The sequence below is a fragment of the Cucurbita pepo genome, chromosome 6 (assembly GCF_057944985.1).
Source record: "Cucurbita pepo subsp. pepo isolate OVF chromosome 6, ASM5794498v1, whole genome shotgun sequence".
Lineage (NCBI taxonomy): Eukaryota > Viridiplantae > Streptophyta > Magnoliopsida > Cucurbitales > Cucurbitaceae > Cucurbita > Cucurbita pepo.
This window is the reverse complement of record NC_141803.1, coordinates 7,330,240-7,402,328: the sequence shown is the minus strand read 5'-3', so window position 1 is coordinate 7,402,328 and position 72,089 is coordinate 7,330,240. Positions and strand designations below refer to the sequence as shown.

At 36.2% G+C, this 72,089-nt stretch overlaps 8 non-coding genes across 8 annotated transcripts; all 8 read right to left on the bottom strand.

Moving 5' to 3' along the window:
- Positions 1-13,074: 13,074 nt before the first annotated feature.
- TRNAA-UGC (transfer RNA alanine (anticodon UGC)) lies at positions 13,075-13,147 on the bottom strand. Its single transcript has one exon. It is a non-coding gene; the product is annotated as a tRNA-Ala (tRNA).
- Positions 13,148-26,023: 12,876 nt separating this feature from the next.
- Positions 26,024-26,096, bottom strand: TRNAA-CGC (transfer RNA alanine (anticodon CGC)). Its single transcript has one exon. It is a non-coding gene; the product is annotated as a tRNA-Ala (tRNA).
- Positions 26,097-35,136: 9,040 nt separating this feature from the next.
- Positions 35,137-35,209, bottom strand: TRNAA-CGC (transfer RNA alanine (anticodon CGC)). The gene has a single exon. It is a non-coding gene; the product is annotated as a tRNA-Ala (tRNA).
- An 8,871-nt stretch (positions 35,210-44,080) lies between these two features.
- On the bottom strand, positions 44,081-44,185 carry LOC111797750 (U6 spliceosomal RNA). Its single transcript, XR_002815576.1, has one exon. It is a non-coding gene; the product is annotated as a U6 spliceosomal RNA (small nuclear RNA).
- A 1,624-nt stretch (positions 44,186-45,809) lies between these two features.
- Positions 45,810-45,915, bottom strand: LOC111797768 (U6 spliceosomal RNA). The gene has a single exon (XR_002815594.1). It is a non-coding gene; the product is annotated as a U6 spliceosomal RNA (small nuclear RNA).
- Positions 45,916-46,928: 1,013 nt separating this feature from the next.
- Positions 46,929-47,033, bottom strand: LOC111797756 (U6 spliceosomal RNA). The gene has a single exon (XR_002815582.1). It is a non-coding gene; the product is annotated as a U6 spliceosomal RNA (small nuclear RNA).
- Positions 47,034-57,796: 10,763 nt separating this feature from the next.
- On the bottom strand, positions 57,797-57,869 carry TRNAA-CGC (transfer RNA alanine (anticodon CGC)). Its single transcript has one exon. It is a non-coding gene; the product is annotated as a tRNA-Ala (tRNA).
- Positions 57,870-58,342: 473 nt separating this feature from the next.
- On the bottom strand, positions 58,343-58,415 carry TRNAA-CGC (transfer RNA alanine (anticodon CGC)). Its single transcript has one exon. It is a non-coding gene; the product is annotated as a tRNA-Ala (tRNA).
- Positions 58,416-72,089: the final 13,674 nt, after the last annotated feature.

Genomic DNA, 72,089 nt, shown 5'->3' with positions numbered 1-72,089 from the left:
CAGGATGTCAGGTTCATAAACTAGAAAAAAGATCGAGATTCAAGTTCTCAAGAAAAGAAATAATTGTGTAATTAGCTAGAATCTTTGTACTCATTCCATTTTTTAATTACTTATGTATGGGTAAACCCATCTTATGTGATCCTTACAATTTCAAGGATTAGAACCTAAGATTTCAAAACAAACGCAACAAACACAATAGGGTGCAGGGAATAGAACCATGTCTCTCGCATGAGGCACGCGAAGCGAGCGCTCTACTATATGAGTTACACCCTTTTTATAAAATAAAGGTATCAAACGTCCTTGACGAGGTAAGTAGTCATTTTTGACTCTTCTCAAGAAGTACTTGTAGAAATTATTTGGATCTTTGTATAAACCTTAAAACAAGTATGAATTAAAGTAATATGAAAGAAAAACACCAAGAATCGTGAGTTAAGGCTTCGAATCGACTAAATTGCTCGTGATTTAAGTAACATTAAATAACCCAGTAAATAAACTCTGCTGCCTACGACTTTTTAATACTGAGCATAATAAGACATGTTAAGAGTTTATATAAAATTTGGTGGTCATTGGATAAGGTTAATTACCTAAACCAATTAACAGTATAAAATGAACATAATGCACCTAACGAAATTTACCTTTGGTTCATGATCTTGATGACTGTCAAATGTTAAGAAACCTTGCATTAAACCTAGATACGAATTCAGACTACAATCGCTTAGAACTCATTAAGCTATGGCATAGGTTTAGACGGTGTCAATTGAAATATATGAAGCCTTGAATACATTCTCAAGTTCATGACTAGTACCATAAATACTAGGGGGAGTGTCTTGGAGAATACGACAACAATCAAGACTAGAAAAAAGATCAAAATTCAAGTTCGTTAGGCTAGAATCTTAAAACAAATAAACAAGGGAGGTAGTACATGGAATGGGGATGGAGGTAGTACATGGAATTGAACCCCATGCCTCTAGCATGTGAAGTAAGCGCTCAACCATATGAGCTACACCCCCTTTAGAAAATAAAGGTCCCGAACGTTCATGATGAGGTAAGAAACCATTTTGGACTCCTTTTAAGAATTACTTTTAGAATTTGCTTGGGGTTTCTATGAATTAAAGGAATGTGAAAGAAAAACACCAACAGCCAATTCTTTTAGAATTTGCTTGGGGTTTCTATGAATTAAAGGAATGTGAAAGAAAAACACCAACAGCCGTGAATTAAGGCTTCGAACCGATTAAATTGATTGTGATTTAAGTAACATTAGTATAACCCACTATATGAACTCCACTACCTATGACTTTTTAATACTGAGCATAATATGACATGTTAAGAGTTTATATGAAATTTGGTAATCATTGGATACGGTTAATTAGCTAAACCAAGTAACGGGGTAAAATGACCATGTGCTTCTCCTTGCAAAGAACCATGTGCTTCTCCATGCAAAGAGAGCATTCTACCATATGAGCTACGCCCCCTTTATAAAACAAATGTCTCAAACGTCCATGACGTGGTAAGTAGCCCTCTTGCACTCTTCTTAAGAAATACGTGAAAAAATTGCTTGGATCTATGTATAAACCTTAAACCAAGTATGAATTGAAGGAATAAAAATACCAAGAACCGTGAGTGAAAGCTCTGAACCGATCAAATTCTTGAATATTTTCTTGTAATGCATACGTATGAAGCCTTGGACACAAGATGTTAGGTTCATTACTAGCACCGTCTTGGAGAACAAGACAACGATCAAGGAACTGAGAACAAGGATCAATATCCAAACATCTTTTTTTTTTTATAGTTTAGAGTCATCCACAATTCCTAAGATTGAAACTTGTGCCTCTCCCATGGGAAGAAATTTTTATAATATAAAAAAAAATATATTTAAATAATCAAAATTATAAACGAACTTCTACTAGACTTTTTTTTTTTTAATCAAACGGATTCTGATTCTTCCAATCTTTCATTATTTAGTTTATTTTTCTCAAAAACAAAACTTTGGGACTTCCTCGTTGAAACAGATTGTGATAGCCAAATAGCTTTCAACGCTGCCCCACACCCTTTGCTTTTCCAAATATTTTTCCGAATCCGTTTTTTTGATATAGAAGTGCGCTTTTTTGGAACTGCCATTAATTTAATACAAAGATATATTCTATTTTCAATAAAGTTATTATTGTTGTTTATTCAGAAAAAATTGTTATTGAATAAAGTGAACTTTACGATCATTAATCTAAATCCAATAAACTAAGAACACTCTGGCTATAGTATGATTACTTGAACTATATGTAGAGACATAAGAGTGGATCAAGTTCAAGTATATAGTCAAAATGATCTATAGTATAAGGATAAGGCTGAGTACCTTATTCTGGGGACACTATGGATGCGGCCCACTTTTGTATATGATATAAACAATGCGATCACTAAATTGTGCATGTGGAGACATGTGAGTGGGGGCGTCCTATGCAATGAGTATTGCATAAGATCGGACCATGAAGAAAACCACTCTCACTTTATAAAGTCGTTTACTGTTGAGACTGATTTTCTTTTCATTCGATAACCTAGGTAACTCGGTTTTAATCCTGAGCTAACCATGAACTCCTGTTTATTCGGAATTATCCTTAGATTTGCATGGGTGAGAGTGGCTCTAGTTCGCCGACTCAACAGGCCTCCCATTTCAGGGGTAAGACTGGGTGAATGGCTGGGGACGTGGGGTGCAAGACGGAATTCACTCCTACCCACTTTTAGGGATAGAAGAAAGGTAGTTCCCTTAAGCACTGACTCCAGGTCTTGAACAAGGGGCCCCACCCTCTCATTGGCCTGAGAGGGATTCGGTTTACTGGTTGGACCACAAACCAATTGTTTATTAGAGGATCAGTGAGACATAAGGAACAAGAAGTAACTTCAGGGGTAAAACGGTAAATTGACCCAGCTCTAGTTACGAACAACCTGTGAAGGATCGACTTACTAATCATGGTTATATAAGATGGACAGAAATATATATATAGTGAGGGGAGTGCAACTACTAGGCTATAGTGGAGTGTCCTAGTAGTTAACGAATGTTGGTTAACCAGGTTAATGAGTTTAATCGGTTAATCTTGAATCGTTGGAGCCCATGATCTATAGGTCCATTAGGTCCCTCTGCTAGCTCATATCGGACTAAACCATAGAACAGTGTGACAAGTGAGTTCGAAGTGTTCGAATTCAAATTAGGGAATATGCGTTACATATATACGATATATTTAACCGCAATTTTATTTTATTTACGAAATAAACGAAAAGAGAGAATCTGAGATATTTAAATAAGATTTAAATATCTTAATCAATTATGTGTCGGAATTGACTGGGATTGGCATTTGAATTAATATTAAATATTAATTAAATAGTTTAATTAATTATTTAATGTTACTTTAATTTGAAATTCATTATTCAAATTAATTGTTGAATTAAAATGAAGAAAGTCAAAATGTTGACTTTCATCTAATGGAAAAATCATGTTAGTGGAATTTTGAGGTGTCAAAATTTGGTTTAACCAAACTTGCATGTTTGCCAAATAAACCCCACAAGTTTGAGTGGAATTTTGAGTGTCAAAATTTGGTTAACTCAAACATGCATGCTTGCCACATAATCTCAAACATTTGAGTGGAATTTTAAGTGTCAAGATTTGGTGATCTCAAGTTTGCATGAACATGCAAACTTGACTCTTTAAATAGAGTGATCATGATACTTGGAAGGAATTCTTGATCTTGATGAAAAACCTCTCACAAGCACTCTCTTTCACGTATACAAAATCCCTCCCAAATTTTAGTCACTCACCGGATTCCACAATCCCGTTCTAAGGCCGGAGAATAGTGGAGAAGACACTAGTGGTGGTTCGAAATCGGTTCGTGAGGCAAAAGGAGTTTGAACTACAAAAGGTAAGTATTTAAACTCATTAAGTTTTAATACTTATGAACATGCTAGTCATTTACAATAATTGATGTTCTAAAAGTGCCTAAGATCCAAATTGCTTCCGCATGTGTTATATTAACACCATCAATTGGTATCAGACCAAGTTTTAGGCACTTTATTTACATTAATTTGATCATGGTGGGTACCGTTTCATGCATGAAATTTGTGGTTGCTAAAGTGGATGGTTTTGGTTTTGGCATTTTTTTATGCTTTCATTTGATACAATTATTGTAATAAGCCTAAGGTGTATGGGCTTTAATAAATGAAGAAAGGTCTGTAATTTTTATAAAGTCATTAGAGTCCACTTTAGGTTGTAATTGATCGAAAATGGAAGAGATAAGCAAGCTGAACCGAAGAGGATGGAAGAGAAGGTTTGGGTGTTTTTTCTGTCGTTGGGGACCGATTGAACGTTTTTAAGGGTTGGTTGGTCCAGTTCGTGATCGTCGGGAGCGGCTCAAGTTAATTTTAGTTATTAATGTAATAATTTAGTTAATTGCTTGCTTTAAAATGCCAAAACCAACCCACTTTAGTGTGTTTAATTAATTATGCATTATGAATGTATGTTTTAATTAAATAGTAAATGTATATGCATAAAGTATGTCATATAGATTTAAAATCCCACCATAGGCTAAGCATGTTTCATGCATTCCAAGTATGTTATAAGTGTTATAATGTATAGTATGCATGTCTTAGGGTTCCATGAGTGATAGATATAAATTGTTATATTATTGCATGGAATGGATGATTATATAAATTGTTATATAAAGCATGTTATAGGTTATTTTCAACGTCATAAAATGAGGTAGACGTTAAAATCTATAATAAAGATAACAGCATGCTCACTAAGGGTTAAGAACCGAGCACGATCAATTTTAACAGTTAAAAGGGGTCGATGTCTTATAAAATTGCGGTTACGAGAAATCTCACCTGGCACGATCTTGTCTAAGGCTGAAGGTACTTAAGTTGACGGTTTACGGAACACGTACTACCTGGAGATCGGACCAGTACTTGAGCTTAGTTAGCCGAGTTTTATGAGCATGCTTAAGTGATTTAAGATTTAGAAAAATCACCTAGACTTAAGTTATATTTAATTAGCCGGAATATACTTAAGTAATGAGTATACCCAACCATATAAAATACTTAGTGGGAGGAAAATGGTGTATAAGATACATCGTTTTCTCTTCACGCTCTCTGTAAAATTCACACAGTGAGATTCATGCTCGGCCTCGTGTCGCCCTGGGAGCGTCCTCCATTCGGAAGGTATTTGCATGAGTCAATAACAAGGGGAATTGAGAAAGTATTTATAGTAAGTGGGAGAAGGAAGTCAACACGTCCTATGGTCTCCACCACTAGGTTGCACCGTGAGATTCTCATGTTCCGCCTGCATGTTGCCCTAGAGCAACTACCCATTCGGAGGGTCGTAACATGGGAGTCGGAACAACGCAAACTCCAGAAATGGATAGGATTTCTTAGGTCCATTCCCAACTTTGGCCTTTTCATTCGATAGCGTTGTTGGGGCCGATTTCTGAGGTCTGAAATTGGTGGGTCACACTTGCGAAGAATTACTAAGAGTTAGTATATTCTTGACCAAAATAGCGATAACTAAAACACTATAGGAACAAGAGTTATTCTGGGATTAGTGTTTAAGTCAAGAATGTCTTGGTTTAGTGAATGAGTGATTGACTGCCCCTCGGTAGCAGTTGCTCTAACTCACTAAAGTATCGTTGCAAATCAATAATGATTTGGGTACATTATTACATTTGCTAAAACTGATTGGATTAAACAGGATTAAGTCAAAAATCACTAATAGAATTTTCTTTATATCACAGCATGACAAACTCAATAGTACAATTACTCGCTTCTGAGAAATTAAACGGCGACAACTACACAACTTGGAAATCAAACCTAAACACAATACTGGTCATTGATGATTTAAAGTTTGTTTTAACTGAGGAGTGTCCTCCAAACCCAAACTCAAATGCAAACCGAACAGCTCGGGATGCATATGACAGATGGATAAAGGCAAATGACAAAGCCCGAGTGTACATTCTAGCCAGCATATCTGATGTTTTGGCTAAGAAACATGATGTTATGGGTACTGCTAAAGAGATTATGGAATCTCTAAAAGGGATGTTTGGACAACCGTCCTTCTCCCTTAGACATGAAGCCATAAAATACATTTACAACTGCCGTATGAAAGAAGGGACCTCAGTTAGAGAACATGTCCTGGACATGATGGTCCATTTCAATGTGGCAGAAGAAAATGAAGCTGTCATTGATGAGAAGAGTCAAGTCAGTTTTATCATGATGTCTCTTCCGAAGAGCTTCTTCCAGTTCCGCACCAATGTGGTTATGAACAAAATAGAATATAACTTGACTGCTCTTCTCAATGAGCTACAGACTTATCAGTCCCTCTTAACAAACAAGGGACAAACAGGAGAAGCAAATGTTGCCATCTCCAAGAAATTACTACGAGGATCGTCCTCCAAAAATAAGTCTGGACCTTCAACTTCTAAAAGTATTTTGATGAAGAAGAAGGGAAAAGGGAAAAATAAGATTCCTACTAACCGCAAGAACAAGGTTCAAAAGGTAGATAAAGGAAAATGTTTCCATTGCAACGAAAACGGGCACTGGAAGAGAAACTGCCCAAAATACCTTGCAGAGAAGAAAGCCGAAAAGACACAACAAGGTAAATATGATTTACTCGTTGTAGAAATGTGTTTAGTAGAGTATGACAACTCAACTTGGATACTAGATTCAGGGGCGACTAATCATATTTGTTCTTTTTACCAGGAAACTAGCTCCTGGAGAATGCTTGCGGACGGCGAGATAACACTCAGGGTTGGAACAGGAGAGGTTGTCTCAGCAAGATCAGTAGGAAATTTAAAGTTGTTTTTTGGAGATAGATTCATTATATTAGATAATGTACTTTTTGTTCCTGGAATGAAAAGAAATCTAATATCCATCTCTTGTTTATTAGAACAGTTGTATAAAGTATCTTTTGAAATCAATGAAGTGTTCATTTGCAAAAGAGGTATTCATATTTGTTCTGCAAAACTAGAAAACAACTTATATATGTTAAAACCGAGCAAAAAAAAAGCTATTTTAAATATTGAGATGTTTAAAACAGCTGAAACTCAAAATAAGCGACAAAAGATTTCTCCTAATACCTATCTTTGGCACTTAAGACTAGGCCACATTAATCTCAATAGGATTGAGAGATTGGTTAAAAGAGGACTTCTAAATAAGTTAGAAGACAATTCTTTACCTCCATGTGAGTCTTGTCTTGAGGGTAAAATGACTAAACGATCATTTTGCGAAAAAGGCTATAGAGCCAAAGAAACCTTAGAACTCGTGCATACAGATCTCTGTGGTCCAATGAATGTCAAAGCACGAGGAGGGTATGAATATTTCATCAGTTTTATTGATGATTATTCAAGGTATGGCTATCTTTACCTAATGCATCACAAGTCGGAAGCTCTTGAAAAATTCAGAGAGTATAAGACTGAGGTTGAGAATCTATTAGGTAAAACTATTAAAACACTTCGATCAGATCGAGGAGGAGAGTACATGGATTTAAGATTTCAGGACTATATGATAGAACATGGAATAAGGTCTCAACTCTCAGCCCCTGGTGTGCCTCAACAAAATGGTGTATCAGAAAGGAGAAATAGAACTCTATTGGACATGGTTCGGTCCATGATGAGTTTCGCTCAATTACCCGATCCGTTTTGGGGATATGCAGTGGAGACTGCCACATACATTTTGAACATGGTTCCTACTAAGAGTGTTTCAGAAACACCTTATGAGTTATGGAAAGGGCGTAAAGGTAGTTTACGTCACTTCAGAATTTGGGGATGTCCAGCACATGTGTTGTTGCAAAATCCCAAGAAATTATAACGTCGTTCAAAATTATGTCTATTCGTAGGATACCCCAAAGAGACGAAAGGTGGTTTGTTTTATGATCCTCAAGAAAATAGAGTGTTTGTATCAACGAACGCTACATTCTTAGAGGAAGATCACGTAAGAAATCATCAACCTCGTAGCAAACTAGTATTAAGTGAGATTTCTAAAGAAGTTACTGATAAAACAACAAGAGTTGTTGATCAAGCTGGTCGTTCAACCAGAGTTGTTGATGGAGCTAACACTTCTGGTCAATCACATCCTTCTCAAAAGTTGAGAATGCCTCGACGTAGTGGGAGGGTTATAACTCAACCCGATCGTTACTTGGGTTTGATAGAAACTCAAGTCATCATACCTGATGATGGCGTTGAGGATCCATTGTCCTATAAACAGGCAATGAATGATGTTAATAGAGATCAGTGGATTAAAGCCATGAATCTTGAAATGGAGTCAATGTACTTCAATTCAGTCTGGGAACTTGTAGATCAACCAGATGAGGTAAAACCTATTGGTTGCAAATGGATCTATAAGAGAAAACGAGACCAAACCGGTAAGGTACAGACCTTTAAAGCAAGACTAGTAGCAAAGGGTTATACCCAAAGAGAGGGGGTGGACTATGAAGAAACCTTCTCACCTGTTGCTATGCTTAAATCAATTAGAATACTCTTGTCTATTTGCCACATTTTATGATTATGAAATTTGGCAAATGGATGTTAAGACAGCTTTTCTAAACGGCGATCTTGAAGAGAGTATCTATATGGCTCAACTAGAGGGGTTCATTGAACAGGATCACGAGCAAAAGGTTTGCAAGCTTAAAAGATCCATTTATGGGTTGAAGCAAGCATCTCGATCCTGGAACATAAAGTTTGATACTGCGATCAAATCTTATGGCTTTAAACAGAATGTTGACGAACCTTGTGTTTATAAAAGGATAGTCAACTCTACAGTAGCTTTCCTGGTGTTGTACGTTGACGATATCCTACTAATTGGAAATGATGTGGGAATTCTGACTGACATTAAGCATTGGCTGGCGACACAATTCCAAATGAAAGATTTGGGAGAGGCTCAGTTTGTTCTTGGAATCCAAATTGTTCGAAATCGCAAGAACAAAACACTAGCTTTGTCTCAAGCATCGTACATCGACAAAATGTTGATTCGATATAAGATGCAGGACTCCAAGAAAGGATTATTACCTTTCAGGCATGGAGTTCATTTGTCGAAGGAACAAAGTCCTAAGACACCTCAAGAAGTTGAGGATATGAAACACATTCCCTATGCATCAGCGGTCGGTAGTCTGATGTATGCGATGCTATGTACCCGACCCGACATATGCTATGCTGTGGGAATTGTCAGCAGATATCAGTCCAATCCGGGACGTACTCATTGGACTGCCGTTAAGAATATCCTCAAGTATCTTAGGAGAACGAGGGACTATATGCTAATGTACGGTGCTAAGGATCTGATCCTTACAGGGTACACTGACTCAGATTTTCAAACCGATGTAGATACAAGGAAATCGACATCAGGATCTGTCTTCACTCTGAACGGAGGAGCAGTAATATGGAGAAGCATAAAGCAAGGTTGCATTGCTGATTCCACCATGGAGGCTGAGTATGTTGCTGCTTGTGAAGCAGCGAAAGAATCTGTATGGCTTAGGAAGTTCTTAACTGATTTGGAAGTCGTTCCAAATATGCATCTTCCCGTCACTCTTTATTGTGATAACAGTGGAGCAGTTGCAAATTCAAAAGAACCAAGAAGCCATAAGCGAGGAAAACATATTGAGCGCAAATATCATCTCATAAGGGAGATTGTGCAACGAGGAGATGTGATCGTCACACAGATAGCTTCAGAACACAACATTGCTGATCCATTTACAAAGCCCCTCACGGCTAAAGTGTTTGAAGGGCACCTAGTGAGTCTAGGACTACGAGTTATGTAATCTAGGGCAAGTGGGAGAAAAGGCATGAGTATGTGATGCCCTAGTTTATTGTATTTCTCTCTACTCAACGTTATAAAACCCCACTAGAGTTTTAGTCCAAGTGGGAGTTTGTTGGGTTTTATGTCCTAAAACTCATAGTTTGTAAACAAAGATATATTCTATTTTCAATAAAGTTATTATTGTTGTTTATTCAGAAAAAATTGTTATTGAATAAAGTGAACTTTACGATCATTAATCTAAATCCAATAAACTAAGAACACTCTGGCTATAGTATGATTACTTGAACTATATGTAGAGACATAAGAGTGGATCAAGTTCAAGTATATAGTCAAAATGATCTATAGTATAAGGATAAGGCTGAGTACCTTATTCTGGGGACACTATGGATGCGGCCCACTTTTGTATATGATATAAACAATGCGATCACTAAATTGTGCATGTGGAGACATGTGAGTGGGGGCGTCCTATGCAATGAGTATTGCATAAGATCGGACCATGAAGAAAACCACTCTCACTTTATAAAGTCGTTTACTGTTGAGACTGATTTTCTTTTCATTCGATAACCTAGGTAACTCGGTTTTAATCCTGAGCTAACCATGAACTCCTGTTTATTCGGAATTATCCTTAGATTTGCATGGGTGAGAGTGGCTCTAGTTCGCCGACTCAACAGGCCTCCCATTTCAGGGGTAAGACTGGGTGAATGGCTGGGGACGTGGGGTGCAAGACGGAATTCACTCCTACCCACTTTTAGGGATAGAAGAAAGGTAGTTCCCTTAAGCACTGACTCCAGGTCTTGAACAAGGGGCCCCACCCTCTCATTGGCCTGAGAGGGATTCGGTTTACTGGTTGGACCACAAACCAATTGTTTATTAGAGGATCAGTGAGACATAAGGAACAAGAAGTAACTTCAGGGGTAAAACGGTAAATTGACCCAGCTCTAGTTACGAACAACCTGTGAAGGATCGACTTACTAATCATGGTTATATAAGATGGACAGAAATATATATATAGTGAGGGGAGTGCAACTACTAGGCTATAGTGGAGTGTCCTAGTAGTTAACGAATGTTGGTTAACCAGGTTAATGAGTTTAATCGGTTAATCTTGAATCGTTGGAGCCCATGATCTATAGGTCCATTAGGTCCCTCTGCTAGCTCATATCGGACTAAACCATAGAACAGTGTGACAAGTGAGTTCGAAGTGTTCGAATTCAAATTAGGGAATATGCGTTACATATATACGATATATTTAACCGCAATTTTATTTTATTTACGAAATAAACGAAAAGAGAGAATCTGAGATATTTAAATAAGATTTAAATATCTTAATCAATTATGTGTCGGAATTGACTGGGATTGGCATTTGAATTAATATTAAATATTAATTAAATAGTTTAATTAATTATTTAATGTTACTTTAATTTGAAATTCATTATTCAAATTAATTGTTGAATTAAAATGAAGAAAGTCAAAATGTTGACTTTCATCTAATGGAAAAATCATGTTAGTGGAATTTTGAGGTGTCAAAATTTGGTTTAACCAAACTTGCATGTTTGCCAAATAAACCCCACAAGTTTGAGTGGAATTTTGAGTGTCAAAATTTGGTTAACTCAAACATGCATGCTTGCCACATAATCTCAAACATTTGAGTGGAATTTTAAGTGTCAAGATTTGGTGATCTCAAGTTTGCATGAACATGCAAACTTGACTCTTTAAATAGAGTGATCATGATACTTGGAAGGAATTCTTGATCTTGATGAAAAACCTCTCACAAGCACTCTCTTTCACGTATACAAAATCCCTCCCAAATTTTAGTCACTCACCGGATTCCACAATCCCGTTCTAAGGCCGGAGAATAGTGGAGAAGACACTAGTGGTGGTTCGAAATCGGTTCGTGAGGCAAAAGGAGTTTGAACTACAAAAGGTAAGTATTTAAACTCATTAAGTTTTAATACTTATGAACATGCTAGTCATTTACAATAATTGATGTTCTAAAAGTACCTAAGATCCAAATTGCTTCCGCATGTGTTATATTAACACGATCAATTGGTATCAGAGCAAGTTTTAGGCACTTTATTTACATTAATTTGATCATGGTGGGTACCGTTTCATGCATGAAATTTGTGGTTGCTAAAGTGGATGGTTTTGGTTTTGGCATTTTTTTATGCTTCCATTTGATACAATTATTGTAATAAGCCTAAGGTGTATGGGCTTTAATAAATGAAGAAAGGTCTGTAATTTTTATAAAGTCATTAGAGTCCACTTTAGGTTGTAATTGATCGAAAATGAGCATAATATGACATGTTAAGAGTTTATATGAAATTGGGTAGTCATTGGATAAGGTTAATTAGCTAAACCAAGTAACGGTGTAAAATGATCATAATGCACATAAGGAAATTTATCTTTGTTTCATACTCAAGATGACCTCCAAATGCCATGGAACTTTTTATTCAACCTAGATTCGAGTTCAGACAACGCCGCTTTGAACGCATGAACCCATGGCATAGGTTCAAACTGTGTCACTTGAAATATATGAAGCCTTGGACCTAGGTTAACACTATGTCTCTTTGGACGTATGAAGCCTTGAACACAGGATGTCAGATTCATGACTAGTATCATAAATACTATGGAGAATGTCTTGACGAACAAGAACACAATCAAGGACTAGAAAAAGGATCAAGATCAAAATTCTGAAGATAAGAACCCAGAACAATAGTACCAAAACCCTTAAACCCGAATTATGGTTGAGTCATAATCCAAGGATCAAAGTTCTAAAGATATATCATGATAAAGAGTCTTAAGTACTTACAACAAGAAAGAAATAGTGTGGTAGGCAAGAATAGACAAGACTCTTTGGACGTATGAAGCCTTGAACACAGGATGTGAGATTCATGACTAGTATCATAAATATTAGGGAGAATTTCTTGACGAACAAGAGCACAATCAAGGACTAAAAAAAGGATCAAGATCAAAATTCTGAAGATAAGAACCCAGAACAATAGTACCAAAACCCTTAAACCCGAATTATGGTTGAGTCATAATCCAAGGATCAAAGTTCTAAAGATATATCATGATAAAGAGTCTTAAGTATTTACAACAAGAAAGAAATAGTGTGGTAGGCAAGAATAGACAAGAATCTGAAAACAAATAAATACAATAGAGGTACAAGGAACTGAACCTCGTGCCTCTCGAGCACTCTATCATATGAGCTACACCCGCTTTATAGCATAAAGTTTCGAACTTCATGATGAGGTAAGAAGCTCTCAAGAAGGAGAACCTAAGATTTCAAAACAAACACAATGGAGGTGCAGGGAATTGAACCCTGTGCCTCTCGCATGCGAAGCAAGCGCTCTACCATATGAGCTACACCCCCTCTATAAAATAAATGTCTTAAACGTCTATGACGAGGTAAGCAGCGATTTTGGACTCTTCTTAACAAGTACTTGTAGAAATTTCTTGGATCTTTGTATAAACCTTAAGCCAAGTATGAATTAAAGGAATGTGAAAGAAAAACACTAAGAACTGTGAGTTAAGGCTCCGAACCAATTAAATTGCTCGTGATTTAAGTAACATTAAAATGACCATAATGCACATAAGTAAATTTAACTTTGGTTCATGTTCTAGAGGACCTCCAAATACTATGAAACATTTTATTAAACCTAGATTCGAGTACAGACTATGTCGCTTGGAATGCATGAACCCATGGCATAGGTTCAAACTTTGTTACTTGAAATGTAAGAAATCTTGGACGTAGGTTAGCACTATCGCTTTGAACGTATGAAGCCTTGGACACAAGATGTCAGGTTCATGACACACAGGATGTCAGGTTCATGACTAGTGCCATAAATACTAGGGGAGTGTCTTGGAGAACAAAACAACGATCAAGGACTGAACAAGGACCAAGATCCAAGTTTTGTAGATAAGAAGCAGAAAAAAAAAAAAGTACCCAGACCCTTAGATCAAAACAGAATTGAACCTTGTTCCTCTTGCATGCAAAGCGAGCACTCTACCATATGAGCTACAACCCCCTTACACAATAAAGGTCCTGAATGTCCATAACGAGGTAAGTAGCCATTTTGGACTCTTCTTAAGAAATACTTGTAGAAATTGCTTGGATCTTTGTATAAACCTTAAATCAAGTATGAATTAAAGGAATATGAAACGAAAATACCAAGAACCATGAGTGAAGACTCCAAATATATCAAATTGCTCGAGATTTAAGTAACGTTAAAATATCTCACTAAATGAACTCTGCTGCCTATGAATTTTGAATACTAAGCATAATATGACATGTTAAGATTATATATGAAATTTGGTTGTCATTGGATATGGTTAATTAGTTAAACCAAGTAATGGTGTAAAATGACCATAATGCTCCTTAAGAAATTTACCTTCGGTTCATGATCTAGATAACCTCCGAATGCTACGAAATTTTGTATGAAACCTAGATGCGGGGTCAGACTACGTCGCTTGGAAAGCATGAAGCCTTGGACGTTGTTTCAGACTATGTTGCTTGGAGCGTATGATGCAGACTGTGTCACTTGTTATATATGAAGTATTGGACACAAGTTGTCAAGTTCATGACTAGTACCATAAATCCTAGGGGGAGTGTCTGAGAGAACAAAACAAAAAGAGAACAACCTAGAAAGTGACCAAGAGCAAGACAACGATCAAAGAATAAAATAAGGATCAAGATCCAAGTTCTGAAGACAAGAACCCAGAACAATAGTATTAAAACCCTTAGATCAGAACAAAGGTTGAGATCTTAGAATCCATTGACCAAAGTCCGTCTAAGTACACTTACAAACCAAGAAAAATAGTACTTAGACCCTTAAATCAGAACTAAGGTTGACATCTCAGAATTCAAGGACCAAAGTCCACGTAAGTACTTACAACAAGAACAAGGAAAGAAAGAGTGTGACAAGCTATGAGAGGCTACTTACTGAGTACACACCGAGAACAATAATACTAAGACCCTTAAATTAGAACTAAGGAATAATAGTACTAAGACCCTTAAATTAGAATTAAGGTTGAGATCTCAAAATAAAAGGATCAAAGTCAGCGTAAGTACTTACAACAAGAACAAGGAAAAAAAGAGTGTAGTAGGCTACTTACTAAGTAGATAATTGTACCTATGGTACCTCTTGCATGCAAAGTGAGAGCTCTAGCATGTGAGACTCGAATACAGACTAAAAAGACGAAAGCGAAAATAATTAAAAAAATTAAAAAAAAATCCGCTAAAATTTAAATTAAAAGAAAAGTGAACACCAAAATTAAATAAAAAAATTAAGTCCAATTACAAGACGAAGTTGCATACGAGGAATCCATTATAAAACAAAAATATAAAAGCCTAAAAAATGTAAAAACGGGCTAGCACTCTAGAACAACCCCCCACTGTGACCACACAGCTCGTGAACGCTCATTCACCTCGAGCAGCAGCCTGTAAACACCTGGAAAAGAAAAGAGAAAGGGGTGAGTATAATAATACTCAATAAGCAACCTACTTGTAGGCTCTCAATGCATCCTTAACTTAGTAAGTATCACGGGCTTTACTCTTTGCTCTAGGAAGTTTGGGCTTAGGTTTCATGCTCTCTAAGCAACTGGGTACCCCAACTTTCGAGTAGGACTTTGAACTGAAGCATACACATAGGGGTCTGTGCGATGTCTTGCTTATGTAGTGGATGATCAATGTTCTAGGTTGAGGCAGGAACTCATAAGCTGCAAGACAGTATAGCTGGATCTGAATCTGAACAACAATTTGAGCATTATCAATGGGGGTTACCTGACAACTCTCCCATGGGACCATAAAGTCATCAAAGTTTGGGGGCAGCGATCCTCTGTGTGTCGGTTAGCTACTAGGTTAACCTACGCTCAGGGTCGGGTTTATAGTTGATGGTGTTAATATAACACATGCGGAAGCTTTGGATCTTACGCACTTTTAAAACATCAATTATAGTAAATAACTAGCATGTTCATAAGTATTAAAACTTAATGAATTTAAATACTAACCTTTGGTAGTTCAAACTCCTTTTTCCTCACGAACCGATTTCGAACCACCACTAGTGTCTTCTCCACTATCCTCCGGCCTTAGAACGGGATTGTGGAATCCGGTGAGTGACTAAACTTGGGAGGGATTTTGTATATATGAAGAGATTTTGTACATATATGTGGCAAGCATGCATGTTTGAGTTAACCAAATTTATCACTTAAAATTCCACTCAAACTTGTTGACGGGTTTATTGGGCAAGCATGCAAGTTTGGTTAAACCAAATTTTGACACCTCAAAATTCCACTAACATATATTTTCCCATTAAATGAAGTCAAACATTTTGGCTTTCTTCATTTTAATTCAACAATTAATTTGAATAATTAATTTCAAATTAAAGTAACATTAAATGATTAATTAAACTATTTAATTAATATTTAATATTAATTCAAATGTCAATCCCAATCAATTCCGACACATAATTGATCAAGATATTTAAATTTTATTTAAATATCTCAGATTCTCTCTTTTTGTTTAATTCGTAAATAAAACAAAAATGTGGTTAAATATATCGTATATATGTAGCCCATATTCCCTAATTTGAATTAGAACACTTCGAACTCACTTGTCACACTGTTCTATGGTTTAGTCCGATATGAGCTAGCAGAGGGACCTAATGGACCTATAGATCATGGGCTCCAACGATCCAAGATTAACCGGTTAAACTCATTAACCTGGTTAACCAACATTCGTTAACTACTAGGACACTCAACTATAGCCTAGTAGTTGCACTCCCCTCACTATAGATATATTTCTGTCTATTTGATATAACCATGATTAGTAAGTCGATTATTCATAGGTTGTTCGTAACTAGAGCTGGGTCAATTTACCGTTTTACCCATGAAGTTACTTCTTGTTCCTTATGTCTCACTGATCCTCTAATGAACAATTGGTTTGTGGTCCAACTAGTAAACCGAATCCCTCTCAGGCCAATGAGAAGGTGGGGCCCCTTGTTCAAGACCTAGAGTCAATGCTTAAGGGAACTACCTCTCTTCTATCCCTAAAAGTGGGTAGGAGTGAATTCCATCTTGCACCCAGTCTTACCCCTGAAATGGGAGGCCTATTGAGTCGGCGAACTAGAGCCACTCTCACCCATGCAAATCTAAGAATAATTCCGAATAAACCGGAGTTCATGGTTAGCTCAGGATTAAAACCGAGTTACCTAGGTTATCGAATGAAAAGAAAATCAGTCTCAACAGTAAACGACATTATAAAGTGAGAGTGGTTTTCTTCATGGTCCAATCTTATCCAATACTCATTGAATAGGATGCCCCCACTCACATGACCCCACATGTACAATTTAAGGATCATATATAAAAGTGAGCCGCATCCATAGTGTCCCCAGAATAAGGTACTCAGTCTTATTCTTATACTATAAATCATTTTGACTATATACTTGAACTTGATCCACTCTCATGTCTCTACATATAGTTCAAGTAATCATACTATAGCAAGAGTGTTCTTAGTTTATTGGATTTAGATTAATGATCGTAAAGTTCATTTTATTCAATAACAATCTTTACTGAATAAATAACAATAATAACTTTATTGAAAATAGAATATGTTTTTGTTTACAAACTATGAGTTTTAGGACATAAAATCCAACAACAGTACAGGGGTCCTTCTTTAGGAGACCCTTGGTCATTTAAACTAAGTTGGGGCACATGTCGCATGAACCTAAGAAGCAACGCCTAGATCCATGGTATGGAACCTAAAGTAGAGTCTCGACAATACGATACTGAAGTGGAAAGGGTAGTGGACAGACATGTGAGAGTGTTCACATTGCTATAGCCTAATGAGCTACCTTGATCATTCTTGGTTGTCGTGGAGGCCTACGAGGTTCTTAGGGACTCCTAGGTAGTTTAAACCTATCTCTCGTTTCTAGGATGTGGAGGCCTACGAGGTTCTTAGGGACCTATAATCGCCACTAATGATACTGGGGTGTAGGGTCTAATGGAACACATTTTGAACTTGGTCAACGTGTAAGTCGCACTAGCTATAGCGCCCTAATCTTAACTGAGTTCTCTCATGAATGCTTTTCTAGGTAGTTACACCTATCGATCACTTAATTGCATAATCTATAATTTGAACTACACGTTGGTCATATCTGGGAGTTGAAAAGGTCTATTGGGTTCCTAAGGCGGCTAGGTAGCTTAACACGGTCTTCTAGCTCTAGGTTGTTCTATTTTGACTCCTTGAATATTTCTTAGTCTTGAAGCACTAGGTCTAGATCCTCTGGCCATCGCTCACGATCCAAAAGTGCTCAGTCTATTGGAGGCAACCTGACCCAAGTCATCATCTAGTCAACCTAACTCTAACGCCCTAGTTTTGTGCAGATAAACATGTTCTACAGAGAGAACACATAGTCAAACACCTGGAGCTAACACATATTATATCATGCAAACATACAGGCAAACAAGCTCAATGGGGAGATAACATCCATCAATCCCCTATAGCACAAATCGCAATAGCCTATCTTTCTCTCTAACACAATGAAAAGCACGTAAAACAACATTTACAACAAATCTCATCATAGGGGCGTTTTGATAATTTCTTACATCATATTGGTCTTTTGATATTTGTTTATAAATATAACCCAAACTCATTCTCGTTTGTAATAAACTTGAACAACACTAAGTTGCAATCAGATTGTGTTTTGATTTATCTGTGGTATTGTTTACTGAAATTTGATTTAAATTTCACCGTATTTTCATATTTTATTTTATTTTACTTTTACTTTATGTGCTTTCGCCTCTGTTTTATAGTCGCAGTCTAATTTTCGAAACCTTGAAAATGAAATCCTTGACATTAGGAAATTGATTTAGCATGTTAGACTCTCATGCAAGGTTATGAAACCAACATGTTGTCTAGTTTTCAATAACAAACATGATATTAATGAAAACCTAAGACACATAACAAAAACGGTAAAATAGAAGAGAATGAGAGAACTAATGTCGTGTGTTGATTTTCAGTCATGTGTGATCTCCTAAATCACGAGCTTGAAAATTCTTTCATGGTATCGAAATGTTTTCTAGTTTCAAAAAAGATTTATAAATAAAAAATACGAATTTTCTCGTAAAATTGGTCTCCCTCAATTCGACTATAAAAAGAAGAATATATAGGAAAAATATGTGCAATGTCAAGGTGCTATCAAACATGCGTGAATACTATAGAAAATTTTGGGTAGCATCAAGACGTTGACGTTATGGACAAAGACGTAAGACACATGTTTTTTTGCACTGAAGAGTGTCGTGGCGCCTCAAGGGGCTTTGAGCTTGACACTAGCTTAGCATTGAAATATTGTGACACACAAGTCCGGACACGAGCAAATTTCTAGTTTAAAATTTTAAATTAAGGAAGAAGCCAAATTTTAAAATGCAATAGAAGAGAAAAATTCTTAGAAAATCTTCTTTAACTAAAAATGGTATAAAATAAAATGGTAGAAAAATGAAAGAAAATTCAAATCAACCCTCGAGGGTTTAGGGTTATTTTGTTCCTTTTAGTGCCGCTTTTGTTAATTAGGTACATGAAAGTAACATAAACAAGAATTAATGAAGAAGGTAAAAGAAACAAGAGATAGGAAAAAGAAGAAAGAGGGAAAAAATGGTTTAAAGTAAGCAGTAATGGAAGTCAAGTATCATACAAGATATTTGCTTATAATAAACGGTCAAAATATGATACATATGATAAATCATAATTCAAGGCGAAATACCACTCTGCAAGCTGAGCATTGGACTTGAACGAACCTAAAACTTGGATCTGAAAAGTTCAGAGAGAGGTCTAGAAACACTTTTCGTGAAGATATCAGCAACTTGGAGATGGGAAGTTACATACTGTCTTCTTTTCAGAAGAAGAGAGTGGAAGAGACAACAGAGCTAATGGATTGCAGTTTTATGTATGTTGAGGTCTGAGTTAATCATAGAGTGACCAGAAACACTACTGTCGACTCTAAAGCCACCCACAACTCCATGACGGAGACCAAAGCAAAATGATTGAATATCCTTTGGCATGGAGATGCAGGAAAGATGAAGATCATCAATTTGACCGCTTTACCCGTCTTAGGAGTAGCGAAGAGAACTCCCATTAAGCTGGGGACTTGGATTGGACAAACTGACTTTGCGATAGTCAAGATGGACGAATTCGACATCGTGTTAAGAACGAACTTCCTACTAAAACACAGACTTATTCCCATGCCCCTAGCAAAAAGCTTGGTAATAACGGGGTCGAAACCAATAATTAGCCAGAAAAACACCCATTAGCCTAGAGGGATGAAAATGGTGTTAGCAGTACAGTTGACAAAGGATCTAAGTCATGATGAGCATACACTTGCTACCATTATCGTATTTGGAGAGGAAAGCTTGAGTGAACGGGGTTGTAGTACATGATAATGAAAATGAAAAAATGTAGTGACCTCATGCATTATTGTGTGTTCATGCATCGGGGGATACCCTTTCTCCTTTTACGATAGTATGGACGCATACAGTACGAGGCAGGAAATCGAACATTATGTTTACCATAAGCTACCATGACGGTCACTATTCCTAATGGGTGTCTAGCATCAACAAATACTAGAGAATGCTCGCCCGATCAAAAAAAGGCCTAGGAGGTATGCGAACATACTGGTGGGTCCATATTCACACATATAAACCATGTGTTGGAAAATTAAGTACACATCCATTTCCCCGCTTAGGATAGTCGCCGTAGAAAAATAGACTGATATGATAGGTCCCATTCATGATTCTATGTGTTTGCATTTAACCTCAACAAATGGGTCACTTACTAAATATTTCTTAAAATACTCAATCCACCTGCTTGTTTAAGGTTAAGACAAGACATTCCTGTACTACTGACGACGACATCGCAACTCGAGATCATTTTACATGCATAAGGTAGTTACATTTATTTTCTTAGACTTAAAAACATCTTATTCTAGCCTATGGTTTATTGCTGTATCGTTTTAAAGATATTTTCGAACACGTAAGTCCATGACATTGTTTTGATTACGTTATTTCTGCATAAAAATGATTACGTTATGAAATTGATAGCAACTCTAACGAAGTTTACTCTTTTTATGTAAGTGGTGGAGTGAATGGAACCCATGTACACAACTTATACTGTTCTAGGTAAAAATAATAATAATAATAATAATAAATAAATAAATAAATAATTAAATAAATAAAAATAAAAGACCATAGAGCAAACACTTAACCATATGAGCTAAGCAAACACTTTACCAATTGTACCCCTATGCCTTGGGGTGCCCCCTATGCCTGAGCAACACTATCAAGTGAGGGTGTCCTCATATAAAAAGTGAGTATAAAGCCTATGCCTTCGGGGGTGCCAATTGTTCCTCAATGTCTCTTGCTTTACCTTGCTTTATCAAATAAGCTATACTCAAATTCGATAGGTACCAACTCTCCTAAGTTTCCTTTTTATTATTAAATTCAATGATTTTATTAAAGATTTTAAGGGTTGAATTTCAGGATGTGGTAAGAGAGAAAAATGTTTAAAATATACACGGGGACCAAAGAAAATATAAAATAAAATGATAGAAAAAATCAAAGTCAACACGATAGAAATTAGACATTTTTGCACTTTCTTCGATTTAGAAATTTGTAACGACCCTAGATTTCTACTTAGCTAGAGTCGTTACCATCATCATAGCATAATCATTTCTATGCATAAAGTAGCATTTAAACCTCTTCATAAAACATAAAGTCCATCTTAAAGCACTGTCATGGACTTACGTATTAAAAAACATGTTTAAAACGACACAATGAAAGACTAAATAAAATAAATAAATATTTAAATTAAAAATCTCATATTCAGGCCTAAGTCTAAGAAAATAAATGCATCTACCCTATGCATGTGTCATGGTCTTGAATTGTGATGTCGTCGTCAATCGTACAGTGATGTCTTGCCTTTACGTGAAATATAAGTAGCATGTGGCTTGAGTATTTTAAGAAATACTCAGTAAGTGGCCTCACTATTGAGGTTAAATGCAAACACATACAATTTCATGAATGGGACCTTTCATAAGAGTCTATTTTCCTACAGCAGCTATCCTAACGGACAATTTGGATTTGTACTTAATTTTTTTACACATTGTTCACACATGTAAGTATGGACCCACCAATCGATTTGCACACCTCCTACGCCTCTTTCTAGTCGGGCGAGCATTCTGTGGTACCTGTTAATGCCAGACACCCGTTAGAAATAGTGACCCGGTATTATGATAAACATAATGAGCGTTACCCTGCCTAGTAGCATACACGTCCATAATATATTGAAGAAGAAGGGGTATCCCCCATTGCATGAGCGCACAATAATGCATGAGGTCCCAACATTTTTTCATTTTCATTATCATTTAGTGCAACCCAGCGCATCTTCCTTCATATCATATCATTTTGTCATATCATTTTTCATATCGTCTATCATATCATTTATCATATCTTTCATGCATATGTCGAGGTTGTATTTCATACTAGCTCGTCGTTTTGCATGTCAATCATATCATTAAATTTGGCATGTTAAGATTATATATGAAATTTGGTGGTTATTGGATTAGGTTAATTAGCTCAACCAAGCAACGATGTAAAATGACTACAATGCCCCTAAGGAAATTTACCGTAAAGAAATTTATCGTAAGGTTCAAACTATGTTTTATTTCTCATGAAAATTTTATCAAGAGCATAACTAAAGAGTGTAAGTACTTCCAACAAGAACAAGAAAAGAGAGAGTGTGGCTAAGTACTTACCCTTTTGTTTTAAATAAAATGATAATTACTTATGTATGTATAAAATAAATTTATTATGGAGGTGCACGGAATTGCACCATGTGCCTCTCGCATGCAGCAAACACTCTACCACATAAGCTACACTCCCTTTATAAAGGTCTCGAACGTCCATGACGAGGTAAGTAGTCATCTTGAGCATTTCTTAAGAAATACTTGTAGAAATTGCTTGAATCTTTGTATAAACCTTAAACCAAGTATGAATTAAAGGAATATGAAAGAAATACACAAAGAACCGTGAGTTAAGGCTCCTAACTTATCAAATTGTTCGAGATTTAAGTATCGTTAAAATAACCCACTAAATGAACTCTACTGCCAATGAATTTTTAATAATGAGCATAATATGACATGTTAAGATTATATATTAAATTTGGCGGTCATTGGATAAGGTTAATTAGCTAAACCAAATAACGGTATAAAATGACCATAATGCTTCTAAGAAAATTTACCTTTGGTTCATGATCTAGATGACCTCCAAATGCTATAGAACTTTGTATCAAACCTATATGCGAGTTAAGACTACGTCGCTTGTAATGCATGAAGCCGTAGACATAAGTTCAATTGTTGAATGTATGAAGCCTTGGACACAAAATGTCAAGTTCATTACTAGCACCGTAAATACATGCAGGAGTGTCTTGAAAAACAAGACAACGCTCAACCGCTTTTACAAGGATCAATATCCAAATTAAAAAATTAGGGACCTAGAACAATAGTTTAAGACCCTTAGATCAGAACTAAGGTTGAGACCTCATAATCCAAAGATCAAAGTTCTAAGGAAGATCATGATAAGAACTCACGTGTCAATAACAAGAGCTACAACCCCCTTACACAATAAATGTCCTGAACGTCCATAACGAGGTAAGTAGCCATTTTGGACTCATCTTAAGAAATACTTGTAGAAATTGTTTGAATCTTTGTATAAACCTTAAATCAAGTATGAATTAAAGGAATATGAAAGAAAAACACCATGAACGGTGAGTTAAAGCTCCAAAATGATTCCAAAATGATCAAATTGCTTCTGATTTAAATGACCATAGAATTGAACCATGTGTCTCTCGCATGCGAAATGATCGCTCTACCACATGAGCTACACCCTCTTAATTAGAATAAAGGTCCCGAACATCTATGACGAAGTAAGTAGTCAATTTGGACTCTTCTTACGAAGTACTTGTAGAAATTGCTTGGATCTTTGTATAAAGTTTAAACCAAGATGAATTAAAGGTATGTGATAGAAAAACATCAAGATCAATGAGATAAGTCTCTGAACCGATCAAATTGTTCGAGATTTAAGTAATGTTAAAATAAATCAGTAAATGAACTCCGCTGACTATGAATTTTTAATACTGAGCATAATATGACATGTTAGGAATTTATATGAAATTCTATGGTCATTGGATAAGTTAATTAGCTAAACCAAGTAACGGTGTAAAATGACCATAATGCACTTGAGGAAATTTACCTTTGGTTCATGATCTAGATGTGCTCCAAATGCTATGAAACCTTATATTAAACCTAGATGCGAGTTCGTACTATATCGCTTTGGACACACTAAGCTATGACATAGGTTTAAATTGTGTCAATTGAAATATTTGAACCCTTTGATGTAGTTTCGGACGGTGTCACTTGGAACATACGAAGCCTTGAACACAGAATGTCAACGATCAAGGACTAGAATAAGAATCAAGATCCAAGTTCTGAAGATAAGAACCCATAATAATAGTATGTGATAGGCTAAGATCTTTGTGCAGGGAATTGAACCCCGTGCCTCTCGCATGCGAAGTGAGCACTCTACCATATGAGCTACACCCCCTTTATAGAATAAAGGCCCCAAATGTTCATGATGAGGTAAGAAGACATTTTGGACTCTTCTAAAGAAGTACTTTAGAATTTGCTTGGATCTATGTATAAACCTTAAACGAAGTATGAATTAAAGGAATGTGAAAGAAAAACACCAAGAACCGTGAGTTAATGCTCTGAACCGATCATTTCCCCGGATTTAAGTAACATTAAAATAACTCAGTAAATGAACTCTGCTGCCAATGAATTTTTAATACTGAGCATATATGATATGTTTCGGGTTTATATGAAATTTGGTGGTCCTTGGATAAGGTTAATTAGTTAATCCAATTAACGGTGTAAAATGACCATAATGCACATAAGGAAATATACCTATGGTTCATGATATAGATGACCTCCAAATTCTATGAAACTTTATATTAAACCTAGATGTTACGTCGTTTGGAACGCATGAAACCATTACATTGGTTTAGACAGTGTTGCAAACGTGTATAAAGCCTTGGACTCAGGATGTCAGGTTCATGACTAGTACCATAAATTCTAGGGGGAGTGTCTTGGAGAACACGACAACAATCATGGACTAGAAAAAGGATCAAGATTCAAGTTTGCAAGATAAGAACCCAGAACAAAGATAGATCTAGATCACGATCTAGAATTGAACCATGTGCCTCTCATATGCAAAGCGAACGCTCTACCATATGAGCTACACCCCCTTTATAAAATAAAGGTCTCAAACGTTCATGATGAGGTAAGAAGCCATTTTGGACTCTTCAAGTACTTTTAGAATTTTCTTGGATCTTTGTATAAACCTTAGACCAAGTATGAATTAAAGAAATGTGAAAGAAAAACACCAAGAACCGTGAGTCAAGGCTCCGAATCGATCAAATTGCTCATGATTTAAGTAACATTTTAATAACCCACTAAATGAACTCCGCTACCTATAAATTTTTAAAGCATAATATGACATGTTAAGAGTTTATATGAAATTTGGTAGTCATTGGACAAGGTTAATTAGCTAAACCAAGTAACGGTGTAAAATAACCATAATGCACATAAGGAAATTTACATTTGGTGCATAATCTAGATGACCTCCAATTGCTATGAAACTTTATTAAACGTAGATTCAATTTCAAACTATGTCGCTTTGAACGCATGAAAGCATGGCATAGGTTTAGACTGTGTCGCTTGAAATGTAATGTATGAAGCTCTTTGAACGCATGAAAGCATGGCATAGGTTTAGACTGTGTCGCTTGAAATGTAATGTATGAAGTGTATGAAGCGCTTTGAACGCATGGCATAGGTTGAAATGTAATGTATGAAGCGCTTTGAACGCATGGCATAGGTTGAAATGTAATGTATGAAGCGCTTTGAACGCATGGCATAGGTTGAAATGTAATGTATGAAGCGCTTTGAACGCATGAAACCTACTGTGTCACATACAATGTAATGTATGAATGTGTCGCTTTGAAGATAAGAACCCAGAACAATAGTACCAAGACCCTTAGATAAGAACCCAGAACAATAGTACCAAGACCCTTAGATAGGCTAGAATAAGAACCCAGAACAATAGTACCAAGACCCTTAGATAGGCTAGAATCTTAAAAAAAATACAATGGAGGTGCAGGGAATTGAACCCCGTGCCTCTCGCATGCGAAGCGAGCGCTCTACCATATGAGCTACACCCCCTTCATAAAATAAGTGTCCCAAACGTTCATGGTGAGGTAAGAAGCCATTTTGGACTCTTTTAAGTACTTTTAGAATTTTCTTGGATCTTTGTATAAACCTTAAACCAAGTATGAATTAAAGGAATGTGAAAGAAAAATACCTAGAATTGTGATTTAAGGCTTCGAACTGATCAAATTTCTCAGGATTTAAGTAACGTTAAAATAACCCACTAAATGAACTCTCCTGCCTATGAATTTTTAATACTAAGCATAATATGATATGTTAGGCGTTTATATGAAATTTGGTGATCATTGGATAAGGTTAATGTTGGGTTTTATGTACAAAAACTCATAGTTTGTAAATAAAAACATATTCTATTTTCAATAAAGTTATTATTGATGTTTATTCAGTAAAAATTGTTATTGAATAAGGTGAATTTTACGATCGTTAATCTAAATCCAATAAACTAAGAATACTCTGGCTATAGTATGATTACTTGAACTAGATGTAGAGACATAAGAGTCGATCAAGTTCAAGTATATAGTCCATATGATCTATAGTACAGGGATAAGGCTGAGTACCTTATCCTGGAGACACTATTGATGCAGCCCACTTTTGTACATGACATAAACAATGTAATCACTAAATTGTACATGCTCTCTCTTCATTTATACTAAATCCTTCCCAAGTTTAGTCACTCACCGAATTCCACAATTCCGTTCTAAGGCGGGAGAATAGTGGAGAAAACACTAATGGTGGTTCAAAACCGGTTCGTGAGAAACAAAGAATTTGAACTACAAAAGGTTAGTACTCAAACACCTTGAGTTTTAATACTTATGAACATGCTAGTTATTTACTATAATTGATGTTCTAAAAGTGCCTGAGATCCAAATTTCTTCCGTATGTTATATTAACACCAACAGTTAATTAGCTAAACCAATTAACGGTGTAAAATGACCATAATGCATATAAGAAAATTTACTTATGGTTCATGATCTAGATGACTGCCAAATACTAAGAAACGTTGTATTAAACCTTGATACGAATTTAGACTACGTCGCTTGGAACGCATTAAGCTATGGCATAGGTTTAGACTCTGTCAATTGAAATATATGAAGCCTGAACACAGGATGTCAGGTTCATAAACTAGAAAAAGGATCGAGATTCAAGTTCTCAAGAAAAGAAATAATTGTGTAATAAGCTAGAATCTTTGTACTCATTCCATTTTTTAATTACTGATGGATGGGTAAACTCATCTTATGTGATCCTTACAATTTCAAGGATTAGAACCTAGGATTTCAAAACAAACACAATGGGGTGCAGGGAATAGAACCATGTGTACCAAGAATCGTGAGTTAAGGCTTCAAATCGACTAAATTGTTCCTGATTTAAGTAACATTAAAATAACCCAGTAAATAAACTCTACTGCCTACGACTTTTTAATACTAAGCATAATATGACATGTTAAGAGTTTATATAAAATTTGGTGGTCATTGGATAAGGTTAATTACCTAAACCAAGTAACAGTGTAAAATGAACATAATGCACCTAACGAAATTTACCATTGGTTCATGATCTTGATGACTGTCAAATGTTAAGAAACCTTGCATTAAACCTAGATACGAACCTAAACCAAGTAACAGTGTAAAATGAACATAATGCACCTAACGAAATTTACCATTGGTTCATGATCTTGATGACTGTCAAATGTTAAGAAACCTTGCATTAAACCTAGATACGAATTGAGACTACAATCCCTTAGAACTCATTAAGCTATGACATAGGTTTAGACTCTGTTAATTGAAATATATGAAGCCTTGAAAACAGGATCTCCGGTTCATGACTAGTACCATAAATACTAGGGGGAGTGTCTTGGAGAATACGACAACAATCAAGGACTAGAAAAAAAGATCAAAATTCAAGTTCGTTAGGCTAGAATCTTGAAACAAATAACAATGGAGGTGCATGGAATTGAATCCTGGCCTCTAGCATGCAAAGCGAGCACTCAACCATATGAGCTACACCCACTTCACAAAATAAAGGTCCCGAACGTTCATGATGAGGTAAGAAACCATTTTGGACTCCATTTAAGAATTACTTTTAGAATTTGCTTGAGGTTTGTATGAATTAAAGGAATGTGAAAGAAAAACACCAACATCGGTGAATTAAGGCTTCGAACTGATTAAATTGATTGTGATTTAAGTAACATTAATATAACCCACTAAATGAACATCACTACCTATGACCTTTTAATACTGAGCATAATATAACATGTTAAGAGTTTATATGAAATTTGGTAATCATTGGATAAGGTTAATTAGCTAAACCAAGTAACGGGGTAAAATGACCATGTGCTTCTCCTTGCAAAGAACCATGTGCTTCTCCATGCAAAGAGAGCGTTCTACCATATGAGCTACGCCCCCTTTATAAAACAAATGTCTCGAACGTCCATGACGTGGTAAGTAGCCATCTTGCACTCTTCTTAAGAAATACGTGAAAAAATTGCTTGGATCTTTGTATAAACCTTAAACCAAGTATGAATTAAAGGAATAAAAATACCAAGAACCGTGAGTGAAAGCTCTGAACCGATCAAATTCTTGAATATTTTCTTGTAATGCATACGTATGAAGCCTTGGACACAAGATGTTAGGTTCATTACTAGCACCGTCTTGGAGAACAAGACAACGATCAAGGAACCGAGAACAAGGATCAATATCCAAGCATCTTTTTTTTCTATAGTTTAGAGTCATCGAATCACCCAATCCTTACACAATTCCTAAGATTGAAACTTGTGTCTCTCCCATGGGAAGAAATTTTTATAATATAAAAAAAAATTATTTAAATAATCAAAATTATAAACCAACTTCTACTAAACTTTTTTTTTTAGTCAAACCAATTCTGATTCTTCCAATCTTTCATTATTTAGTTGATTTTTCTCAAAAACAAAACTTTGTCGTTGAAACAAGCTTTTAACGCTGCCCGGCCCTTTGCTTTTTCAAATATTTTTCCGAATCCATTTTTAATACAAAGAAGTCTTATTTTATTGGATCAAATTGCTCATGAGTTCCATGCTTGTAAGCCTTAAACCAAGTATGAATTAAAGGAAAGAAAAATACCAAGAATCGTGAGTTAAAGCTCTAAACTGATCAAATTGCTCATGAGTTTATATGAAATTCGGTGCTCATTGGATAAGGTTAATTAGTATTGGGTCCTTTGGTTCATGATCTAGCTTAATATTAGAGGGAGGGAGTATACTCCCCGGTTCATGATCTAGCTTAATATTAGAGGGAGTGTCTTGGAGATCCTTACAATTCCAAGGATTTGAACCTTGAACCTTGTGCCTCTCGCATGCGAAACGAGCACTCTACCATATGAGCTACACTCCCTTTATAGAATAAAGTTTCCAAACGTTCATGATGAGGTAAGAAGCTGTGAAGATAAGATTCAAGAACCATAGTACCAAGACCCTTTGTACTCATTCCATTTTTTAATTACTTTTATGTATGAATGTTTTATTTCTCATTGAACCTAAGGAGAACCTAAGATTTCAAAACAAACACAATGGAGGTGCAGGGAATTGAACGCATGCGAAGCGAGCGCTCTACCATATGAGCTACACCCCCATTATAAAATAAAGATCTCAAACGTTCATGATGAGGAAAGTAGCGATTTTGGACTCTTCTTATGAATTACTTTTAGAAATTGCTTGGATCTTTGTATATTAAACCAAATATGAATTAAATGTGAAAGAAAAACACCAAGAACCGTGAGTTAAGGCTCCAAATCGATAAAATTGCTCGTGATTTTAGTAACATTAAAATAACTCACTAAATGAACTCTGCTGTCTATGAATTTTTAATACTGAGCATAATATGACATGTTAAGAGTTTATATGAAATTTGGTAATCATTGGATAAGGTTAATTAGCTAAACCAAGTAACCGGGTAAAATGACCATAATGCATCTAAGGAAATTTAACTTTGGTTCATGATCTAGATGACCTCCAAATGCTATGAAACTTTTTATTAAACCTAGATTCGAGTACAAACTATGTCGCTTGGAACGCATGAACCCATGACATAGGTTCAAACTTTGTTACTTGAAATGTATGAAGTATTGGACGTATGAAGCCTTGGACACAGGATGTCAGGTTCATGACTAATACCATAAATACTAGGGGAGTGAACAAGGATCAAGATCCAAGTTTTGAAGATAAGAAGCAGAAAAAAGTACTCAGACCCTTAGATTAGAACAGAATTGAACCTTGTGCCTCTTGCATGCAAAGCGAGCGCTCTACCATATGAGCTACAACCCCCCTTATATAATAAAGGTCCTGAACGTCCATAACAAGGTAAGTAGCCATTTTGGACTCTTCTTAAGAAATACTTGTAGAAATTGTTTGGATCTTTGTATAAACCTTATATCAAGTATGAATTAAAGGAATATGAAAGGAAAATACCAAGAACCGTGAGTGAAGACTCCAAATCGATCAAATTGCTCGAGATTTAAGTAACGTTAAAATATCTCAGTAAATGAACTCCGCTACCTATGAATTTTGAATACTAAGCATAATATGATATGTTAAGAATATATATGAAATTTGGTTGTCATTGGATATGGTTAATTAGTTAAACCAAGTAACAGTGTAAAATGACCATAATGCTCCTTAAGAAATTTACCTTCGGTTCATGATCTAGATAACCTCCGAATGCTATGAAATTTTGTATGAAACCTAGATGCGGGGTCAAACTACATCGCTAGGAACGCATGAAGACTTCGACGTAGTTTCAGATTGTGTTGCTTGGAGCGTATGATGCAGACTGTGTCACTTGGAATGTATGAAGCATTGGACACAAGTTGTCAAGTTCATGACTAGTACCATAAATCCTAAGGAGAGTGTTTGGGAGAATGAAACAAAAAGAGAACAACCTAAAAAGTGACCAAGAACAAGATAACGATCTAGGAATAGAACAAGGATCAAGATCCAAGTTCGGAAGACAAGGACCCAGAACAATAGTCTTAGGACCCTTAAATCAGAACTAAGGTTGAGATCTCAGCGAAGACCAAAAGTATTTAGACCTTAGATTAAAAGTAAGGTTGACATCTCAGAATTCAAGGACTAAAGTCCGCGTAAGTACTTTCAACAAGAACAAGGAAAGAAAGAGTGTGACAAGCTACTTACTGAGTACACACCCAGAACAATAGTACTAAGACCCTTAGATTAGAACTAAGGTTGAGATCTCAAAATCCAAGGACCAAAGTCTTCCTAAGTACTTACAACAAGAATAAGGAAAGAAAGAGTGGGTAGGCTACTTATGAATAGATAATCATACTGGTGGTACCTCTTGCATGCAAAGTGATAGTTGTAGCATGTGAGACTCGAATAAAGACTAAAACGAGGAAAGCGAAAATAATTTTTAAAAAATAAAAAAAATCGGTTAAAACTTAAATAAGAAAAAAAAGTAAACACCAAAATTAAATAGAAAATTAAGTCCAATTATAAGACCATGTTGTTCAAAATATTACAAACTGGGAAACCATTATAAAACAAAAATATAAAAGCCTAAAAAATGTAAAAATGGGCTAGCACTCTAGAACAACCCCCACTATGACCACACAACTCTTGAATGCTCCTTCACCTCGAGCAGCAGCCTATAAACACCTGAAAAAGAAAAGAGAAAGGGGTGAGTATAATAATACTCAATAAGCAACCTACTCGTAGGCTTTTAACGCATCCTTAACTTAGTAAGTATCACTGGCTTTAGTCTTTGTTCTAGGAAGTTTGGGCTTAGGATTCAATGCTCTCTGAGCAACTGGGTACCCCAACTTTCGAGCAGGTCTCTTAAATGAAGCACACACATAGGGGTCTGTGCGAGTTTTCCATTCTTTCTTTTCTTCGACTTAAGTGGCTTGTCTTGTTTATGTAGTGAATGATCAGTGTTCTAGGTTTAGACGAGAACTCATAAGTTGCAAAACAGTATGGTTGGATCGGAATCTAAAAAATAATTTGAGCATCATCCATGGGCTTACCTGACAATTCTCCCACAGGACCATAAAGTCTTCAAAGTTTGGGGGAAGCGATCCTCTGTGTGTCGGTTAGCTACTAGGTCAACCTACGCTCAGGGACGGGTTTACAGCACAAGGGTCCTGTTTTAGGAGACCCTTGGTCATTTACACTAGGTTGGGGGCACATGTCGCATGAACCTAACAAGCAACACCTAGATCCAAGGTATGGAAACCGAAGTAGTGTCTCGACGATAGAATACTGAAGTGGAAAGGGTAGTGAACAGCCATGTGACACTGTTCACACTACTATAGCTTAATGAGATACCTTGATCATTCTTGGTTGTCGTGGAGGCCTACAAGGTTCTTAAGGACTTTTAGGCAGTTTAAATCTCATCTCTTGTTTCTAGGACGTGGAGGTCAACGAGGTTCTTAGGGACCTTTGATCACCACTAATGATACTGAGGTCCAAGGTCTAATGGAACACATTTTGAACTTGGTCAACGTGTAAGTCACACTAGCTGTAGCGCCCTAATCAAAACTTAGTTCTCTCATGCATGTTCTTCTAGGGAGTTGCATCTATCGATCACCTAAGTGCAGAATCCATAATTTGAACTACACCTTGGTCATATCTAGGAGTTGAAAAGGTCTATTGGGTTCCTAAGGCAGCTAGGTAACTTAACACGGTCTTCTAGCTCTAGGTTGTTCTATTTTGACTCCTTGAATATTTCTTAGTCTTGAAGCACTAGAGTCTAGATCCTCTAACCGTCGCTCACGATCATAAAGTGCTCAGTCTATTGGAGGCAACCTAACCTAGGTCATCATCTAGCCAACCTAACTCTAACGCCCTAGTTTTGTGCAGATAAACATGTTCTACAGAGAGAACACATAGTCAAACACATGGAGCTAACACATACTATATCATGCAAACATACAAGCAAACAAGCTCAATGGGAAGATAACATCCATCAATCCCTTATAGATAAGATCGCAATAGTATGTCTTTCTCTCTAACACAATGAAAAGCACGTAAAACAACATTCATAACAAATGTCATCATAGGGGCGTTTTGATAATTTATTACATCATGGTGGTCTTTTGATATTTGTTTGTAAATATAACCTAAATTCGTTCTTGTTTGTAATAAACTTGAACAACACTGAGTTGTAATCAGATTGTGTTTTGAATGTGGTATTGTTTGCTTAAATTTGATTTATATTTACCGTATTTTCATATTTTATTTTATTTTATTTTACTTTTATTTTATGTGCTTTTGTCTCTGTCTTTATAGTCGCAGTCTAATTTTCGAAACCTTGAAAATGAAATCCTTGACATTAGGAAATTGATTTAGCATGTTAGACTCTCATGCAAGGTTATGAAACCAACATGTTGTCTAGTTTTCAATAACAAACATGATATTAACGAAAAAGTAAGACACATAACAAAAACGGTACAATAGAAGAGAAAAAGAGAACTAATGTCGTGTGTTGATTTTCAGTCATGTGCGATCTCCTAAATCACAAGCTTGAAAATTCTTTCATGGTATCGAAAGGTTTTCTAGTTTTTAAAAAAGATTTATAAGAACTTGATACGAATTTAGACTATGTCGCTTGGAACGCGTTAAGGTATGGCATAGGTTTAGACTCTGTCAATTGAAATGTATGAAGCCTGAACACAAAATGTCAGGTTCATGAACTAGAAAAAGGATCGAGATTCAAGTTCTCAAGAAAAGAAATAATGGTGTAATAAGCTAGAATCTTTGTACTCATTCCATTTTTTAATTACTTATGTATGGGTACACCCTCTTTATAAAATAAAGGTACCAAACGTCCTTGAAGGTAAGTAGTCATTTTGGACTCTTCTCAAGAAATACTTATAGAAATTGCTTGGATCTTTGTATAAACCTTAAAACAAGTATGAATTAAAGTAATATGAAAGGAAAACACCAAGAATCGTGAGTTAAGGCTTCGAATCGACTAAATTGCTCGTGATTTAAGTAACATTAAAATAACTCACTAAATAAACTCTGCTGCCTACGACTTTTTAATACTGAGCATAATATGACATGTTAAGAGTTTATATAAAATTTGGTAGTCATTGGATAAGGTTAATTAGCTAAACCAAGTAACATGTAAAATGAATATAATGCACCTAACGAAATTTACCATTGGTTCATGATCTTGATGACTGCCAAATGTTAAGAAACCTTGCATTAAACCTAGATACGAATTGAGACTACAATCCCTTAGAACTCATTAAGCTATGACATAGGTTTAGACTGTGTTAATTGAAATATATGAACCCTTGAATACAGGATCTCCGGTTCATGACTAGTACCATAAATACTAGGGGGAGTGTCTTGGAGAATACGACAACAATCAAGGACTAGAAAAAAGATCAAAATTCAAGTTCGTTAGGCTAGAATCTTAAAACAAATAACAATGGAGGTGAACCCCGTGCCTCTCGCATGCGAAGCGAGCGCTCTACCATTTGAGCTACACCCCCTTTTATAGAATTAAAGTCCCGAACGTCCATGTTGAGGTAAGAAACCATTTTGGACTCTTTTTAAGAATTACTTTTAGAATTTGCTTGGATTTTTGTATAAACCTTAAACCAAGTATGAATTAAAGGGATGTGAAAGAAAAACACCAAGAGCTGTGAATTAAGGCTTCGAACCGATTAAATTGATTGTGATTTAAGTAAACTTAATATAACCCACTAAATGAACATCACTACCTATGAATTTTTAATACTGAGCATAATATGACATGTTAAGAGTTTATATGAAATTTGGTAATCATTGGATAAGGTTAATTAGCTAAACCAAGTAACGGGGTAAAATGACCATAGTGCGAAATTTAACTTTGGTTCATGATTTAGATGACCTCCAAATTCTATGAAACTTTTTATTAAACCTAGATTCGAGTTCAGACTACGTCACTTTCAACGCATGAACCCATGACATAGGTTCAAATTGTCTCACTTTTAAGGTATGAAGCCTTAATACTATGGGGAGTGTCCTTGTGAAAAAAACAAGAATCCTTAAAACAATTAACAATGGAGGTGCAGGGAATTGAACCCCGTGCCTCTCGCATGCGAAGCGAGCGCTCTACCATTTGAGCTACACCCCCTTTTATAGAATTAAAGTCTCGAACGTCCCTGTTGAGGTAAGAAACCACTTTAGACTCTTTTTAAGAATTACTTTTAGAATTTTCTTGGACTTTTGTATAAACCTTAAACCAAGTATGAATTAAAGGAATGTAAAAGAAAAACACCAAGAACCGTGAGTTAAGGCTTCGAACCGATCAAATTTCTTAAGATTCAAGTAACGTTAAAATAACCTACTAAATGAACTCCGCTGTATATGAATTTTTAATACTGAGCATAATACGACAGGTTAAAAGTCTTTATGAAATTTGGCAGGTGATTGGATAAGGTTAATTAACTAAACCAAGTAACGGTTGTAAAATGAACATAATGCACCTAAGGAAATTTACCATTGGTTCATGATATAGACGACTGCCTAATGCTATGAAATTTTGTATTAAACCTAGATACGAGTTTAGACTATGTCGCTTGTAAGGCATGAAGTCATGGCATAGGTTCAGACTGTGTCGGTTGAAATGCATGAAGCCTTGAACGTAAGTTCAGACTGTGTTGCTTGCAACGTATGAAGCCTTGGACACAGAGTGTCAGGTTGATGACTAGTACCATAAATACTAGGGAGAGTTTCTTGGAGAACAATACAACGATCATAGGGGCTTTTTGATAATTTCTTACATCATATTCCTAAATGGGCAATTTGGATATGTACTTAATTTTCCTACACACGGTCCACACGAGCGCGTATGGACCTACAAGTTGGTTTGCAAACCTCCTAGACCTCTTTCTGGTCGGCAAGCCCAACCCTCTTCAAGCTTGTCTTTGACACTCGTGTCGTTTCAAACTCTCGAATCTTGCGTATGCCTCGACTTAACTTGAGTGCATACTCTTGGTGTTTTGGATGATAGACTATCCTCCTCGGTTATATTATTACACTTCTCAATCTTGACCCTCTCATGGTCGGATGGGCGCCACTTGAGGAGCGCTCCTTGATTGTCTTGCGTGTGGGGGTCACAACTTAATTTCTCTTAGTGTGGTTGTGACACTCTTCCCTACTTAACTTAGTTATCATCTTCCATAAATTTCTTGGTGTCACAAATGTATCGTTGATTGTGACACCAAACAACAACTCCCTATGACTTCGCCTTTACAAGCAAAATAAATAAATTACCTATTCTTCCACCCTCCTCAAGTTAGAATAGTAACTACCTATTCATTGCTTCTATTGGCCAGAACAGTAGACTATCTACTCATACAGGCTCCTTGGGCTAGAAAAATATAAGGTCATGGTTCCCCACTAGGCATAACCAGAGCTACCTTAATAGTGTATCTTTTATGACTCTTGGAGTCCCTTATGGGTGATAACTAATTCCTATGTACCAAGTAAACCCTAACCCATGTTTATTAATTTATGAACAGGGGTCATGTCCAAACGTTCCTATAAGGTACCTAATCATCCCAAAAAGTTCGTGTGCCTCAAAAGCTAGGTTCTAAGATCAAATTATCATAAGACAATAGCTCATGATCGCCCAAATACTAATTGGGAACATACGAGTTTCCAAATTCTCAAACATGAATTTAAAATTATACATAGGCATAAATCATGCCCAACATACTCAAATAAAGAAAAATAAATCAATAAAGTAGGCTTAAGTACTTGTGAGATCATAAAACTACTTGTATTCACAATTCATGCAAGCGAATACTGAAAAACGGAATATTGTGCTAAACGGTAAAGTTTTAGGTTTTCGAGGCTTATCTTTCATAAGGCGGTCAATTAGGCTTCTAAATATGAATGTTAATCATTTGCCAAAGGTTCTAATCGACTCCTACAAGTATTTTTTTAAACTTTCTCGAATTAGTTACTTACTAATTTGGTTGTATTTTGGTGTATTTGGGTGCTCGATTCAGACTTTCTCAAGGTTGAAATTCCTTCAAACTTCTTGAGCAAGTGGCAAATAGTGCCTATTTTCTAGAATTTTTTTTTTCTTTTTCTTTTTGAGAAACCGTCTACAAGTATTTGAACTGATTCAAAAATGCGAACAAAGGTTTGTCTATATAATGGTTTACTTGTTCGGTCGTGTTTGTGATCGCTTTTTGCGACATTCCGTAAGTTGTTTGCTCCTCAATTTTCTTGAGTAGGTCCAAATTGAGTATATTTTTTCCCACTCAAATCAAAACTTAATGTGAACCTCGTATAAAAATGGTTAAACTAATCTATTTATTACTCAATAGGTTAAAAACCTAAAGAGGATGACATGGCAAGCTCTAGAGTTGCCACATCATCAGTCGCAGAAGCACGTAAGAATTTCAACTTTCTACCCTCTAAAAATCATGTTTTTTTTTCTCTTGATCAGTAAGCGTCCACTCGATTTCTTTAGGAATCGTGTAGTTCTACACACCATAAATTGTTTAGGACTGATCTCAATTTATTTGGCTTATTAACGAGCAAGATATAAGAGGCCAAAGTGAGGTACCTGAGAATGAACTTACTTCAATTATCAACTTCAATTTGTTCTCGAATTAGGAGCATATTCTTATTTTTTTCACAACTTCTTCACAAGTTTTGTAACGCCCCTAATTTTCTAAACCTAATTAGTGACGTCACCCATGCATACATAATTCTTAAATCCAAAAAAAAAAAAACCTATCTCCGAAAATAAAACCTTCAATAATTGAATTAAGAAAATAAATCTAAATAAAACAATATTCAATGCTTTAACTTAAAACAATTAAACTCCTAAAAATCTCCCCTCTCCAACTTTCATGGTGTCATCAGCTCCACCGTTAACCGTACCTTGGTGTCTTGCCTTTACCTGAAAAATGTAGGTAGCACGTGGCTTGAGTATTTTATGAAATACTCAGTAAGTCACCCCACTGTTGGGGTTAGGAATGCAAACACATGCAACATATGAGCGGGACCTAACTTTTCATAAACTTTACATAGGCTTGGGCACTTTTCTATTTCGGGTAGGGTTGGGTGTGTGGTACTCCTTCACACACGACCCACGTACGCGTACATGGACTCACCAGACAGGCTCGTATACATATCCCCTAAGCCTGCCTTGGTCACGCACAACGTGTTACACGTCATCGGACACCACATAATAGAAAAGGGCCCGCATGATATCATGGCGAACATAAATATATAAATGGGAAGAATTCCGATGCACGTGACATACATATATGCATGAGATCCCTTAACATATTTAATATGGCATTACATAAGCAGTGATAACATCGCATATACGTTTCTTACATTACATGGCATCTCACTTGACTTACATTAAATGGCATATTACATAACATGAAAGTACATTTCAGTTGCATAAACATCTCATGACATGACTCGATAATACTACGTGTATTCATGGCATCGATCAACATTTTTATGGCATATATCACGAACATCTCATTCATAACTTCACATAACATAAACAAACAGTCAACATAACCCATTACGTTTCCTAGCATAAACAGTCACATAATTCATACATCATATAGTCATATCACATAATAAAACGTAGTGCATGCAGGGGCCACAGGGCACGCACCATCATACAACACGTAGTAAACTAACTCCAACAGTAAGGTCACTTACCTCGATGGCCTTAGCCAAAGTCACTCACAACAAACTAATCCCAACGGTTAAATACGTCCTATAATAACCACATAAAAACTTAGGAGTTCAATGATTAAAACTACCTCATTTAATGATTCTTTCAGGTGGATTTGGTGTAATAGATTCTTCATAAATGGAAAGGGTGAGAGGGTTTTTTCGGAGTTTAATTGTTTGGGATGTAAATTCTTTTTAACCCGAACAACTTATGTTAAAAACTGTAACGACCCAGTAGGAGATATTTCTCTTACAGGCTTCCCCTCAAGGCTTTAAAACGTGTGTGTTAGGAGAAGGTTTCCACACCCTTATGAAGGGTGTTTTGTTCTCCTCTACAACTAATGTAGGACATCACAATCCACCCCCCTTCGGGGCCCAGCTTTCTCGCTGGCACACCGTCTCGTGGCTATCCCCCTTCGAGGAACAACCACCTTGCTGGCACATCGCCCGGTGTCTGGCTCTAATACTATTTAGTAACGACCCAAGCCCACCACTAGTAGATATTGTCCTCTTTGGGATTTCTCTTACGAGCTTCTTTTCAAGACTTTAAAACGCGTTTGCTAGGGAAGGTTTCAACACTTGTGTTTTGTTCTCCCCCAACCAATGTGGACATCACAAAAACTGAACTCCACCCACCCAACCATATAGTTTTGGGTTTGTTTGATTTAAGTTTGAATTTTTTAAATTTTTTTTTTTTTTTTTTTTTGTTTCTAATAAAAATAATGTAGGAGACCATGTGTTCCTAAAGATAGCACCCATGAGACTGATGTTCAGATTTTGATAGGAAAGGGAAGGTAAGCCCCAAGTTCATCAATCCTTATGAGATACTAGAAAGAATAGGACCAGTGGCTTGTAGACTTGCAATCCCCCGTACACAATATATTTTATGCGTCGCCCCACTCACATGATAGCACATGATACACTTCCCTCTAGAAAGGACTTAACGTGTAAAGAAGAGTCGATACAAAATTTCTCCAAATTTTAATTCTTTATGGATAAGAACTAAGAAAATGATTAACAAGCGGTAACGAATTTCATAAAAAAATAATTTGGATTATTAAAAAAAAAAAAAAATTAAAATTTTGGAAAGTGGTAAATTACCTCATTTATAAAGTTTAAAAGAACCACCAAAATTGTCATTGCTGACCAAATTAGATCCTCCATAGTACCCTTATGCACATAATCAACGGTCTATTGAAATCTAGCTATTGGATCTCCCTCTAAATTGGATATAATCTAGAACATTCACAGATCATCAAATCCAATGGCTAAAATTCAAAACTAAATTCGACAAAGCTCTGATCGGCACAAGATTTTCTAGCGAAAAATTCAAAAGGATCAGCTACAAAATCATGGTGGTTCTAGACGTTTCAAAGCCGGTGGATCTTTTCTCTTGTCATGAGCCATGTGCGTTCATTTGGAGAAAGAAGCAAGCAACATCGAGCCTTCAATCACGAGTTATAAGCTTTTTCATTTTTTAGGTTTTGAGTTCTCATGTTCCTTCCAAATTTGAGAGCTATAGTCCATCATTTTCCTCCAAACTTGTTTTTATACTTTCTAAATAAGATTAACCACAATTTTGGTGAAGGAAAGAAGGGGCAAAATGCCCCAAATCTATTTCCCAAATTTGGGCCACCATTGAAGTAATCCAGAGGAGCTTAAAAAATTCAATTTGATGATACACGCGAATTCGTCGTGTGAGACCTATCCCAATCGATTCGGTTTTTCGAAGCCTCGAAAATCGGGTCGTGATAATAGTAGTCTGAGACTGGAGGCCACCCTTAGATGAGAATAGAGATAGGTCCCTAGAGCATGATTGCATGTGTTTGCATTTGCTGGAGTGGGGCCATTTACGGAGTATTTTTCGAAATACTCAGGCCGTGTGCCACATCATTTTTCAGGTAAAGGCAAGGCACACATCCACGAAGAACGGCGACATCGTGAGCAGAAACTGTGGCACGTGCATAAGGTATATTCATATTTAAATTCCTAGTCTTAGGTTAGAATAGATTGTTTTGCATTTCATGGTTTTAAATTATTTTGTATTTGTTTTTATTTTCTCTAAATTTCACTCTCTCGTATTTAAACACGTCAGACCATCCGTATTTTCTAGAGAAGATGATGTTTTAAATGTTTTCACATTTATATTATGGATGATGTTTTCTTTTAAGAGTTATATTTTTGCATAAAAAATGAACATGAGACTTTAGTAGCGACTCTGAATATGTAGAAATTTACGGTTGTTACACAAGGCCTATGACATGTAAGAGAACCACTAGAAACACATCAAACTGCTAGAAAACATTGTTAGACTTAAGTAAGGTCTATGACAGCTAAGAGAACCACTAGAAACTTTGAGGCCTTTCTAGAAGCTCAGATAATTAAACTAGACTGGAACTTCCTATAATCTAGATGCGATGATATTCTACAAGTGGGTGACTTATTGAGATCTTTTATTTTGTTTTTAATTGTGTTATTATTTATTTAATTATTTAAATTTTACTATAGTTTTATTTTCTTGTTGTATTTTTTTTACTTTGAATCTTTTAGTCGCAATCTAAATTTTGAAGTCTTCAAAATTGGGTAATCAAAAAATGAAAGGTTGAAAACAATGGTAGGCAATTTGAAATAAAAATATTCATTAACAGAAAATTATGAATTAATTGTTTAAAAAATGTATTACATTAAAAATTATAAGATAAAGTATTCAACATATTAACATATTATTTAAAATTAATACGATCATAACTCAATAAATAAAACATCTATTATTGTTCAAAATATCTATTGGTTCAAATTTCAACAAACTCGAGAGGTAAAAAAGACTTTTATAATGTAATGAATCGAAAAATTAAAAAAAAAAAAAAAAAAAAAAAACTCAGTCCACACAGAACCCGCCGCTCTCCAAACGCCAATCTTCAGTTAGACGATCTTCATCCTTCAGCCCAAGCCTCTTAGACCATCTGCAACGAAGATACAAAAAGAAATTTGAGAGAGAATGAGAAAACCGAAGAAAAATAATATTAAAATTTTCAAAAAGTGGCAATTTCCTTATTTATAAAGTTTAAAAGAATCACCAAATTGTCATGGATGACCAAGTTAAATCCTCCATAGTACCTTTATGCACATAACTCATAGTCTTTTGAAATCTAGCCGTTGAATTTCTCTCTGAATTGGATATAATCTAGAACGTTCGATCATCAAATCCAACGGTTGGAATTCAAAACTAATTTCGAAAAATCTCTGATCTGCATGGGATTTTCTTGCAAAAGATCCAAAACGATCAACTCTGCAAAATCATGGCGGTTCTAGACGTTTCAAAGGCGGTGGATCATTTCTCTTAAGTTATGAGCCATGTGTGTTCATTTGGAGCAAGAAACAAGCAACACTGATCCTTCAATCACGAGTTATAAGCTTTTCATTTTTTGAGTTTTGAGTTCTCATGTTCCTTCCAAATTCGAGAGCTATAGTCCACTATTTGCCTCCAGACTTTTCCTAAGTAAGATTAACCACAATTTTAGTGAAGGAAAGAAGGGGCAAAATGCCTCAAATCTATTTCCCAAATTTGGGCATCAAGAGGAGCTTAAAAAATTCAATTTGATGTTACACGCCAATTAGTCATTAGTCATGTGAGACTTATCCCAATAGGTTTCTGCACCTCGAAAAAACATTTCCATAGAAGACCTGAAAGGGTAATAACTCCAAGAGTTTTCCTAATTAGAAAAATTCAATTTCAGATAAGTTTTGGGGATAAAACTCAAACTCTTGTTTCAAGCCCGTTTTACTTAAAATTGATGTTTTCGTTAGACTTAGGGAACTAAATAAAGCATATCTGATTGAAGAATTGAGGGATAATTCGTCTAAGAACAAGCTATATAGAAGGATCAAACTCTACGTTTTGGGATTAGTTGCAGACGGAAGGTTGGAATCATATATTGGGCACACTTACGTAAAGTCGTCCTCCCAAATTAATTCATTTAGTTTGAGAGGAGTATAAACCATTTAGTTTGAGAGGAGTATAAACAAGACTTCTTGTGAGAAAAAATAGTGGCCTTAATATGCAACAATGATCCTACTTAATAAACCTTAAAATTGAGTACTCCACCGAGTTTGACTCCATCTTTTAGTTTCTGAGACTCCATCTTTTAATTTCTAACTCTTTCTTGAGACTCCATCTTTAAGTTTACTTGAGACTCCATCTTTAAGTTTTAGGAGAGGATTGAGGGAAGAAATGTAAGGACCCTAGATTTCTACTAACTTAAAGTCGCTACCATACATGTAATGTAAAGTCGTATTCCCTTAGGTGAATATCTGCACACCCTTTACTGGGATCTATCATTTTAAGTTTACTGGGATTCCCTTAGGTGAATATATGCACACCTTTACTGGGATCTATCATTTTAAGTTTACTGGGATTCCCTTAGGTGAATATCTGCACACCCTTTACTAATATTTGCACACCCTTTACGGATTCCCTTAGGTGAATATCTGCACACCCTTTACTAATATCTGCACACCCTTTACTGGGATCTATCATTTTAAGTTTAATGGGATTCCCTTAGGTGAATATCTGCACACCCTTTACTAATATCTGCACACCCTTGGGATCTCTGCACACCCTTTACTGGGATCTATCATTTTAAGTTTACTGGGATTCCCTTAGGTGAATATCTGCTGGGATTCCCTTAGGTGAATATCTGCACACCCTTTACTGGGATCTATCATTTTCTTTACTCTGGGATTCCCTTAGGTGAATATCTGCACCCCCTTTATTGGGATCTATCATTTTCTTTACTAATATCTGAGATTCCCTTAGGTCCCTTAGGTGAATATCTGCACACCCTTTACTGGGATCTATCATTTTCTTTACTCTGGGATTCCCTTAGGTGAATATCTGCACACCCTTTACTGGGATCTATCATTTTCTTTACTAATATCTGGGATTCCCTTAGGTCCCTTAGGTGAATATCTGCACGCCCTTTACTGGGATCTATCATTTTCTTTACTAATATCTGCACACCCTTTACTGGGATCTATCATTTTAAGTTTACTGGGATTCCCTTAGGTGAATATCTGCACACCCTTTACTTGGGATCTATCATTTTAAGTTTACTAGGATCTATCATTTTAAGTTTACTAGGATCTATCATTTTAAGTCGTATTCCCTTAAAACTTTCAAAAACATGTCTTCCGGTTGTAGTACATAATATCAGAGCCAAGTTTCAATCTTGGGACCTATGGGTTATGGGCCCACCATGCTTCTGCTGCGCCACTCTGATTTATAAAATATTTGGACAATTTTTCGATTTGTGTGTGTCATCCTTCCACAAGGGTCATGCTAATCTTCTCTGTATCGTTCCAATTTTTACTCGTTTTAACCTCTATTCGATTGTTTTTCCCCGATTTCGATATTGACCTTATTATGATTTGAATTAGGTTGTACAAGAAAATTTTAGAAAATTTGAAGCTCCTAACACAAGAAAAAGCTTGCTCAGCAAGGCACGCATCATCCATATTTAGTCATTATGACTTTTCTCAAGTAATGCTTGTGTAAGGACATAATAGCATTCGAGCAAATCTTGGTTGAAAATGCTATATATGTTAAGGAAAATTAACAAAATACCCTATGATGATAGTTTATGATGCATACCGATTTTTATGTTTTCCATTGTGCTAGAATGGAGGATAAGATATTATGATATGTGGTCTGGGTGACTAATAGGTGTTATTTCCCCGTTCAGCTTGTTTGAATGTTTAGATTATGATTTCCTTGCTAGTTGATAGGAACATCTCCTAATAAGCATGTATGAATGAGTCGATTATGTTTTTCGTGCTTTACATGATTGATAGAAATATCTCCCTAACAAAGTATGCATGAGTGAACCAAGCTAAAATTAGGTCACTAGAGCTAGAGCAGTTTACATGTAGACTTCACCCTAAGATTATGAGTAACGATCATATGTCTGGACTTACGTGCACCCAGAGATTGGGTTTAACCCCCAAGGAGCTAACCCCAAGCATCATAAAAAATGCTAGATGAGGACTAAATCACCTAGATGACCCTAAGAACCTAATAAGCCTCCATGACATCTAAGAATGATTAAGAAAGCTTAACATGCTTAACAATAGTATGAACAATCATCATCATAAAGCATGCTCAATATGAAAAACATCATCATATTATTAAGGAAATGTCATGAAACATCATACTCATCAATAATAAGCCATCAAGGGCATCAAACATAATATGTACGTCATGCATTGAAACATAAATCACGTACATATAACATGCATCACAGCTCAAGCATCATACTCATACATCATCATAAACATCATACATCATCATGCTCATAAATAAAACAATAACCCAAATAATTGTAGTTTATCCTATAGTAAGGTCACCTACTTGATTGACTTTAGCCAAAGTACTCCCTAACTAGATAAACGTAAGCTCCCGTTCCTTGAGAGTTGTTCCCAACGTTGCTGGGGTTTTGTTTCCTATCACACCATTCGCCACCTTTCATTAGTATTTCACAATTAAATTAATAATAATTTAATAAACGTGAAATATGGCTCTAAAGTGGCCTCAATTACCTTAATCATGGCCAAAAACGGGTCCAGGAGAGTCGAAATGGTGGAAACCGTGCTGAAAACTGGTGAGCCAAGCCCAAACAGTCCTAGAGCTGCCAGAGCGTCGCTGTAAGTCGATTATGCCGAGTCGAGCTGAAGTACTCCTTAATAACTAGCTAAACGTAAGCTCCCGTTCCATGAGAGTTGCTTCCAACGTTGCTGGAGTTTTATTTCCTACTCTAAAATGGCCTCAATTACCTTAATTGAGGCCGGAAACGGTTCGGCTCAAAAGATCGTTGTGTTTAATACATGCATGTGACGTCAACAATGTAGGTAACAAAATTAGGGGCATTACACAATTGATATCAAAGCCAAGTTTCAAATCTTGGGACCAGTGAGTTATGGGCCCACCACGCTTCCGCTGCACCACTCTGATTTATAAAAAAAATTTGGACTATTTCTTTATTGGTGTGTGTCATCCTTCTATAAGGGCCATGTTAATCACCTCTGTATCGTTCCAATTTTTACATGTTTTGACCTCTATTCGATTGTTCTTCTCCGATTTCAATGTTAACCTCATTATGATTTGAATTAGGTTATACTAGAGAAATTTTAGAAAATTTGAAGCTCCTAGCACAAGGAAAAGCTAGCTCGGCAAGGCATGCGTCATCCATATAAATAATCATTCTTACTTTTCTCAAGTAATGCTTGCACAAAGACATACTAGCATGTGAGCATATCTTGACTTATGTGGTAGATTATGCATGTTTAGGACTCTAGAAAGGCTTTTTGGATGAAAATATTATATATGTTAAGGAAAATTAACAAAATACCCCTAGGATCTCAACTTTCTACCCTCTAAAAATCATGTTTTTTCTTTGATCATTGAGCACTTCCACTCAATTTCTTCACGAATCGTGTAGTTCTACACACCATGGATTGTTTAGTACTGATCTCAATTCATTTGGCTTATTAACGAGCAAGATATAAGAGGTTAAAGTGAGGTACCTGAGAATGACTTTACCTCGATTTTCAACTTCAATTTGTTCTCGAATTAGAACCATATTCTTATCTTTTTCACAAGTTCTTCCCAAGTTTGTTCCTTAATTTGCCTTAAAGCTAATGGTATGAGATCAATGCTATGACTTAAAGTTATGGGTTTCAAAACTTACAAATTTATCGAACGTCAACCTTTTTGGTTCTTGGATTCTAGATTTCTACTAACCTACTAACCACGCTTCCGCTACGCAACTCTGATTTATAAAATATAGAAGTAGCACGTGACTTGAATATCTGCAGACCTTCAAGGCTCCTTCTAATCGGGCTAGCAGACACCCGAAACTGCACACCTTCAGGGATCCTTCTAATCGGGCTAGCGGACACCCGAAAGGAGTAGGGACCATCGTTATGATGATTATTGTACCCTTATGTACTTCTCATCATATGATTATATATCATAACTTTTAAAACATTTCTTGAGGTTGTGCATCATATCAGAGCAAAGTTTCGATCATGGTGGGTTATGGGCCCACCACGCTTTCGCTGCGCCACTCTGATTTATAAAATATTTGAACCATTTTTCAATTTGTGTGTGTCATCCTTCCACAAGGGTAATGCTAATCTTCTCTGTATCGTTCCAATTTTTACCCGTTTTAACCTTTATTCGATTGTTTTCCCTCGATTTTGATGTTGACCTTATTATGATTTGAATTAGGTTATACTAGAGAAATTTGAGAAAATTTGAAGCTCCTAGCACAAGAAAAAGCTTGCTGAGCAAGGCATGTGTCATCCATATAAATAGTCATTCTGACTTTTCTCAAGTAATGCATGCGTAAGAACATAAAAGCATGCGAGCATATCTTGCCTTAGATGTTAGAATATGCATGTTAAGGACTTTAGAAGGGCTATTTTGATTAAAATGCTATATATGTTGAGGAAAATTAATAGAATACCTCTAGGATGAGAACTTATGATGCATACCTATTTTTAGTTTACTGTTGTGCTAGAATGGAGGATAAGATATTATGATATGTGGTCTGGGTGACTAATGAGTGTTATTTCCTGGTTGAGTTTGCTTAAATGTTTACATTATGATTTCCTTACTGGTTGATAGGAATATATCCCTAATAAGCATGCATGAATGAGTAGATTATGTTTTTCGTGCTTTAGGTTATTGATAGAAATAACTCCCTAACAAAGTATGCATGAGTGATCTAAGCTAAGATGAGTGCATTAGAGCTATAGCGGTTTATATGTTGACCTAGGTCAGTACATTTCTAATAGATCGAGCACTCTAGGATTACGAGTAGCAATCATACGTCTAGACTTGAGTGCACCCAGAGATTGAGTTAGCCCCCAAAGAGCTAACTCCAAGCATCATAAAAAATGTGAGATGAGGACTAAATCACCTAGATGCCCCTAAGGACCTAATAAGCGTCCATGACATCTAAGAATGATTAAGAAAGCTTAACAAGCTGAACAATAGTATGAACAATCATCATCATATAGCATGTTCAATATGGAAAACATCATCATATTAAGGAAATGTCATGAGACATCATACTCATAAATAATAAGCCATCAAGGGCATCAAACATAATATGTACGTCATGCATCGAAACATAAATCACGTACATATAACATGCATCACAGCTCGAGCATCATACTCATACATCATCATGCTCGTAGATAAAACTGTAAAGCAAACAATTATAGTATATCCTATAGTAAGGCCACTTACTTGGGTAGCCTTAGCCGAAGTACTCCCTAACTAGCTAAATGTAAGCTCCCGTTCCTTGAGAGTTGTTTACAATGTTTCCGGGGTTTTGTTTCCTATCCTGCCATTCGCCACCTTTCATTAGTATTTCACAATTAAATTAATAATAATTTAATAAACGTGAAATACGGCTCTAAAATGGTCTAAATTACCTTAATCGGGACCGAAAACGGGTCTGAGAGGTTGAAATGGTGGAAATTGGGCCGAAACTAGTGAGTTGAGCTGAAACAATCGTAGAGCTGCCAGAGCGTCGTTGTAAGCTGTTTATGCCGAGTCGAGCGGAAGTACTTCCTAACTAGCAAAACGTAAGCTCCCATTCCTTGATAGCTGCTTCCAACGTTGGTAGGATTTTGTTTCCTATCACACTATTCGCAACTTTTCATAAGTATTTCACAATTAAATTAAAATAATTTAAGAAATGTGAAATAGGACTCTATAATGACCTCAATTACCTTCATTGGGGCCGAAAACGGGTCTGAGAGGGTCGAAAACTAGTGAGCAGAGTTGTAGAGCTGCCAGATTCATGTCATGGTCCAGCTTAAAAGATTGTTGTGTTTAATACATGCAGCCATGTCGCTCAAGCACTATGGGTTAGAATACAATTCATGTCACGGTTTGGCAATAGAGTGAGCCACCGCTCAAGCACTATGGCTTAAGTGAATATCTGAATAAACTTTCAAAAACATGGTAGGTATTCCCTTAGGTGAATATCTGCACACCCTTTACTGGGATCTATCATTTTAAGTCGTATTCCCTTAAAACTTTCAAAAACATGTCTTCAGGTTGTAGTACATAATATCAGAGCAAAGTTTCAATCTTGGGACCTATGGTTTTTGAACCCCGTGCCTCTCGCATGCAAAGCGAGCGCTCTACCATATGAGCTACACCCCCTTCATAAAATAAATGTCTCAAACGTTCATGATGAGGTAAGAAGCCATTTTGGACTCTTTTAAGAAGTACTTTTAGATTAAACCAAGTATGAATTAAGGAATGTGAAAGAAAAATACCTAGAATCGTGATTTAAGGCTCCGAACCGATCAAATTTCTCAGGATTTAAGTAACGTTAAAATAACTCGCTAAATGAACTCTGTTGCCTATGAATGTTTAATACGAGCATAATACGACATGTTAGAAGTTTATATGACATTTGGTGGTCATTGGATAAGATTAATTCGCTAAACCAATTAACAGTGTAAAATGACCATAATGCACATAAGGAAATTTACCTATGGTTCATGATCTAGATGACCTCCAAGTTCTATGAAACTTTGTATTAAACCTAGATGTGAGTTTAGACTATGTCGTTTGGAACGCATAAAATCATTGCATAGGTTCAGACTGTGTCACTTGAAATGTATGAAGTCTTGGACATAGGTTAACATTGTGTCGCTTGGAACGTAGGAGCCTTGGACTCAGGATGTCACGTTCATGACTAGTACCATAAATACTAGGGGAGTGTCTTCGAGAATAAGACAACAATCAAGGACTAGAAAAAGGATCCAGATTCAAGTTCTGAAGATAAAAACCTAAAATAACAGTACCAAGACCCTTAGACCAAAACTAAGGTTGAGACCTCATACGCCAAGGATCAAAGTCTTAAACATAGATCATGATAAGAACATCCAATTCAAGAACAGAACTAAGGAGTCCAAGTACTTATACTCCTGTGCCCTATGGCCTAAGTGAGCTACCTTGTGGCACATACGTGTGTCACAGTGTGGGCGAGCGTGTCGAGATTAGTGTCTCGTGCAGCTTCCTTTGAAATGGATTTTTTCAAGGACAGTACCAGGCGGCACGGGTGTGCGGTGTTGCGTTCTAGCCCGCGTGTTGGAGGTTGCTACATACACCCGCTATCCGACACGATATCCGTAAGTGACATGGCATGGGCACGGGAGGGCCAATGCCTGGATAGAACCCGGATGGATGGATGTTCAGCAAGTCCCGATGAGATGAGCGACACGCTGGCCCATTCTCGATAGCATGATCAAGTGAGTTTTGATGGTCAACGCACCCTGAGACTCGGGACGGTATCAAGACATATTGGCCATGTCGATGGAGATCGAGATGACAAGATGAGACGTGGTGGTGCATTGAGAGTCCTTGGTCCGAGCAGAGGCAAGGTCGAGGTGAATGCCTTGGCCTAGTGTAGAGGTAAGTCAGTTGTGTTGCATACTATTGAACATGCACGCGCATGCGGCGTGTGTGATCGAACGAGCTTGGATTCGGCACAACTGATGTTCGATTAACGAAGACAAACCTCGCCAAGGTCCGACAAGCCAAAAAGCCGAGGCGAAAAATATATCTAAGACTTAATTTCTCTTAAAGCTGGTCATAAGCGTGTCTAGATCATGACGCCGCGTGGTCAAGAATGTATGGCAGTAAGAATAAGAAAAAAGAAAGAAATTGTGTAATAGACTAGAATCTTTGTACTCATTCCATTTGTTAAGTACTTATGTATGGATAAAATAAATGTATTGAAAGTTGTGTTTTAAATTCTTGTGTTTTATTTCTCATTTAAAACAAACCAATGTGCAAAGGGAGCATTCTACCATATGAACTACACCCCTTTATAGAATAAAGGTCTCGAACCTTCATGATGAGGTAAGAAGCCATTTTGGACTCTTCTTAAGAATACTTATAGAGTTTACTTGGATTTTTGTATAAACCTTAATCCAAGTATGAATTAAAGGAATGTGAAAGAAAAACACCTAGAACCGTGATTTAAGGCTCCGAATCTATCAAATTTCTCATGATTTAATTAATGTTAAAATAACCCACTCAATGAACTCTACTGCCTATGAATTTTTAATAATGAACATAATATGATATGTTACAAGTTTATTTGAAAAAAAATTTGGTGGTCATTGGATAAGGTTAATTAGATCTCAGGTTCATGACTAGTACCGTAAATACGAGGGGAGTGTCTTGGATAAGGTTACTTTTAGAATTTGCTTGGATTTTTGTATAAACCTTAAACTAAGTATGAATTAAAGGAATGTAAAAGAAAAACACCAAGAGCCGTGAATTAAGGCTTCGAGCCGATTAAATTGATTGTGATTTAAGTAACATTAATATAACCCACTAAATGAACTCGACTGCCTATGAATTTTTAATACTGAGAATAATATGACATGTTAAGAGTTTATATGAAATTTGGTAATCATTGGATAAGGTTAATTAGCTAAACCAAGTAACGGTGTAAAATGACCATAATGCACATAAGGAAATTTAACTTTGGTTCATGATCTAGATGACCTCCAAATGTTAGAAACTTTTTATTAAACCTAGATTCGAGTTCAGACTACGTCGCTTTTCAATGCATGAATCCATGGCATAGGTTCAAATTGTGTCACTTTTAATGTATGGAGCCTTTGACGTATGTTAATAGTACGTCGCTTTGAACGTATGAAGCCTTTAACAAAGGATGTCAGGTTCATGAATAGTACCATAAATACTAGGGGGAGTGTCCTGGAGAACGAAGCAACAATCAAGGACTAGAACAAGTATCAAGATCCAAGTTTTAAAGATAAGAATCTTAAAACAAATAACAATAGAGGTGCAGGGAATTGAATCCCATGCCTTTTGCATGAGAAGCGAACACTCTACCATATGAGCTACACCCCCTTAATAAAATAAAGGTCCCGAACATTCATGGTGAGGTAAGAATCCATTTTGGACTCTTCTTATGAAGTACTTTTAGAATTTGCTTGGATTTTTGTATAAACCTTAAACCAAGTAGGAATTAAGGGAATGTGAAAGAAAAACACCAAGAACCATGAGTTAAGGCTCCGAACCGATCAAATTTCTTAGGATTTAAGTAACGTTAAAATAACATACTAAAGGAACTCCGCTGCATATGAATTTTTAATACTAAGCATAATACGACATGTTAATAGTTTATATGAAATTATGTAATTATTGGATAAGGTTAATTAGCTAAACCAAGTAATGATGTAAATGAACCTAATGCACCTAAGGAAATTTACCATTGGTTCATGATCTAGACGATTGCCTAATGCTATGAATCTTTGTATTAAATCTAGATACGAGTTTAGACTACATCGCTTGTAACACATGAAGTCATGGCATAGGTTCAGACTGTGTCGGTTGAAATGTATGAAGCCTTGGACGCAAGTTCAGACTGTGTCGCTTAGAACGTATGAAGCCTTGGACACAGAATGTCAGGTTCATGACTAGTACTAAAAATACTAGGGGGAGTTTCTTGGAGAACAATACAACGATCAAATACTAGAACAAGGATTAAGATCCAAGTTCTTAAGAAAAGAACCCAGAACAATAGTACCAAGCCCCTTGGATCGAAACTAAGGTTGAGACCTCAAAATTTAAGGATCAAAGTCTTAAAGATAGATCATGATAAGAACTCACAATTAAAGATAAGAACTAAAGAGTCCAAGTCATTACAACATGAACAAGAACTAAAGAGTCCAAGTAATTACAACATGAACAAGAAAAGAAATGAACAAGAAAAAAAATACTGTTATAGGCTAGAAACTTTATACTCATTTATTAATTTCATGTTTTAATTACATATGAATCTATAAAATAAATGTATTGTAAATTATAAAAGTATAAAATTTACCCATCTTATCGAGTCATTTGATCCTTACAATAATATAAGTATTTGAACTTAAGATTTCAAAACAAACAAAATGGAGTTGCACGAACTTGAACCATTTGCTTCTTCATGCAAAGAGAGCGCTCAACCATATGAGCTACATCCCCTTTATAAAGCAAATGCCCCGAACGTCCATGACGTGGTAAGTAGCCATCTTGTACTCTTCTTAAGAAATACCTTTATATAAACCTTAAACCAAGTATAAATTAAAGGAATAAATGTGGGAAGCTCTGAACCGATCAAATTCTTGAATATTTGCTTGTAATGCATACGTATGAAGCCTTGAACACAGGATGTTAGGTTCATTACTAGCATCGTAAATATTAGAGGGAGTGCCTTGGAGAACAAGACAATGATCAAGGAACCCAGAACAAGGATCAATATCCAAGCATCTTTTTTTCTATAGTTTAGAGTCATCAAGTCACCCAATCCTTACACAATTCTCCAAGGATTTGAACCTAAGATTGAAACTTGTGCCTCGCATGCGAAGCGAGCGCTCTACCATATGAGCTACACCCCCTTTATAGAATAAAGATCTCGAACGTCCATGATGAGGTAAGTAGCCATTTTGGACTCTTCATAATCAATGCTTGTAAACCTTAAACAAAGTATGAATTAAAGGAAAGAAAAACACCAAGAACCGTGAGCAAGGATTTGAACCTAAGATTGAAACTTGTGCCTCGCATGCGAAGCGAGCGCTCTACCATATGAGCTACACCCCCTTTATAGAATAAAGATCTCGAACGTCCATGATGAGGTAAGTAGCCATTTTGGACTCTTCATAATCAATGCTTGTAAACCTTAAACAAAGTATGAATTAAAGGAAAGAAAAACACCAAGAACCGTGAGTTATCAAAACAAACACAACAATGGAGGTGTAGGGAGGGAATTGAACCCTGTGCCTCTCGCATGCGAAGCGAGCGCTCTACCATATGAGCTACACACCCTTTATAGAATAAAGGTCTCGAACGTCCATGATGAGGTAAGTAGCCATTTTGGACTTTCATGTACTTTTAGAATTTTCTTGGATCTTTGTATAAACCTCAGACCAAGTATGAATTAAAGAAATGTGAAAGAAAAACACCAAGAACTGTGAGTCAAGGCTCCGAATCGATCAAATTGCTCGTGATTTAAGTAACATTAAAATAATCCACTAAATGAACTCTGTTGCCTATAAATTTTTAATACTGAACATAATATGACATGTTAAGAGTTTATATGAAATTTGGTAGTCACTGGACAAGGTTAATTAGCTAAACCAAGTAACGGTGTAAAATGTAAATGACCATAATGCACATAAAGAAATTAACATTTGGTTCATCATCTAGATGACCACCCATTGCTATGAAACTTTATTAAAAGTAGATTCAATTTCAAACTACAACCATGGCATAGGTTTAGCCTGTGTTGCTTTGAAGATAAGAACCCAAAAAAATAGTACAAAGACTCTTAGATAGGCTAGAATCTTAAAGCAAATACAATGGGGGTGCAAGGAATTGAACCTCGTGCCTCTCGCATGCAAAGCAAGCACTTTACCATATGAGCTACACCCCCTTCATAAAATAAATGTCTCAAACGTTTATGGTGAGGTAAGAAGCCATTTTGGACTCTTTTAAGAAGTACTTTTAGAATTTTCTTGGATCTTTGTATAAACCTTAAACGAAGTATGAATTAAAAGAATGTGAAAGAAAAATACCTAGCATCGTGATTTAAGGCTTTGAACTGATCAAATTTCTCAGGATTTAAGTAACGTTAAAATAACCCACTAAATGAACTCTGCAGCCTGTGAATTTTTAATACGAGCATAATATGACATGTTAGAAGTTTAAATGACATTTGGTGGTCATTGGATAAGGTTAATTCACTAAACCAATTAATAGTGTAAAATGACCATAATGCACATAAGGAAATTTACTTGTTGTTCATGATCTAGAATGACCTCCAAATTCTATGAAACTTTGTATTAAACCTAGATGTGAGTTTAGACTATATCGTTTGGAACGCATGAAATCATTGCATAGGTTCAGACTGTGTCACTTGAAATGTATGAAGTCTTGGACGTATGATAACATTGTGTCGCTTGGATGAGCCTTGGACTCAGGATATCACGTTCATGACTAGTACCATAAATACTAGGGAGAGTGTCTTGGTGAATAAGACAACAATCAAGGACTAGAAAAAGGATCAAGATTCAAGTTCTACCAAAATAACAGTACCAAGACCCTTAGACCAGAACTAAGGTTGAGACCTCATACTCCGAGTATCAAAGTCTTAAACATAGATCATGATAAGAACATACAAGTCAAGAACAGAACTAAAGAGTCCAAGTACTTACATCCCTTGTGCCCTATGGCCTAAGTGAGCTACCCTGTGGCACATACTTGTGTCATAGTGTGGGCGAGCGTGCCAAGATGAGTGTCTCATGCGGCTTTCTTTGAAATGAATTTTTTCAAGGACAGTACCGAGAGGCACGGGTGTGCGGGTATTGCGCTCTAGCCCACGTGTTGGAGGTTGCTACATACACCCACTATTCGACACAATTTCCTTAAATGACATGGCATGGGCATGGGAGGGCCAATGCCTCGATAGAACCCGGATTGATTGATGTTCGGCAAGTCCCGATAAGATGAGGGACACGCGGGCCCGTTCTCGATAGCATGACCAAGTGAGTTTTGATGGCCGACGACACTTCGAGACTCGGGATGGTATCAAGACATATTGGCCATGTCGATGGAGATCGAGATGACAAGATGAGACGCGATGGTGTATTGAGAGTCCTTGGCTCGAGGAGAGGCAAGATCGAGTTGAATGACTTGGCCTAGTGTAGAGGTAAGTCGGTTGTGTCGCATACAATTTAACATGCATGCGCAGGCGGCGTGTGTGGTCGAACGAGCTTGGATTCTGCACAACCGATGTTCGATTGGCGAAGACAAACCTCGCCCACGACGAAGCCACAAAATCGGGGCGAAAAATATATATGGGGATTAATTCTCCTTAAAGCTGGTCGTGAGCATGTCTAGATCATGACACTGCACGATCAAGAATGTAGGATCATGACCGTAAGAACAAGAAAAGAAAAGAAATTGTGTAATAGACTAGAATCTTTATACTCATTCCATTTTTTAATTACTTATGTATGGTTAAAATAAATGTATTGAAAGTTGTGTTTTAAATTCTCTGTGTTTTATTTCTCATTAAAAACAAACCCATAAGCATTCTACCATATGAGCTACACCCCCTTTATAGAATAAAGGTCTCCAACGTTCATGATGAGGTAAGAAGACATTTTGTACTCTTCTTAAGAAGTACTTTTAGAATTTGTTTGGATTTCTGTATAAACCTTCAACCAAGTATGAATTAAAGGGATGTGAAAGAAAAACACCAAGAACCGTGAGTTAATGCACCGAACCAATCAAATTTCCCAGTATTTAAGTCACGTTAAAATAACTCACTAAATGAACTCTGCTGCCAATGAATTTTTAATACATAGCATAATATGATATGTTTGGAGTTTATATGAAATTTGGTTGTCCTTGTTTAAGGTTAATTAGTTAATCCAATTAACGGTGTAAAATGACCATAATGCACATAAGGAAATTTACCTATTGTTCATGATATAATAGATGACCTCCAAATTCTATGAAACTTTATATTAAACCTAGATGCGAGTTTAGACTATGTCGTTTGGAACGCATGAAACCATTACATAGGTTTAGACTGGGTCACTTGAAATGTATGAAGCCTTGGACATAAGTTAATATTGTGTTGCTTCGAACGTATAAAGTCTTGGACACAGGATGTCAAGTTCATGATTATACCATAAATACTACGAGGAGTATCTTTAGAACATGAAAACAATCAAGAAGTAGAAAAAGAATCAAGATCCAAATTGATAAGAACCAAGAACAATAGTACCAAGAACCTTAGATCACAAGGACAAGAAGTAGAAAAAGAATCAAGATCCAAATTCGAAAGATAAGAACAACTAAGGTTGAGTCATAATCCAAGTTTTAATGATAGATCATGATAAGAACTCACAAGTCAAGTGTGATAGGCTAGAATCTTAAAACAAAAATACAATGGAGGTGCAAGGAATTGAACCCCGTGCCTCTCGCATGCAAAGTGAGCGCTCTACCATATGAGCTACACCCCCTTCATAAAATAAATGTCTCAAACGTTCATCATGAGGTAAGAAGTCATTTTGGACTCTTTTAAGAAGTACTTTTAGAATTTTCGTGGATCTTTGTATAAACCTTAAACTAAGTATGAATTAAAGGAATGTGAAAGAAAAATATCTAGAATCGTGATTTAAGGCTCCGAACCGATCAAATTACTTAGGATTTAAGTAACGTTAAAATAACCCAATAAATGAACTCTGCTGCCTATGAATGTTTAATACGAGCATAATACGACATGTTAGAAGTTTATATGACATTTGATTGTCATTGGATAAGATTAGTTCGCTAAACCAATTAACAGTGTAAAATGACCATAATGCACATAAAAAAATTTACCTATGGTTCATGATCTAGATGACCTCCAAGTTCTATGAAACTTTGTATTAAACCTAGATGTGAGTTTAGACTATATCGTTTGGAACGCATGAAATCATTGCGTAGGTTCAGACTGTGTCACTTGAAATGTATGAAGTCTTGGACGTAGGTTAACATTGTGTCGCTTGGAACGTAGGAGCCTTGGACTCAGGATGTCACGTTCATGAAAAGGATCAAGATTCAAGTTCTACCAAAATAACAGTACCAAGACCCTTAGACCAGAACTAAGGTTGAGACCTCATAATAGGCTATAGTACCAAGACCCTTAGATCACAAGGACAACTAAGGTTGAGTCAAAATCCAAGTTTTAATGATAGATCACGATAAGAATTCACAAGTCAATCACAAATCAAGTGTGATAGGTCAATCACAAATCAAGTGTGATAGGCTAGAATCACAAATCAAGTGTGATAGGTCAATCACAAATCAAGTGTGATAGGCTAGAATCTTAAAACAAAAATACAATGGAGGTGCAGGGAATTGAACCCCGTGCCTCTCGCATGCGAAGTGAGCGCTCTACCATATGAGCTACACCCCCTTCATAAAATAAATGTCTCAAACGTTCATGATGAGGTAAGAAGCCATTTTGGACTCTTTTCAGAAGTACTTTTAGAATTTTCTTGGATCTTTGTATAAACCTTAAACCAAGTATGAATTAAAGGAATGTGAAAGAAAAATACCTAGAATTGTGATTTAAGGCTCCAAACCGATCAAATTTCTAAGGATTTAAGTAACGTTAAAATAACCCACTAAATGAACTCTGTTGCCTATGAATGTTTAATAGGAGCATAATACGACATGTTAGAAGTTTAAATGACATTTGGTGGTCATTGGATAAGATTAATTCGCTAAACAATAGAGGTACAAGGAACTGAACCTCGTGGAACTGAAAACAAATAAATACGATAGAGGTGCAGTGCCTCGCGAGCACTCTACCATATGAGCTACGAACTTCATGATGAGGTAAGAAGCTCTGAAGAAGGAGAACCTAAGATTTCAAAACAAACACAATGGAGGTGCAGGGAATTGAACCCTGTGCCTCTCGCATGCGAAGCGAGCGCTCTACCATATGAGCTACACCCCCTTTATAAAATAAATGTCTTAAACATCCATGACGAGGTAAGCAGCGATTTTGGACTCTTCTTAACAAGTACTTGTAGAAATTTCTTGGATCTTTGTATAAACCTTCAGCCAAGTATGAATTAAAGGAATGTGAAAGAAAAACACCAAGAACCGTGAGTTAAGACTTCGAACCAATTAAACTGCTCGTGATTTAGGTAACATTAAAATGACCATAATGCACATAAGTAAATTTAACTTTGGTTCATGTTCTAGAGGACCTCCAAATACTATGGAACTTTTTATTAAACCTAGATTCGAGTACCGATTATGTCACTTGGAGTGCATGAACCCATGGCATAGGTTCAAACTTTGTTACTTGAAATGTATGAAATCTTGGACGTAGGTTAACACTATCGCTTTGAACGTATGAACCCTTGGACACAAGATGTCAGGTTCATGACACACAGGATGTCAGGTTCATGACTAGTGCCATAAATACTAGGGGAGTGTCTTGGAGAACAAGATAACGATCAAGGACTGAACAAGGATCAAGATCCAAGTTTTGTAGATAAGAAGCAGAAAAAAATGTATCCAGACCCTTAGATCATAATAGAATTGAACCTTGTTCCTCTTGCATGCAAAGCGAGTGCTCTACCGTATGAGTTACAACCCCCTTACACAATATAGGTCCTGAACGTCCATAACGAGGTAAGTAGCCATTTTGGACTCTTCTTAAGAAATACTTGTAGAAATTGCTTGGATCTTTGTATAAACCTTAAATCAAGTATGAATTAAATGAATATGAAACGAAAATACCAAGAACCGTGAGTGAAGACTCCAAATATATCAAATTGCTTGAGATTTAAGTAACGTTAAAATATCTCACTAAATGAACTCTGCTGCCTATGAATTTTGGATACTAAGCATAATATGACATGTTAAGATTATATATGAAATTTGGTTGTCATTGGATATGGTTAATTAGTTAAACCAAGTGACGGTGTAAAATGACCATAATGCTCCTTAAGAAATTCACCTTCGGTTCATGATCTAGATAACCTCCGAATGCTACGAAATTTTGTATGAAACCTAGATGCGGGGTCAGACTACGTCGCTTGGAACGCATGAAGCCTTGGACGTAGTTTCAGACTGTGTTGCTTGGAGCATATGATGCAGACTGTGTCACTTGGAATATATGAAGTATTGGACACAAGTTATCAAGTTCATGACTAGTACCATAAATCCTAGGGGAGTGTCTGAGAGAACAAAACAAAAAGAGAACAACCTAGAAAGTGACCAAGAGCAAGACAACGATCAAAGAATAAAATAAGGATCAAGATCCAATGATATGAACCAAGAGACATCAATCATACAATATACTTCAATGAAGATGTGAAGAAAAGGTTGTCAAAATTATCAAAAAGATGTTTCAATTCATGCTACATTGAAGAAGAATGAAGTTTGATTGTTGTAAATTTTGGGTGGGTTACAATTTAGAGTAATTTAGAGTTATTGTATTTTAAGACTTGTTATTTAATTTCGGTTACATTTACATAATGGCTAATTATGGTCATAAAGTAGGAATGTTACAACTCTTGGAATACCTTTAGTAGTTTCATTTTTGAGGCTATATAAAGCCATGTATGTTGTATTTGTAAGGTAGACTTGGAAAATATAGTCAAAGAAGCATTTGTGCTTTTCTTTAGCTAATGGCTAAGTTTCTTTGCAATTCTATGTAGTTTAGGTTGCATGTAGAATCATTCAAGCTCAACATGATCAATCTTGCTTGTGGAGTGATTCGAATCTCAAACAAGTGTTTGAGATATTTGATCAACAAGAGTCATTCAAGCTAGACATGATCGATCTTGCTTGTGGAGTGATTCGAATCTCAATCAAGTGTTCTTGCCTTGAGATATTCGATCAACAAGGTAATCCGAATCTTATTCCCCTTGTAGTTGATTCCTTATCTTATCATCCAAGTTCTGAAGACAAGAACCCAAAACAATAGTATTAAAACCCCTAGATCAGAACAAAGGTTGAGATCTTAGAATCCATTGACCAAAGTCCGTCTAAGTACACTTACAAACCAAGAAAAATAGTTTGAGTGGCAAGCATGCATGTTTGAGTTAACCAAATTTATCACTTAAAATTCCACTCAAACTTGTTGTGGGGTTTATTTGGCAAGCAGGCAAGTTTGGTTAAACCAAATTTTGACACCTCAAAATTCCACTAACATGTATTTTTCCATTAAATGAAGTCAACATTTTGGCTTTCTTCATTTTAATTCAACAATTAATTTGAATAATTAATTTCAAATTAAGGTAACATTAAATGATTAATTAAACTATTTAATTAATATTTAATATTAATTCAAATGCCAATCCCAATCAATTCCGACACATAATTGATCAAGATATTTAAATCTTATTTAAATATCTCTGATTCTCTCTTTTTGTTTAATTCGTAAATAAAACAAAAATGTGGTTAAATATATCGTATATATGTAGCGTATATTCCCTAATTTGAATTCGAACACTTCGAACTCACTCGTCACACTGTTCTATGGTTTAGTCCGATATGAGCTAGCAGAGGAACCTAATGGACCTATAGATCATGGGCTCCAACGATCCAAGATTAACCGGTTAAACTCATTAACCTGGTCAACCAACATTCGTTAACTACTAGGACACTCAACTATAGCCTAGTAGTTGCACTCCCCTCACTATAGATATATTTCTGTCCATTTGATATAACCATGATTAGTAAGTCGATCCTTCACAGGTTGTTCGTAACTAGAGATGGGTCAATTTACCATTTTACCCCTGAAGTTACTTCTTGTTCCTTATGTCTCACTGATCCTCTAATGAACAATTGGTTTGTGGTCCAACTAGTAAACCGAATCCCTCTCAGGCCAATGAGAAGGTGGGGCCCCTTGTTCAAGACCTGGAGTCAATGCTTAAGGGACCTACCTCTCTTCTATCCCTAAAAGTGGGTAGGAGTGAGTTCCATCTTGCACCCAGTCTTACCCCTGAAAATGGGAAGTCTATTGAGTCGGCGAACTAGAGCCACTCTCACCCATGCAAATCTAAGGATAATTCCGAATAAACAGGAGTTCATGGTTAGCTCAGGATTAAAACCGAGTTACCTAGGTTATGGAATGAAAAGAAAATCAGTCTCAACAGTAAACGACATTATAAAGTGAGAGTGGTTTTCTTCATGGTTCGATCTTATGCAATACTCATTGAATAGGAGACCCCCACTCACATGTCCCCACATGTACAATTTAGTGATCACATTGTTTATATCATATACAAAAGTGGGCCGCATCCATAGTGTCCCCAGAATAAGGTACTCAGCCTTATCCTTATACTATAGATCATTTTGACTATATACTTGAACTTGATCCACTCTCATGTCTCTACATATAGTTCAAGTAATCATACTATAGCCAGAGTGTTATTAGTTTATTGAATTTAGATTAATGATCGTAAAGTTCACTTTATTCAATAACAATCTTTACGGAATAAATAACAATAATAACTTTATTGAAAATAGAATATGTTTTTGTTTACAAACTATGAGTTTTAGGACATAAAATCCAACAACAGTACAAGGGTCCAGTTTTAGGAGACCCTTGGTCATTTACACTAGGTTGGGGCACATGTCACATGAACCTAACAAGCAATGCCTAGATCCATGGTATGGAACCTGAAGTAGAGTCTTGACAATACAATATTGAAGTGGAAAGGGTAGTGGACAGACATGTGAGACTGTTCACATTGCTATAGCCTAATGAGCTACCTTGATCATTCTTGGTTGTCGTGGAGGCCTACGAGGTTCTTAGGGACTTCTAGGTAGTTTAAACCTATCTCTCGTTTCTAGGATGTGGAGGCCTACGAGGTTCTTAGGGACCTATAATCGCCACTAATGATACTGGGGTGTAGGGTCTAATGGAACACATTTTGAACTTGGTCAACGTGTAAGTCGCACTAGCTATAGCGCCCTAATCTTAACTGAGTTCTCTCATGCATGCTTTTCTAGGTAGTTACACCTATCGATCACTTAATTGCATAATCCATAATTTGAACTACACCTTGGTCATATCTGGGAGTTGAAAGGTCTATTGGGTTCCTAAGGCGGCTAGGTAGCTTAACACGGTCTTCTAGCTCTAGGTTGTTCTATTTTGACTCCTTGAATATTTCTTAATCTTGAAGCACTAAGGTCTAGATCCTCTAGTCGTCGCTCACGATCCAAAAGTGCTCAGTCTATTGGAGGCAACCTGACCCAAGTCATCATCTAGTCAGCCTAACTCTAACGCCCTAGTTTTGTGCAGATAAACATGTTCTACAGAGAGAATACATAGTCAAACACTTGGAGCTAACACATATTATATCATGCAAACATACAAGCAAACAAGCTCAATGGGGAGATAAAATCCATCAATCCCCTATAGCACAGATCGCAATAGCCTATCTTTCTCTCTAACACAATGAAAAGCACGTAAAACAACATTTACAACAAATCTCATCGTAGGGGCGTTTTGATAATTTCTTACATCATATTGGTCTTTTGATATTTGTTTATAAATATAACCCAAACTCGTTCTCGTTTGTAATAAACTTGAACAACACTAAGTTGCAATCAGATTGTGTTTTGATTTATCTGTGGTATTGTTTACTTAAATTTGATTTAAATTTCACCATATTTTCATATTTTATTTTATTTTACTTTTATTTTATGTGCTTTCGTCTCTGTTTTATAGACGCAGTCTAATTTTTGAAACCTTGAAAATGAAATCCTTGACATTAGGAAATTGATGTAGCATGTTAGACTCTCATGCAAGGTTATGAAACCAACATGTTGTCTAGTTTTCAGTAACAAACATGATATTAATGAAAACCTAAGACACATAACAAAAACGGTAAAATAGAAGAGAAAGAGAGAACTAATGTCGTGTGTTGATTTTCAGTCATGTGCGATCTCCTAAATCACGAGCTTGAAAATTCTTTCATGGTATCCAAAGGTTTTCTAGTTTCAAAAAAGATTTATAAATAAAAAATACGAATTTTCTCGTGAAATTGGTCTCCCTCAATTCGACTATAAAAAGAAGAATATATAGGAAAAATATGTGCAATGTCAAGGTGCTATCAAAACATGCGTGAATACCATAGAAAATTTTGGGTAACATCAAGACGTTGAAGTTATGGACAAAGACGTAAGACACATGCTTTTTTGCACTGAAGAGTGTCGTGGCGCTTTAAGAGGCGTTGAGCTTGACACTAGATTAGCATTAAGATATTGTGACACACAAGTCCCGACACCAGCAAATTTCTAGTTTAAAATTTTAAATTATGGAAGAAGCCAAATTTTAAAATGTGGTTGAAGAGAAAAATTCTTAGAAAATCTTCTTTAACTAAAAAAAGGTATAAAATAAAATGGTAGAAAAATGAAACAAAATTCAAAGTCAACCCTCAAGGGTTAGGGTTATTTTGGTCCTTTCAGTGTCACGTGATCCTAGCCATTTGAGTGTGGTTGAAGAGACAAGTGTCACGTGATCCTAGCCATTTGAGTTATTTTCGGTCAAAAATCCTTCCCAAAAACTTTCAAATGATAGACAATGAACGGTAGATGGAAGAAGTAATACATGAATACAATATATTTGACTGTCATAAAACAACAAATATGATATTTATAGTAAGCAGTAATGGAAGTATCATACAAGATATTTGCTTATAATAAACTGTCAAAATATGATACATATGATAAATCATAATTCAAGGCTAAATATCCTTAACACCACTCTGCAAGCTGAGCATTGGACTTGAACGAACGTAAAACTTGGATCTGAAAAGTGCAGAGAGAGGTCTAGAAACACTTTTTGTGAACATATCAGCAACTTGGAGATGGGAAGTTACATACTGTATACTTTTCAGAAGAAGAGAGTGGAAAAGACAACAGAGATAATGGATTGCAGTTTTATGTATGTTGAGGTCTGAGTTAATCATAGAGTGACCAGAAACACTACTGTCGACTCTAAAGCCACCCACAACTCCATGATGGAGACCAAAGCAAAATGATTGAATATCCTTTGGCATCGAGATGCAGGAAAGATGAAGATCATCAATTTGACAGCTTTACCCGTCTTAGGAGTTGGGAAAAGAACTCCCATTAAGCTGGGGACTTGGATTGGACAAACTGACTTTGCGATAGTCAAGATGGATGAATTCGAAATCGTGTTAAGAACGAACTTCCTACTAAAACACAAAGTTATTCCCATGCCCCTAGCAAAAAGCTTGGTAATAACGGGGTCGAACCCGATAATTATCAAGAAAAACACCCATTAGCCTAGAGGGATGAAAATGGTGTTAGCAGTACAGTTGAGAAAGGATCTAAGCCATGATGAGCATACACTTGCTACCATTACCGTATTTGGAGTGGAAAGCTTGAGTGAACGGGGTTATACTACATGATAATGAAAATGAAAAAATGTAGTGACCTCATGCATTATTGTGTTTTCATGCATCGGGGGATACCCCTTCTCCTTTTACGATAGTATGGACGCATACAGTACGAGGCAGGAAAACAAACATTATACCATAATGCTACAATGACGGTCACTATTCATAATGGGTGTCTAGCATCAACAAATACTAGAGAATGCTTGCCCGATCAAAAAAAGGCCTAGGAGGTATGCGAACATACTGGTGGGTCCATATTCACACATATAAACCATGTGTTGGAAAATTAAGTACACATCCAATTCCCCGCTTAGTATAGTCGTCGTAGAAAAATAGACTAATATGATAGGTCCCATTCATGATTCTATGTGTTTGCATTTAACCTCAACAAATTGGTCACTTACTAAATATTTCTTAAAATACTCAATCCACCTGCTTGTTTAAGGTAAAGGCAAGACATTCCTGTACTACTGACGACGACATCGCAACTCAAGATCATTTTACATGCATAAGGTAGTCGCATTTATTTTCTTAGACTTAAAAACGTCTTATTCTAGCCTATAGTTTATTGCTGTATCGTTTTAAAGATATTTTCGAACACGTAAGTCCATGACATTGTTTTGATTACGTTATTTCTACATAAAAATGATTACGTTATGAAATTGATAGCAATTCTAACGAAGTTTACTCTTTTTATGTAAGTGGCGGAGTGAATGGAACCCATGTACAGTAAGTACACCCTATTTACACAACTTATACTGTTCTAGGTAAAAAAAAAAAATAATAATAATAAATAAATAAATAAATAAAATAAAAAAATAAAAATAAAAGACCATAGAGCAAACACTTAACCATATGAGCTAAGCAAACACTTTACCAATTGTACCCCTATGCCTTGGGGTGCCCCTTATGCCTAAGCTACACTCTATCAAGTGAGGGAGTCCTCATATAAAAAGTGAGTATAAAGCCTATGCCTTCGCGGTGCCAATTGTTCCTTGATGTCTCTTGCTTTACCAAATAAGCTATACTCAAATTCCATAGGTACGAACTCTCCTATGTTTCCTTTTTATTATTAAATTCAATGATTTTATTAAAAAATTTAGGAGTTGAATTTCAGGATGTGGTAGGAGAGAAAAATGTTTAAAATATACACGGGGACCAAAGAAAATATAAAATAAAATGATAGAAAAAATCAAAGTCAACACGATAGGAATTAGACATTTTTGCACTTTCTTCGATTTAGGAATTTGTAACGACCCTTGATTTCTACTTAGCTAGAGTCGTTACCATCATCATAGCATAATCATTTCTATGCATAAATTAGCATTTAAACTTCTTCATAAAACATAAACTCCATCTTAAAACACTGTCATGGACTTACGTATTCGAAAACATGTTTAAAACGACAAAATGAAAGACTAAATAAAATAAATAAATATTTAAATTAAAAACCTCATATTCTAGCCTAAGTCTAAGAAAATAAATGCATCTACTCTATGCATGTGTCATGGTCTCGAATTGCAATGTCATCATCATTCGTACCGTGATGCATTGCCTTTACCTTAAATAGAAGTAGCATTTGGCTGAAGTATTTTAAGAAATACTTAGTAAGTGACCCACGATTGAGGTTAAATGCAAACCCATACAATTTCATGAATGAAACCTATCATAAGAGTCTATTTTCTTATGGCGGCTATCCTAACGGACAATTTGGATGTGTACTTAGTTTTTTTACACACGGTTCACACATGTGAGTATGGACCCACCAATCGATTTGCACACCTCCTACGCCTCTTTCTAGTCGGGCGAGCATTCTGTGGTACCTGTTGATGCCAGACACCCGTTAGAAATAGTGACCCGGTATTATGATAAACATAATGAGCGTTACCTTGCCTAGTAGCATACACATCCATAATATATTGAAGAAGAAGGGGTATCCCCCATTGCATGAGCGCACAATAATGCATGAGGTCCCAACATTTTTTCATTTTCATTATCATTTAGTGCAACCGAGCGCATCTTCCTTCATATCATATCATTTTGTCATATCATTTTTAATATCGTTTATCATATCTTTCATGCATATGTCGAGGTTGTATTTCATACTAGCTCGTCGTTTTGCATGTCAATTATATTATTAAATTTGGCATGTGAAGATTATATATGAAATTTGGTGGTTATTGGATTAGGTTAATTAGCTAAACCAAGCAACGATGTAAAATGACTACAATGCCCCTAAGGAATTTTACTTTAAAGAAATTTATCGTAAAGTTCAAACTATGTTTTATTTCTCATGAAAATTTTATCAAGAACATAACTAAAGAGTGTAAGTACTTACAACAAGAACAAGAAAAGAGAGAGTGTGGCTAAGTACTTACCCTTTTGTTTTAAATAAAATGATAATTACTTATGTATGTATAAAATAAATTTATTATGGAGGTGCACGGAATTGCACCATGTGTCTCTCGCATGCAGCAAACGCTCTACCATATAAGCTACACTCCCTTTATAAAGGTCTTGAACGTCCATGACGAGGTAAGTAGTCATCTTGAGCTTTTCTTACGAAATACTTGTAGAAATTGATTGAATCTTTGTATAAACCTTAAACCAAGTATGAATGAATTAAAGGAATATGAAAGAAATACACAAAGAACCGTGAGTTAAGGCTCCTAACTAATCAAATTGCTCGAGATTTAAGTATCGTTAAAATAACCCACTAAATGAACTCTACTGCCAATGAATTTTTAATAATGAGCATAATATGACATGTTAAGATTATATATTAAATTTGGCGGTCATTGGATAAGGTTAATTAGCTAAACTAAATAACGGTGTAAAATGACCATAATGCTTCTAAGAAAATTTACCTTTGGTTCATGATCTAGATGACCGCCAAATGCTATGGAACTTTGTATTAAACCTATATGCGAGTTAAGACTATGTCGCTTGTAATGCATGAAGCCGTAGACATAGGTTCAATTGTTGAATGTATGAAGCCTTGGACACAAAATGTCAAGTTCATTACTAGCACCGTAAATACTTGCAGGAGTGTCTTGGAAAACAAGACAACGCTCAATGGCTAGAACAAGGATCAATATCTAAATTCTAAAGATAGGGGCCTAGAACAATAGTATTAAGACCCTAAGATCAGAACTAAGGTTGAGACGAAGATCGAGATAAGAACTCACGTGTCAATAACAAGAGAATCCAAGTACTTACAAAGAACAAAGAAAAAAAAAACGAAAAGAAATAGTATGGTAGGCTAGCTGTTTGTACTCATTCCATATTTAATTACTTGGGTACGTTTAACCTAAATTTATTGTAAATTATGTTTTAAATTCTGTATGTTTTATTTCTCATGAAAAATTTACCAATTTTTTATCTATAGTTTAGAGTCATCTAATCACAATTCTTACAATTCCAAGGATTTGAACCTGCACTCTACCATATGAGCTACACCGCCTTTATAGAATAAAGGTCCTGAACGTCCATAACGAGGTAAGTAGCCATTTTGGGCTCTTCATAATAAATACTTGTAGAAATTGCATGTATCTTTGTATAAACCTTAAACAAAGTATGAATTAAACTAATATGAAAGAAAAACACCATGAACGGTGAGTTAAAGCTCCAAAATGATCCCAAAATGATCAAATTGCTTCTGATTTAAGTAACGTTAAAATACTCTACTAAATGAATTTCGCTGCCTATTTATTTTTAATACTGAGCATAATATGATATGTTAAGAGTTTATATGAAATTTTATGGTCATTGGAGAAGGTTAATTACCTAAACCAAGTAACGGTGTAAAATGACCATAATGCACCAAAAGAAATTTACCTTTGGTTCATTATCTAAATGACCTCCAAATGCTATGAAACTTTGTATTAAACCTAGGGAATTGAACCATGTGTCTCTCGCATGCGAAGCGATCGCTCTACCATATGAGGTACACCCTCTTAGTTAGAATAAAGGTCCCGAACGTCTATGACGAAGTAAGTAGTCAATTTGGACTCTTCTTAAGAAGTACTTGTAGAAATTGCTTGGATCTTTGCATAAAGTTTAAACCAAGATGAATTAAAGGTATGTGAAAGAAAAACATCAAGAATAATGAGTTAAGTCTCTGAACCGATCAAATTGTTCGAGATTTAACGTTAAAATAAATCACTAAATGAACTCCGCTGACTATGAATTTTTAATACTTAGCATAATATGGCATGTTAGGAATTTATATGAAATTTTGTGGTCATTGGATAAGGTTAATTAGCTAAACCAAGTAACGGTATAAAATGACCATAATGCACATAAGGAAATTTACCTTTGGTTCATGATCTAGATGACATCCAAATGCTATAAGACATTGTATTAAACCTAGACAGCGAGTTCAGACTATATCGCTTTGGACGCACTAAGCTATGACATAGGTTTAAATTGTGTCAATTGAAATGTTTGAGCCCTTGGATGTAGTTTCAGACTGTGTCACTTTATGAAGCCTTGAACACAGAATGTCAAGTTCATGACTAGTACCATAAATACTAGGAGTGTCTTGGAGAACAAGACAACGATCAAGGACTAGAACAAGAATCAAGATCCAAGTTCTGAAGATAAGAACCCATAATAATAGTACCAAGACCCGTAGACAAGAACTAAGGTTGAGGCCTCATAATCCAAGGATAAAGAGTCCTAAAGATAGATCATGACAAGAAATCACAAGTGAAAAACAGAACCAGAAATCACAAGTGAAAAACAGAACTAAAGAATTCAAATCCTTACCACTAGAACCAGAAAAGAGAAGAAAAGAAAAGAAATAGTGTGATAGGCTAAAATCTTTGTACTCATTCAATCTTTTAGTTACTTATGTATAAGTCCTAAAGATTTTAATTACTTATGTATAAGTCCTAAAGATAAATCATGATAAGAACTCAGTCAAGAACAAAACTAAAGAGTTCAAGTACTTAAACAAGAAAAAAAAAAACACAGAAATAGTGTGGTAGGCTAGAATCTTAAAACAAATACAATGGAGGTGCAGGGAATTAAACCTCGTGCCTCTCAGCAAGCACTCTACCATATGAGCTACACCCCCTTTGTAAAATAAAGGTCCCAAACGTTCATGACGAGGTAAGAAGCCATTTTGGACTCTTCTTAAGAAGTACTTTTAGAATGAGAGAAAAACACCAAGAATCGTGAGTGAAGGCTCTGAACCGATCAAATTTCTCAGGATTTAAGTAACATTAAAATAAACCATGAGGTTCTAGCCTATCACACCATATGCACGAGTTTATATGATATTTGGTAGTCATTGGATAAGGTTAATTAGCTAAACCAAGTAACGGTGTACTACCACATGAGTAAATTTAACTTTGGTTCATGCTCTAGATGACCTCCAAATGCTATGGTGTGATAGGCTAGAATCTTGAAACAAATACAATGGAGGTGCAGGCGGAGGTGCAAGGAATTGAACCTCGTGGGTATGGTGTGATAGGCTAGAATCTTGAAACAAATACAATGGAGGTGTAGGTGAGCGAGCGCTCTACCATATGAGCTATACCCCCTTTATAGAATAAAGACCCCGAATGTTCATGATGAGGTAAGAAGACATTTTGGACTCTTCTTAAGAAGTACTTTTAGAATTTGTTTGGATTTCTGTATAAACATTAAACCAAGTATGAATTAAAGGGAAGTGAAAGAAAAACACCAAGAACCGTGAGTTAATGCACCGAACCAATCAAATTTCCCAGTATTTAAGTAACGTTAAAGTAACTCACTAAATGAACTCTGCTGCCAATGAATTTTTAATACATAGCATAATATGATATGTTTGGAGTTTATATGAAATTTGGTTGTCCTTGGATAATGTTAATTAGTTAATCCAATTAACGGTGTAAAATGACCATAATGCACATAAAGATATTTACCTATTGTTCATGATATAGATGACCTCCAAGTTCTATGAAACTTTGTATTAAACCTAGATGTGAGTTTAGACTATGTCGTTTGGAACGCATGAAACCATTGCATAGGTTCAGACTGTGTCACTTGAAATGTATGAAGTCTTGGACTAGGTTAACATTGTGCCGCTTGAAACGTAGGAGCCTTGGACTCAGGATGTCACGTTCATGACTAGTACCATAAATACTAGGGGGAGTGTCTTCGAGAATAAGACAACAATCAAGGACTAAAAAAAGGATCAAGATTCAAGTTCTGAAGATAAGAACCTAAAATAACAGTACCAAGACCCTTAGACCCTTAGACCAGAACTAAGGTTGAGACCTCATATTCCAAGGATCAAAGTCTTAAACATAGATCATGATAAGAACATACCATTCAAGAACATAACTAAGGAGTCCAAGTACTTACAACTCCTGTGTCCTATAGCCTAAGTGAGCTACCTTCTGGCACATACGTGTGTCACAGTGTGGGCGAGCATGTCGAGATTAGTATCTCGTGCATCTTCCTTTGAAATGGGTTTTTTCAAAGACAGTACCGGGCGACACGGGTGTGCGGTGTTGCGTTCTAGCCCGCGTGTTGGAGATTGCTACATACACCCGCTATCCGACACGGTATCCGTAAGTGACATGGCATGGGCACGGGAGGGCCAATGCCTCGATAGAACCTGGATGAATGGATGTTCGGCAAGTCCCGATGAGATGAGCGACACGCGGGCCCATTCTCGATAGCATGACCAAGTGAGTTTTGATGGCCAACGACACCCTGAGACTCAGGACGGTATCAAGACATGTTGGCCATGTCGATTGAGATCGAGATGACAAGATGAGATGCGATTGTGCATTGAGAGTCCTTGGCCCGAGTAGAGGCAAGGTGGAGGCCAATGACTTGGCCTAGTGTAGAGGTAAGTCAGTTGTGTCGCATACTATTGAACATGCACGTGCAGGCGGCGTGTGTGATCGAACGAGCTTGGATTCTGCACAACCGATGTTCGATTGGCGAAGACAAACCTCGCAAATTACTTATGTATGGATAAAATAAATGTCTTGAAAGTTGTGTTTTAAATTCTTGTGTTTTATTTCTCATTATAAACAAACCCATGTGTAAAGCGAGCATTCTACCATATGAGCTAGACCCCCTTTATAGAATAAAGGTCTTGAACGTTCATGATGAGATAAGAAGCCATTTTGAACTCTTCTTAAGAAGTACTTATAGAATTTACTTGGATTTTTGTATAAACCTTAATCCAAGTATTAATTAAAGGAATGTGAAAGGAAAACATTTTTGTATAAACC